This window comes from Mytilus trossulus, chromosome 13 (assembly GCF_036588685.1).
Source record: "Mytilus trossulus isolate FHL-02 chromosome 13, PNRI_Mtr1.1.1.hap1, whole genome shotgun sequence".
Classification (NCBI taxonomy): Eukaryota; Metazoa; Mollusca; class Bivalvia; order Mytilida; family Mytilidae; genus Mytilus; species Mytilus trossulus.
This window is the reverse complement of record NC_086385.1, coordinates 28425792-28487071: the sequence shown is the minus strand read 5'-3', so window position 1 is coordinate 28487071 and position 61280 is coordinate 28425792. Positions and strand designations below refer to the sequence as shown.

General features: G+C 31.3%; 1 protein-coding gene across 1 annotated transcript; it reads right to left on the bottom strand.

Annotated features, from left to right (window-relative positions):
- Nucleotides 1–3107: 3107 nt before the first annotated feature.
- Nucleotides 3108–31729, bottom strand: LOC134694596 (epidermal growth factor receptor-like). Its single transcript, XM_063555628.1, has 18 exons — nt 31597–31729; nt 28898–29269; nt 27289–27426; nt 25964–26047; nt 24992–25113; nt 22874–23015; nt 21303–21410; nt 19821–19932; nt 18465–18629; nt 17409–17611; nt 16252–16457; nt 14822–14976; nt 14119–14305; nt 12587–12841; nt 10622–10755; nt 9061–9214; nt 7636–7779; nt 3108–5670 (listed from the first exon to the last, which is right to left on the bottom strand). The coding sequence occupies exons 1-17, from the start codon at nt 31682–31684 to the stop codon at nt 7660–7662; spliced, it is 2745 nt and encodes a 914-aa protein (XP_063411698.1). The 5' UTR covers nt 31685–31729; the 3' UTR covers nt 3108–5670; nt 7636–7659.
- Between the last annotated feature and the right edge of the window lie 29551 nt (nt 31730–61280).

Here is a 61280-nt window from a genome sequence, read left to right as displayed (position 1 = left end):
TCCACATTTTCTTGAATTGGTGTTGCCTCTTTGTCGTTACATTGAAAAAATCGAAAATATAGTATTCGGGTAATGTATTGGCTGCGCATATATCCAGTTGTTCACAAACGTTAGTCATCCTAGCTTCTAGATGTCGGATTTGGTAACGGTGAATATAAAAAAAGAAGATGTGGTATGATAGCCAATGCGATAACTATCCACAAAAGACCAAAATGACACAAACATAACTATAGGTTACTGTACGGCCTTCAACAACGAGCAAAGTCCATACCGCATAGTCAGATATAAAAGGCCCCGATAAGACAATGTAAAACAATTCAAACGAGAAAACTAACGGCCTTATTTATGTAAAAAAAAAATTTTCTGCGCAGAATGTGATTCCTGTTAGGTCAATATGGCCTTTTGGCACCAGTAACATGTTTAACCAGAGACTATAAAGAGCCTTTGTCGCTCACCTTAGTATATGAATATTTAACAAAGGACACAGATAGATTCATGATAAAATTGCGTTTTGGTGATGGTGATGTGTTAGTAGATCTTACTTTACTAAACATTATTGCTGCTTACCATTACCTCTATCTATAACGAATTTGGCCAAGTAGTTCCTGTGGGAAATTTTATGAAGGGCATGCACTCCTTAGGGGGTCAATTGACCATTTTAGTCATGCTAACTTATTTTTAGGTCTTAATTTGATGTACTAGTACATTATTGCTGTTTACAGTTTATCTCTATCTATAATGATATTCATCATAAAAACAAAAAACAGCAAAATTTCCTTAAAATTACCAATTCAGGGGCAGCAACTTAACAACCAGTTATCCGATTAATCTTAAAATTTCTTGGGAGATAGATCTTGACCTGATCAACAATTTTCCCCTTTGTCAGATTTGCTCTAAATGCTTTGGTGTTTGAGTTATAAGCCAAAAACTGCATTTTACCCCCTTTAGTCTTAAAAAATGTGACTCAGTCTATTTATTAGCCATGGCGGCCATCTTGGTTGGTAAGCCAAGTTACAATACACATTTTTTTTAAACAAGATACCCCAATGATGATTATGGCTAAGTTTGGTTAAATTTGGCCCAGTAGTTTTAGAGGAGAACATTCTTTAAAAAGATCATAAGATTTACGAAAAATGGTGAAACATTGACTATAAAGGGCAATGATATGAAGGGGTCAACTGACCATTTTGGTCATGTTGACTTATTTGTCATGTTTATATATCATACTTTGTTGAACATTATTGCTGTTAACAGTGTATCTCTATCTATGATAATATTCAAGATAATAACCAAAAATAGCAAAATTTCCTTAAAACTAATCAATTTAGGGAGAGCAACCTAACAACGGAATGTTCGATTCATCTGAAAATTTCAGGGCAAATAAATCTTGACCTGATAAACAATTTTGTTTTAGCAGATTTGCTCTAAATGCTTTGGTTTTCGAGTAATACGCCTAAAAGTGCATTTTACCCCTTTGTTCTATTTTAAGCCAAGGCGGCCATTTTGGTTTGTTGGCCAGGTCACCGGACACATTTTTAAAACTAAATACCCTAATGATGATTGTGGCCAAGTTTGGTTAAATTTGGCTCAGCAGTTTTTAGAAGATTTTTGTAGAAGTTAACGCCGAACGAAGGACGCAGGACGACGACGGACGACTGCCCCAAATAAAGAGAAAAGCTCATTTGGCCCTGTGGGCCATGTGAGCTAAAAAAGAAAAATGGAAATTTCCTTTTGGTAATGTAAAAGTATGGAAATATCCCCCGATTTAATTTAATGATCGTAACCTTAAATGATTGTTGAGTTAAGCAGTTGCATCGTTTTCAAATCATCACAAAAACAGGTTGGAGGAAAGTTCAGTGAGTTTAAGGACTTAAAGAGTATAAAAATGTACATGTAAATATGTGTGTATTTGCTTACTTACTTTATAAACCATACTTCGCACGACAAATATGTTGGTTAGAGTCCAATTTTGCCAGTAAGTAAAGAAAACAATATCACATACGTCATATCCTTAAATATGTTAAAGGAAATTAAAAAGGAAACAACTAGTATGTTTCTTATTTTAACATTTTAACGGAAACAATAATGACTATGATAGTATAGTTAAAATAGTACAGTTGAAAAATTAAATTAGATGTATGTTACATTATAATACATTACTCTGTTGTATATGAGTGATCTCGCGTCATTATGAAACAAACCTTCATTTCAATTAATTGTAAAATTCATAATAACACGAGCTTCTTCAATAAAATGTCAATAAAAGGAATTTAATAGTAATCGTGTTTTTATGATCATAGCGACAAAATGTAAATACAAATATGTATAAATATTCAATGCTTCTTTTGATTTTCTAGTATTGTAAAAGCGTTGACCGTTTTCATATTTTGAGAATAAAGTGTTCCGCGCTTCGTACAAACAGTATTTTGTACAACGCTTTCACACCCCAATGAATTACAAAACGACACATTTAATTCTTAGCTAAAAAGTCAATGAGAGAAGCATTAAGCGAGGCCCAAACCTTTAAAAATATCCTTTTCTAGGTAATTATCATCTTATTGTGTACAGATTATATATTAAAAAACCCATTCAAATATCATGAAGGCAAAATCTTTGAAAAAAGACAAATTAAGAAAAGCAGACACTATATATGGTGATGATTATTTTCATGTGTAGATGTTAACAGTGTTAAAAAGTGTTAAAAGATTGAATTTTTCTAATAACTAAGGATTTTCGTATCCCAGGATACATTTGTTTTTTTAGATTACCTTAGCCGTATTTGGCACAACTTTTTAGAATTTTGGATTCTCAATGATCTTCATCAAAGTAATATTTAACTTTGTAATTGTTTGGCTTTATGAATATTTTGATATGAGCATCACTGATCAGTCTTATGTAGACGAAACGCGCGTCTGACGTACTAAATTATAATCCTGGTACCTTTGATAACTATTATCTTGGGGAGAATTTTTTTCCTACATGTATGTATAATATACGTTACACCACATGTTAAAAAAATAACTTTGCTAAAAAAATTGAAACAATTTGTAACAAATATCTTTAATGTTTATCCAAAGGAAATCGAAAGATATTTCAAAACCCTTTAACTAAAACCCGATTGTTCACAGAACAATACAAAATCAGTTCACCAGCTGTGGCGGGTTTTAAAAACATATATTCCAGACGCAATCATTCCCCTTACTTGGAAACGTGGTAGAACAACACAATACAACAAAAAATTATACACCAATTCTATTTGTTTTATTTATATATACTGAACACAAAGACACCCACTGAAAAAAATACAGGCTCATGAACCGATTTACCATGTCATCTTGTGTTCTTCAAATTAATTAAATTATACTTTGATTTTTACTTTTGAATGTAAAACAATAAAATCAAATGCCACTAACAGGTGGTTCTTATAAATACAGATGAAATAAAAACTACATTATGCATAAAAAAACATTTTTTTTAAATGAGTAACATTTTGAATTGTGTGAAAAATTTCGACTTTGATTTAACAAGTATATTATCTTAACGATTGTTTCATGTTCTGCATAGATGGTGAGCATGTCTCTCACAATATGTAACATCATGTATTGATTCCGGACAATGCTTACTTTAAATAGTAGATTAAAAGGTAGAAACTCCCGAAAAAGTCTTACATTAACGAATGATAAATTTAGAAAAATTAAGGAAAATTGTTTTCATGTCAGTTGCGTTTAAAAATGGATAGACTAGTGCAAGACTACTGACCATTGAAACACATATATGTAGCACTATAAGTGAAAAGGTCATCATAGGTATAGTAAAAGCTTTGACAATTACTTTGAAGTGGTACCAAACACTTTAACTTAAATAGGTGGCTCGTTTAATTTTTATAAAACTTTGACAGAGTATTTATTTTAACCCTATGACAAAAATTTAAAAATTTAAAAAAAAATGAACCAACCGATTTTAAGAAATAATACACTGGTTATATAGCAGTTTAACAGACACTTACTTTGATCATTGAAAAGTTTAATATTCCCTTGAAACGCAACGTTTTTAAAACGATCAGAAGATTTTTCACATTTATCTCCCTGTAGTGTTAGATACCACCTTAAAATATGCGAAAAAACCTTTGCAATTTTCAAAATTCAAAAACTACTGTTTGAAAGAATGTTTTGACTATAACTGTATCTTTCCAAATCCCTAAAATCGATCCAGGTATATCGTTTGGAAAAAAAAAAAAATTTGAAATTTGACACAGTGCTTTTTTTTTATCTAAATCATATGCATGATACTACTGTGAAAAAAGTTGATATACAATGTTAATACATATTAGAGTATAATAAGCCAAACGAAAAAAAGACCCCTCCAAAATTTCATGTACGTAGGTACTAATATGTAGTTATAATGACCAATAATAGGTTTTTTTTGTAAGTTTTCATCTCTCAAATACATACACATATGCTTTTAAAAAACTAAATTTCAAGCATGCCATAAATATAGTAAATGCAACTTACTTAAATATATGCAAATATGAAGTAAAAAACTAATTTGCAAATTAATTGTAAAAAGCACATATATATAAAAAATCTTATCAATATCTATATATTCAAACATCACATCCGTTCTGTAAATACAGTTTATGAAATGTCACAAATTCAATACACCGACTTAATTGACTTTTAAACAACAGGTAAGTAAAAGTCATACATTGCAACTAATGAGAAGGAATTGCAATCATTTTGTCAACATATTGTGAAGACGAATTTCCTATGTTTTTATTACTCAAAAGCTTTTAAATGGACGATCAAATAACTTCAGCTGTCTATTCATATATGATTATTAATTTTAGAAATTATAATCCGTTTGTTTCAAAGAGATTATCTTTATAATCGCTTAAATTTAAGCTCGCATTTTGAAATTTTTAGTCAGACGTTACATAAATGTGCAGTGTTGTTACATTTTGCCATTCTTATAGTATAAGCATAGTAGAAGCGTTTTAAAATTTAGCTAGCTCTTATAAATTTCCAGATCCAGCAAATAATTTCAGATGTGAACAATTTGAAAGTCAACAACTATTTCAAAAAAGAAGATTTGGTATGATTGCAAATAAGAAAACTGTCCACAAGAGACCAAAAATGACACAGACATTAACAACTATAGTTCACTGTACGGCCTTCAAAAATGAACAAGGCAAATACCGCATCGTCAGCTATAAAAGGCTCCGAAATGACAATGTAAAACCATTCAAACGAGAAAAATAACTGCCTTATTTATATAAAAAAAAAAAAAAAAAAATGTAACACGTCAACAAACGACAACCACTGAATTACAGGCTCTATTATATACTAGTCAAATCAATTGATAATTTCCACATGTGTAATCAGGTTATACAAAAGAACGATTGTTTTCTTCATTATGAACCAAACAATAAGCGATGTAGAAATGCATAATGTTATTTGCTATATATGTAAATAAATAAAATATAAAAAAAAAAACTACTGTATGATACAAAATAGTTTCGCCGTATTTAAATACTCGTCAGTAATACAAGTCGTCTCGTGTTAGAAGCCCGAGAATAATTTCCATAGCTGCATTTGGCAAAACATTTTCGACTGTTGGATCCTCCTTGCTCTTTACTATTGTCATTTTTTTTACTCCACACTGAAGAGCTACCTTAAAAAACATATTCAAAATGATCAGTAACTTAAGCGTATTGGCTATTATTTTGGAAGAAGGAATATTAATTACATGCAATATAAAGAGCTATCTTTAATAAATATGAAAATATGAAATTGAGAAGACGTGGTATGATTGTAATTAAGACAACTCCAAACCAGAGATCAAATTACATAGAAATTAGCAACTTTGGTCACCATAATACATAGTCATCTATGAAAGGCCCCTCAATGCATACTAATTTTAAGTTATTTTTGAACGTATTCAGAAATGAAATAAATATTGAAAAATAAATATAAGAATTGATAATGCATAAGGCATCATAAGTATACATCGATTGAGAGAAAATAAATCCAGGTCACAAACGAAAAACAAGGAAAAAATTATAATATGATTGCAAATACTCTAATTTCAGCTTATTGCAATATAACTATTTCACTTGCAACACAAATATTACCGTGAAAGACAACCCAATCGCATGAAGCTTGCAATAACCACTTCATGAGGTTTGATTCCACCACAATTATGACATCCGAAACCTTGTTAAACGAATTATTTAGAATCACTCACAATACATTTTATATTTTTTACAGATTGTTTTAGACATAGTTTGGACACAGAACTATACGTTTATTACTTCCATTCATGTCGTTCGGAGACGATAAAATGGGTCTGTGCCTTTTAAACCATCAATAACTAGTTGCTGAATTTGTAAACAATTGCATAAAAAAATGAAGCGCTTTCCTTATTAATATTTAATGTACAGCCATTATCCCTGTAGATACTTAATGAATCAATATAAATAGCGATGTCAAAAAAATTAACTGTAAAATGTCTTCGAACTTGACCGAAATTACCTGCGCTTTTGCAGTAAAATAGCTGGGCAGAATTAATTAAATGCATTGTTTACTTTCTTTAAATGATTTCCACCCTGTCTTATTGCATTGATTAATTAAATACTGAAATACAAAATAATACGTTTTTTGTAATTTTGATAGTTGAGCTAACATGAAATATTACACAAATACACCCTTTGCAATTTATAATTTCAACCTTCACTAGTTCATAGTTTTAGAGATAGCACTATAAGACTGCAACACATTTTAAAGCTAAATTTGAGTGACACCTGTGACAGAAATCAGACGTTACTGAAATGTCCAGTGCGGATGTATTTTGCGATTCTTTTAGTGTAACCATTTTAAAATTCATTTAGATCTTATACATTTCCAGATAACACTCATAATGAGAAGCTATGTAAATAAAATTACCTGTCAGTGCCAAAACCGACGATTTAGGTCATCCCACTCAGAAAAAACACAATTTGCTGAGATTTTTTTGTTTTCTATAAACGCTTTAAATCAAGCTTCTTTTCGAGAAAATAGCCACGATTTTTATGAAATCTTATTGCAGATAGCTTACATGCTGACTAGTTTTACACTGCAAGTTGTTTTTCTTCATCGCAAAGGTTTTTATCATAGAGGAAAAAAGTTGCTTTGAAGTAATTTTTATTCATTATATCCAGTTCAGTTTATCTTCCACCTTGACAACTTCATACAAATAAGCAGACAAAAATATGTTTCAATCCAATAAATACATTCAGAGATAAACAATTTGAAAGAAAGAAAAACTGATTGCAGTATCACACGAAGTGATACAAAACACACTTGACTCAAAATAGCTAACTTAATATTTCAGCGTTGTTATGTTGTTGGCAATCTTTCTTCACTTAAGTTAGGGAGGCTGGGGCTTATTCGATTTCGAACCTACCCTGGATAACTTTGAAGACTTAATAATGTTGTGACCATCTCACTATAATAACAGAATACATCATACTCATGTGTTCGAATAACCATGGTTGATTCATTTTTTTTACCTACATGGGTAAAAGTAAGGCTTCATATGATAAAGATACACAAGTTTTCATGTTATAGATTGAACTTCCCATGACTTGGGATACGCTACCTATCGTTTCATGTTAAAACCGTGTTAATGAGAATCTGTTTCCATCTGCATAAACCCGTGTGCATCATCTGTTGTATTACTCAATCTTTCCGTTAGGTAATTGTTGTCATTTATAATAATTGGTGAATGCATCAAAGTATTTCCCTGTAAACATCAACATATTCAGAAAATCACTATTTCATAATGCTTTAAATATACTCACTATTACATGCATACATATTAGTATCTTACTTTCTTGAGCTTACTATGAATATCACTGGTTTAAAGGTTTCAGGTGTAAACCGTGTATAAATTAATATGGGGTTAGTAGGCGGGGCGTGTTTAAACACATGATAAGTAGCGGTGTTACGTCCTTTTATAAAACAAAAACATCGACACGGTGTTTAGAAAAAAGTCTCATAGAAATTGATGATGAACAATTTTAATCAATATAGAAAGCGTATCAACACGCTGTTGGCATTTGTGTTTGTATAATCCAATGACAGTATGTTCTTTATAATGAAGACTGTGATACATGTAGGACAATACTGTAAATGGCGAATGTAAATGAGATACATGTAGTCGGTTATTTAAATTCACTTTCATCCTGTGGGGAGTTTACTAACCTCATATGTATACAAAAAATGGTCACTACCGCCATATGTAACTAATACTATGAGTTGTGTTTAAAATTTGTGTCTTTTAAATTTTCAGTTTTAACAATTACACAATTTTGCAAAAGTTTGTCCCATTGTTTTGAATTCAGACAAGTTCTCAATATTGTCTACAGTTTTAAAGTGAAACATTAAAATAAATTAATATCTTAAAAGGAACGCAAAAAATAAACATGTTTACGGTTTCTTGGTAAGAGTCAGTGATAAGTTATTTACTTATGTGAAAAAAACTAACCTTAAGGTGGTTCACTTTACGAAAATTAATTTGACTCGTTTAATTTTCATAAAATTTTGACAAAGTATTTACTTTGACCCTTTAATCAAAATATATAAATTTCATAAAATTTGAACTAACCATTTTTTCAGAAAAATTACGCAGTCTGGTGACATAGCAGTTTAAAAAAAAACACCAATTTTGATAATTGAGATGCTTAATATTCCCCAACTATTGGCGTTTGTGTTACAAATTACAATGCATATAATTAAATGCTGAACCTTAAACTAGTCATCATGGTCATAATGGGTGAAAGAGTCTGTTAGTCCTATCTGAAACATAAGACACTTTGATATTGGCATGAGTGACAGAGAGACATCTAAAACAAAAGTGTATTTCCCCAAAGATTTAAAATGTATTTCATCAAGTGCTTCCTGTAAAATATTTATAATCATATAAATCGTTAATAAATAATTATCTACCTGTCAATCATGTAAGTTTGTACGGCCAATGCACGAATTTATCATATAATAACACACACGGGGACCTCAAGTATACCTCATTCTGGAATCCTGTCATTCTGGTAGTACCATTAGGCACATTCGCCCTATTTTGTTGAAACCTTCTCCTCAACAAAATACCTAAGACCACGACAAAAGCAACAAATACTATTACACCACCTGTTATAGCTATGTTCTTCAGTAATTCAGCTCTAAAATCATAAAAAAAACAATAATGTGTCCATAGTACACGGATGCCCTACTCGCACTATCATTTCTATGTTTAGAGGAACCTGAAATTGGGGATAAAAACTCTAATTTGGAATTAAGATTAGAAAGATTATATCATAGGGAACATGTATACTAAGTTTCAATAAAATTGAGAAAGGAAATGGTGAATATGTCAAAGCGACAACCACCCGACCATAGAGCAGATAACAGCCGAAGGCAACCAATGGGTCTTCAATGTAGCGAAAATTCCCGCACCCGTAGGTGTCCTTCAGCTGATAGGTGTCCTTCAAGTTGGTGTCCTTCAAGTTGATTTGACTTAAACTTAATCAAAAACTACCTTGACCAAAAACTTTAACCTGAAACGTGACAGACGCACGAACGGACGGATGAACGAACGGACGCATAACATGCATAATGGCCCTGTTCTATCGTAGGTGCGGCATAATACATGTAATAATGGTTGAAATAGACTGAACCACAATTCTTTCAAAAGCATGTGTTTTTACAATTAACCAAGCAGTTAAAAATGCAGCTTGTTCCTTACAAGCTTATAAAATTATTTCTTAAGCTGTTTGTGTTCAGTTAATTAGAATAAAATATGTTGTTTTAGTTGAGGGACGAATTTCATATTGATAAACGAAAACTTAAGCAAAATAGATGAAAAACCAAAAACTGTAAGGAAAACATGTTGGGTCAGATGAAATTTTCATTAATATTACAAGATGCAGTACAAAATAAGTATGAAAGGTTTGAAACTACCTGTTCGTATTTACAATAATTAGCATTAAACAAGGTACTTAAAAGGCGTACAATGCAAATCAAAGCAAGAGACCTAAAACAACATATTTTCAAATTAGGAATTATAAAAATAATGCGTGGTCCCCCTCTTCCAACATGCCCAACAAATATATAGAAATATCAACTGTAATAGTTGTATACCATGGAATAATTGTAACTCTCATACGAAAAAAGATAAATTCCACAGAAAGATATGACAGTTACGTTTGATTGATAATTTAAAGTTTGTATATTGCTGTATTTGTACTCAGTAAATCGAAACAATTGGTGTGAACATGAATGTCTATGAAAGTGATCACATAAACTCCATTGCGAATCTACAGCATTTGAACGACACGGTATGAAATTATTTGAATAGTGTCCAAATATCAACTGCTTGTCTCTTGCAATATAACTAGGAGAATACCGATAACCAGACCATAATATCTAAAAAAAGAAGATGTATGATTTCATATCAGACAACTCTTCAAAAGAGACCAAATGGCACAGAAGTTGACAACCTATTTCATCAAATATGTTTCGGATATTATACTGTCATTCTTCGGAGATATTTTATGTTAAAAACACATTGTGTGCAAATAACTACATACTCTGCTTTGTCTGCCTTGAATCTAGTCTGGACCTTTGGATGAGAAGCGCTCGCACATACAATTATACCTTCATAAGGATCATCTGATGCCACATGGTATTTTTTATCATCTGGACATGTTTTTGTACAATTAAACTAAAAAGAAGTAACAATTTTGATTTACTCAATCAGAGAGTTTACAAAGGAATTTGAAAAATAACATGTTAACTAGATAAAGTGTTATTCGTGGTCAAATTATGAATTTCAATTCAAATTCTTTTGACATTATCAGGGTTGATTGCACAATATGTCACCTGCACTGATGATCATCTTAGTACTCCACGTGACCTGTGTCATATTATTTTTGTTTTGTTTGTGATCATCATTTTGTTTTCGTGACAATATTATATGCACTTACAGTTGGTGATAAGACTACATTTAATTTTGTTCATGTTGAGATAAAATGGTTTCTTATAGTACGGCGGCTTTGTGAAGAATTGTGCACATCCTGCTACAAGCATGAAATTTGGTATAGACCTTCCTCAACTATTACTTTTTTTATTTCCGATAGGGAGACATTTGACAAAAATGTATCACTTCCGGTAAAGACGTCATACTTAAATCAGCCCAATGTCGAAGGCTATAGCTAGTGTGTAAAAATGTGTTATTATCATGCTACTATTATAATATTTGGTACAAACCTTTGTTTTTTACTACTCTTGGTTAAACCTATTTTAAAGAGAGGATAATTGAAATATGATGGATACAATGTATAAGACATATGTATTAAGAACCCTTTCTTCCGGTAATATCCAAAATGGCGGACATACAAATATCAATTCATCATCAAATTTTCAGCTTCTTTTAAAATGTAAAGAACATATTTATTATTCTGTGCTGGTCATTAAACTGTTGGCTTTAAGTTATCCCCCAAACCATTTATTATATCATGTTGTAAATGTTTAAATATAAACATGATACAGTTGACACTTCCGGTAAAAATATAATGTAAATTTCAAAGATGAGTCCTCAATCCATTTCTTCGATGTACAGTTTAAGACAGATTGATTAAAACAAAATAAAATCCCTATAGTACAAAAACATTTTTAAGATTTCTTCAATTTTCAACCAAAAATAACTATCACCACGACATGCACACATCGCAGTGCACGAGATACCCGATTTTCCACATTAAAAATGACCGCGGCATCCTTCCTTACATCTGCAATGAACAAGCTTCTGACAAAATGATAATAATAAATTGATATTTCTATGTACGCCATTTTGGATATTACCGGAAGTAAGGGTTTTAAGACATATGTCGTATATATTGTATCCATCAGAAGCTATAGAAATATCCAAAAGTAGTACATAACAAAGGTTTGTACCAAATTTTATGCTAGTAGCATGATTATAACACATTTTCAAATACTAGCCTTCAATATTAGGCTGATTCAAGTATGCATAAGCCATTTTGGATTTTACCGAAAGTGAGACATTTTCTTCAAATGCCTCCCTACCTGAAATAAAAGAGTAATAGTTGAGAAAGGTCTATGCCAAATTTCATGCTTGTAGCAGGATTTGCACAATTTGTCTGAAATATGCTTGTAGTCTCCGAACTATTAAAACAAAGCACATATTCAAGTGTTTGTTAGATGTACTTACAGTTTTTTTAGTTGTGTAAGTGACGTGTTTCCTTTGTACTTATGGTATATGTTGTATGTTCTTACGGTTTGTGATACTGTGAATTTTCAATATGCCTGTGTTACCTGTTATATCTGTGTATGAGTGTCAATGCCACTTGTTTCACCTGTGTTAACAGTGTGACGTATGTCACCTGTGAAACCTGTGTGTGGTTGTACATGTGACTTGTATCACTTGTGATTACTCATGTTACTGTGTATGATACCCAATTTGGCCTACATTACTTGTAATTTATAAAAATAATATTTATATAAACATATAGTAATTTGTTGACTTTACTTACTTTGTGTGGATTATAAGTGTCTTCCCAGTACACTTTGAAGCTTAGACACGCTTTACAGTCGGAAGCTGATGGTCCAAAACAGCTGCCTCGGCACTGTTCATGGCATTGTTGACATATCTGGTTTAAGTCTGGATAGAATAGTGGATAACAGTTTTCGACACAGTAGTCAAACTGCTTTAGATATTTACATGTAATGCAGTGGGCTGGTCCAGCGCCGGTACAGTCATTACACATTTCATTGCACCTTTTGCATACCTGAAATAAAGCATTAGATAATGGCTTACCTTCTCCTTTGATTATGTTTGTATTCTTTATTGAAAGCATACGATGAAGATGAGCGTAATACAATTCATTTGATACTGATAGTTTAAGGACATGTTGAAGCAATAAATCACTTTTTTCCTCTACGTGCAGGAATTTAACAAGATTAGGTACTTTACAGCGAGTTTTTAAAACTTTTTTTCCCAATTAAAACTAACGAATTTAGTAATCATGATAGAAATTCGATTCAAATTAGTCAGAGCTATCTTTAAAATATGTGTTTGTTTGTTATACAATTTCAATTAACAAGTTAACTGTGTAAAACTATCAAAAAAGGTTGACTTCGACTAAGCACAATATCATGGGTGTATACTTGCTATGTTAACTGTTATATGACATCTCTCACGAAAGCAGCAGACACTTATTCAATTATTTCTTATCATTTATCTGAGTAATTTGTTGTTGATTTTTAGAAACTGCGAGTATACTGGTATACTGCATATCTTTTTTTGTTGTGTTAATACATATTTCACAGCTTTTTTGTGTCCTGTCTTCTTACTGTTAGTCTTTTTATACATGTTTATAAACTCATCATAGATACCAAGACTAAATTTAATAAACACGCCAGACTCGCGTTTCGTCTGCAAAAGACTCATCAGTGACGCTCGAATCTAAATAAGTTTAAAATGCCAGATAAGGTAAGAAGTTGAAGAGCATTGAGAACCAAAATATGTAAATATAAAATAATTGAAGTTCGAGATAGATGATAAAGTAGTAGTTACCACATTTGATGCCCTTTTCCGCTTCCCCTGAACAAAGGTAAAATGCCATAATTCAATGTGTTTTTGTTTTAGTTGGTATACATCAAACAATGCTTAACTTTTAAAGAAATGAGACGATATATTACAAGACTTAGTATGTTATTTCCTGATGTTTGGCGATGATTTGCTGTTGTTCATTGTCATATACCACACGCATCTTTGTGATCATGACCACGCATCTTTTTGACAAAAACATATATCGATGATACACTTTGTTACTAGTAAGTCCTCGCTCGTATTACAAATAATATTCTTTTTACAGAACAAGGATTGCATTTATAGTTTATAAATGCCTTTTATAGAAAGCTCTGATAATATTCTATTTTTAGGATAACCATATGATAGTTTACAATTTGTGAGGTAAAGAATTTTTATTGTTGTCTTTATTTTGTTGTGATTACATCATGACAAATTATCTAAATTTTAAAATCTAAACGTTTGAAAACTCACCATTTTTCCAGCCAAAGGATCATTTATACGAGACTGAGACACAGTATGTCGATAGAACCCGTATGGACAAGATTCTTCAATTGGATCCATACAAGTAATATTGGATTCTCCACTGCGAACGTCTTCGATACCAACTTTACAGCTTTCACATCCTCCAGTCATTACAGTAGAAGAGGGACCAGAACAACTAAAATGTAAATCAAGACTGCATAGCTGATTTTGAAAACCTGCACAAAATTGATACGACGCAACAAGAATATACAAGTATCTTATATTTAAGTAACATTCATATATACCTATACATTCAAAATAATATTAAAGCTGTTCATGATATCTAAGGGAGCTACCATTTATTTTGTTTTTTTTGGGGAAAGGGGGTCGGAGGGGTGGAGGTGGCATTTTTTTTGCTGTTATCTCTGTCCTGCATTTTTATTTTTCACTCTTTTCGGTTCTGCTTTTTTTTTCTTAGTATATCCTGACTTTTTACATCAATTGTCATCCTGACTCTTTTGCCCAAGTTGCTCATTCTGCCATTTTTTTTGTAACTAAAAACTCCTGTCCTGCCTTTTTTAAAATTTTATGCTAGTCCCACCTCCTCATACAAATCAAATGGTAGCTCCCTCAGAAACCTTAATATGGATAACGTAAGATAAAAAATCAATAAACATTTTACAAAACTTTAACTGCTAAGCTTCAAACCTACCCATCATCACAGTAATCATGGCATTGCTGACATATTCTATCAAGGTCTGGATAAAACATTTTCGGACATTCTTTCAAACATTTTCTAATCATGTTGCCATCTTTATTTGTTCCGGTCACAGCATAATGTTTACACTTATGACAATTCTCAGGTCCCTATAAACAGAAGCAACAGTTAATCTAAATGGAATTACCTTTATGACATAAACAGGACGCAGAAATACTGGTTAAAGTTCAATTTAAAAAAAAAATAAGTGGGATTTTTAAAAACATTTTTTTAGGAAAAACAAAACTATGCTTAAACAATGAATTTTAAATACATGCCTTTCATTACATGTATGTACAATGTATGCACATGTGCCTGAGCTTATTGTTAAAACAAGAAATCATAAAGTATATTGACATTGTGTAGGCAAGAGATAGAATGCAGAACACACATATTTTGCCCATAGGGAACAATTCATATAGGAAAACCAACGAGAAACACCTATTAACCACATCTACATATGAATACCAACGAACAACAAGTTCTTTATAAGGATAAGTGCAAACAAATGCAGCAGGTTTAAACGTATACGCATGATTGCCAATAATTGAAATGTAATCATGACTCAAAGCCTCATCATTGCAAATTATACACATAAATCATTTGAAAGTGTCTTCCCAAATACACGTACACAAACAAATATTTACCATCGGTTTTTTTCTCAATCAACTACCACTCATAAATGTCATAAAATAAAACCAGGTTAAAGGGTGTGAACAAATTTAATGTGAAACATGTGTACATTTTATTAAACTAATTAGATGTTTACTGTACATGGCGTTTTGTGTGAACATGGCCATATATCATGCTTGTTAACAACGTAAGAAACGTTTAATAGTTTCATTAGTTCCTTACATATATGAATTCATTGTAACAACTGGTATATCATAGTTATTGATTATTTTTTAAGGATGCGACATTCTTGGTTTTTAAAATTTGGAGAGTACTAAATATCCTCTGGTTTTATAAATGTTTTGCCATTAAAACATTTTGTCTATCATTACGTATAGTTTAAATAGACATGTTTCAAAACTTTCTAAAATATTTGATAATTTTTAATTAGGTTTAGACAGAAGAAGTTGCAAAAGCTAATTGCATGAAAAATCAAGAGAAACTAATTTCCTGCAAAATTTCAATGTTTTTTATCTTGAAAACGATGACCACAAGAACCCATAATTGTTCTGCTATTTTTCCTGTCTATATACCATCAATTTGTAATGGTCTTTAAAATAGTTTTTTTTTGTTTATTTTGAAACAGAGTGGCGAACAGCTTTGATACAATCACAATAGTATGCCATACACTTGTTACAATATTTAGCAAGCTGGTTGTCCTCGTGTATGCTTAAACGATTAAATAAGACCAATCTAACAATCAAACTACTTACAAGGCCGGAGCATGTGGAATCATATTCCTCATCACAAAATTTACACAGATTTCCTACTTCATACAGCCCTGGTAGTTGACAATTATTGATACAGATATTGCTACTATTGTCTATCTTAAGCTTCCTACACTGTAAACATTTATCTGGTCCCTTGAACCAACATCCATCATCTGAACAGCTCTGGTCACATACCTCACCTTCATCTCCTTAAATAGAAATAATAGTACTATATTTTTGCAAAATGTAAAGGTTCAACCACACATTGTCTTTATTAAATGTCCTGTGCAAAGTCAGGAAAATGGTCTTCGTTATGTTATAGTTCTTCTCTGTGTGTGTTACAATTTAATGTTGTGTTCCTGATGTGTCGTAGTTCTCCTCTTACATTTGACATGTTTTCCTCAGTTCTATTTTGTAACCCGAATTTTTTCTTTTCAATTGATCAATGAATTTCGAACAGCTTTATAATCATGTTCCTTTAATTAATATCTTTGGACGGACCAAGAACCTTACATAACAAAAAAACGCATCAGTGAATGTAAATTAAAAAAAAATGTACTTGTTTAGATCTACAACTACATTACAGCCGATTGCATTTGGTGTGTAGTTAAATTGTGTTATCTTTGGTTAGCTTGCTTGCTAGCTGAACTGTGAATGCATTATAAAGTAAGGCATACTAGCCTAAATTCGAAATAGTTTAGTCCTACAGACGGATAGATATGTTGTCTGTCGGGTTAGTCTACTCATAAAGGAGTGTAGTTTACCTGACCTAACAAGGAATTCACGGTTCAGCTAGCAAGCAAACCAACAAAAGATATTACCTCTAGCTACTCACTCTATGCATTCACAATGCATTCCTAACTTTTAAAAAATAAAATTAAAAAAAAAAGTCTCGGAAAATTTTAAACAGAAAATCCCTCAAATACATCAAACAAATGGAAAACTACTGTCTTATTCTAATTAAACTTCGTGTTACAATTATCTATCAACTCAAGAGTTCTTAAAATTTATGAAAAAAACTATAACAATAATAAAGATGGAACTTCACAATGTTTGTGAACATATGGTGTTTACTTATAGGTATCAAATTAACATAATTAAATCATAAACATCCTGATGACCCTAAACACAAATGACTCTCAAATTAAATCTGAACTTACTACATAATTCTGCCTTCTTATTTTTCATTAATCTGACCACCTGTAGATTTTTATGAGCAAACATTTGTGTAAAATTGATATCAGTAATGTAACATAAATGGTGGTTAAATGCTATAGTAACATGACCGTTTCGTATCTGCCTTAACGATATTAAGTCTAAATTCCTGAGTTGTGTAAACATAATATTCAAGGAACTTTGAGTTCTGAAAAAAAAGAAGAAAACAAAATATTATTTCACTATTTTTTTTTCTTCTAAAAATAAGATTTATGTCACATCTGCATTGTGCCATGAAAGTGCGAAAGTAAGAAAGTCAGTGGTGTTCTCAATTAATGTACTATCAAATATTTGAAATAAATCTGAAAATTTGTAACAAATTTAAATTTGTAATATACTTCATACTACATAAAACATAAAATATTGCAGAATTCTAATGAAGTACATTTATTTTCTATTTTGGATCTCATAAAACGGTATTAGTATTCATCATTCATTTACATAAAAATCTCAAATAAACTTTACCACATTGAAATACACCAAACACGGCCACGACCACTCTTTGGAGTATTTGTATTTGTATCCTTCAGATGAGTTAAGCCTTTTTCAATTATTTATTTTAGTTCGTTCTTATGTTGTACTATTACATCAAATTCCTATGTAAGGGGATGTTTTTGTTCCTGCTAAAATGTTTAACCCCACCTCATTCTGTATGTATATGCCTGTTCCAAGTCAGGAGCCTGTAATTCAGTGATTATCATTTGTTTATGTGTTACAAATTTCTTTTACGTTCATGTTTGTTCATAGATTAAGCCGTTAGTTTTCTTGTTTGAATTGTTTTACATTGTCTTTTTGGGCTATTTAATAGCTGACTATGCATTTTGGGCTTTGTTCATTGTTGAAGACCTTACGGTGATATAAATTGTTGTTAATTTCTGTGTCATCTAGTCTCTTGTGAAGAGTTGTCTAATCGGCAAGCATACCACATCTTCTTTTGTTTATAAAGACAACTCGCAATGTTGTCGTATTTGAATACAATAAAAGTAAAATTTAAAACTTACGCGTCAACCTCTCTTCCATGAATGACCTCCAGGTTTGAAAGAAATGATAAGTTCCTGAAGTTTGTGTCGTTTGACTGTATCATGATATACCCTGTAACTTCCTTGATGTTCTGAAGAACTTGTAAATCGTCAATTGTAACTCCTGGTGTCTTATACTGGGCATCTCTGTAATACAGAGAATGGGATCATTTTAAAGGGGATATCTTGATAGCAATGCTTTTTTTCTGGTTCGAGTTCATCTAAAATTACTTGAATATCATTATTCAAGGAAAGGATTTGAATGTTTTTCTTTTATTGTTATTGAACTGTGAATACATACAGATAACAGTCTAAAACTACCGTGAACATGGTAACTATAAGTTTTGATTATGCTTTGTTTACATAAAAAAGATGAGAAGAATTGTTATTTGATTATTGAACCTGCTATTTACAAGACCAACACATGAACAAGATATGTTATTATTTATTTGCATTAATGCAGAAGATAGGAGACTAAAGGACGTCATGACCAACTACCGGGACGTAGTAGACGGAGCTCGAACACATAAGATGAATAAGTTAATTGTAGATGTTGAGAGTGTTGCTTAGAAGGAAGCCTACATCAATTGCAATATATCACCCGTTGTGTTGACTAATCGATAATCACAAATTAAAAATCTTTCGCATTCCATGCAATATTGATATTGAATACCCACCCCCACAGAGGTGATAACATGACTAAAAACAAACAACCTTAGTAAAGTAAAACTTCAGGAACTTTCAGAGTAAAATAAAAAAAGCAGATGGTGATAAATCATGAGTTTGTCTTTTAACCCTCTGTCTTTTTCAATCTTTCATTTTTCGAAAAACTAAGGATTTTCTTACCCCAGGAGTAGATTACCTTAGCCGTAGTTGGCACAACTTTTTGAAATTTTGGATCCTCAATGCTCTTCAACTTTGTATTTATTTGGCTTTTTAACTATTTTGATCTGAGCGTCACTGATGAGTCTTATGTAGACGAAACGCACGTCTGGCGTATAAAATTATAATCCTTGTACTTTTGATAACTATTTCATGATTGACAGCAGTAAAATTGATGTTGTGTTTTCTCTCTCTATATTTGGATACAAATACTGTTATTCAGTTTTTGGTGCTATTATGTTGTTTTACATGTGTATAATATTTTGGCTACATTTAATGTATTGAACATTACTTAGCAATTGCTTTTTGTACTAGAGTATCCTTAACAAAAATTATATTTGTTTTGTTTATGTCGCTTACCTTGCTCTGCGATTTCAATTTTATTGGTTGTTAAATGAAGTTAAGCACAGAAACGGATGAAGAAAATGTACGAAAGACTATATTTGAAGATCTTACCCAGCAAATGAATTTTCTACAATTTTGAGATTTCCATTTACAATTGTACAATTTTTAAACTGATTGATGTTGCTGGCTGTGATATATTCCCCACCACTTTGACCTTTGCATGCTGAAAGTTAAAACCACTCTGACTGTTATAATCACATGCACTAATGCAAAATACCCATGTATAATACCTTTGTGTTAATAGTTGCATTGATTCTGTATGCAAGTTTAGACCCTCTTCTAATACACGTAACATTTATTTTCATTATACATATTAATGACAGTATGATAACTGACTTGTTTTATATGTAGCCATGCAGATTGTAAAATAAACTGACGCTAAATGTATACATAACTACCTGAGTTTTGCACTGTTTAAAGAGGTCTGTTTCTTTTTGGCTACCCAACATCTCTTTTTAGAGCTTCTTTGTCATGTGTAGTTTAAAAACATTTATTTATAGTGGATTGGGAAACAAGTATTTACAACTTATTTAAATCCTTTTCCTGTTTGATGTTTCGATTGCTGTCATGTAGCAAGACAGTAATCGAACCCCTCAAAGTGGAAAGGGATTTAAATCTACAAGGATGTCTTTTATGTGCAAGAGATAATGATCTCAGCAAACCCTCTATACAATGGAAAATCATCTCTTCATTGATTACATTAAACCATCTTTACATTGTGAACTTCTCTTTTTTATGTGTACTTATAAAACTCTGTATGCCCATATTTTTTAGAAAATGACTGTGTATAAAAAATTTTGCATTTCAATCTTAGATAAACATTTGATTTTTTTAAAATTTGATACTGCTATTAAACGATTACCCTTTCCAAAAATGTATTGGTTCTACTTGTATATTTATCAGTCAGTACGTTTTAACTATCTCAATGAACAGATCCGTTTCAATTGCAGACTTTCGAGTATTTAAACATGAGTACATCCGTTTTTTTCTGTTTGCCTCTACCTCATAGTTTTAGAGGGTATTTGATTTATATCTAATATGATATTTTGATTAATACATATTTGGTGTATGTTTTCTGCTAATTGACATCTTCAAAATCATTTTTGTCAATTACTATAATATGTGATAAAAGCCGTCATAACTTATATATAATTTGTTTAGAAAACTGATTATATCATGTATATGACAACAATACTTTGCGAATGAGAAATCACCATATTTATTTGGAATATAGACTTTTAGTGCATGAAACCAGACGCATTATAATGTATATACCATTTACTAAAAGTTCAAACTATAAGTCATTTATATGATATAGATATAACATGACAACATGTATATTTCCATCTTGTATAACTTTCATTCAATTAGTGTAAATATCTACAAGGACGTTCACTTATTTCAATTTAATGATTGATTTCAATCAAGAAATTGACTTCTTATTCGATTTACTAATTTTAATGGACAACAACAAAATTCATTTCTCTGCATTTATTGTATTTTGTAAAAGTTAAGACTTATGCATATACTTGCCTCTAGAACAGGAACCGTCACATTGTACGCAAGTACCATTTACATCCTTGAAATTTGTTCGACAGGTTTTAACACAAATATTCAATTGTGTATCTTTCAACATTTTATCTATAATATATGCATACAGTGATCCGTAAATAATTACATTAAATGAATGTTTCATTATAATACGTTATTCTGATTGGCTAATTGAACATCACATGTTATTCCGTAAGCAATTGCATCAGACAACAGCTTTATCATTCATGGTGACACGAGGTCCCACAATAAAGTGCACAGGTAAATTAAATAAAACTTCATAAAAATCGTGTTTTTATAATCCTAGCTAAAAAATGTTATTATAAGTATTGAATGCTTCTTTTTGTAACTTTATAGGGTTGTAAAAGCTTTGACCGTGCGTACATTTTTAGAATGAATGTACTTCGGTCAACGCTTTTACACCCCAATAAATTTACAAAAAGAAGCATCCAATTCTTAAATATATTTTTTTATAAAGTCGATCTATAATATTTTAGATATAATCCTTGTAATATCTTTTGTCATGTGATAATGTATAACTTTCATGTTGTACTACAAACGACTACTTATATTAGCTATTGAAAAACTGGACAGAGTGGTATTGATTGAGAAGGCAGCAATAACCGAGCCGTAGTCGAGGTCATTATCTGTGTTGCAGTCCATGTATCACGATTATGACCAGTTCTTCAAAAACTATTATTTATTTTTTACACTGAGGAACCATGTTTCAAAAAACTTTCATACATTCAAATTATTCAAAGCAAACTCGAGCTATTGTTTTATTTCTATAAAAAAGAGTGACGACCAGTCAAAGTAAACTCTATAAGTATGTAAAGGTGTTAAGAACTTTGTTCCCCCCGATGATGGCATTTGATATACCCACTTTGTACCCTTGTATTACGCTTGTTACATTTCTTTAGAACAAAATTTATACTGAAATTAGAAATATATCAGAAACTTCTCATGTTAATACACAAATTCAACGTTATTTCTCCTAGTTCATTGATATCATTGTATTGTCAATCTTGATACATCCCTTACTCCTCATATTTCCACATATTGGTTTGAACAATGGGTATATCAAACGAAGACTTAATTAAGAGTATTTGCTGCTTCAACGCAAAGCACATAACATTTAGGAGTTAGAACACACACTATTTTGATCGTTATCATACTAATGTTTCCAGGTAGGACGACTTATCTTTCTTATGAAGCATAAACATTCAAAATCAAGCTCAGCGTGTTGGTCTTGTACAAAGCAGGGTTTCTTTTGATATGAAATACTTATATACTCGTCATGAATATGCATTAAGTTGACTTCAACAAATACTAACTATTTTCAACAAACAATTATCAACCACTTAACATGCTTAACATGAATTATATATTTTTTGATAATGTTTTTTTTAAATTCTTATGTAATCATTATAACCTGAAATTTTCTTTTTCCATATAAATTGCATTGTTATATATTTTTTTTCTTCATTGAAACATGTTAAAGTTCTTATTTCCGTTCTTAGAATTTATTCTCTTGAAAAATTTCCAATACTTACTTGGGCAGTCTTTCAGACAAAGTGCACCGTATGCAAACTTTCCTTCTGGATTTACCTCCATTTTGAATTTGCCTGGATTATAAACCTGGTGCAGAGGACAACTTCTGACACATTCCCCATCATTAGAAAAATGTTTGCAAGCCTGAAATTAACTTCAAAAGTAGGTCATGAATCCAAATGCTTTTTGAGCGATTAACAACACATCACATATTTGATTGCGATAGAAGGGAACAATATCAATACGTTCGTTGTTTTGTGTAAAGCAAACTTGACAAGTAAGTTTATGTTCTTCTCATATATGTTATGATGGTATGATACTAAACCCCTTACGGGAAGGATTGTGCCTGATGTTCATATGATGAAATCATAATCTTTCAGTCAGTTTAATTGAAGTCTGGAGCTGGCATGTCAGTTAACTGCTATTAGTCTGTTGTTATTTATGTATTATTGTCATTTTGTTTATTTTCTTTGGTTACATCTTCTGACATCAGATTCGGACTTCTCTTGAACTGAATTTTAATGTGCGTATTGTTATGCTTTTACTTTTCTACACTGGTTAGAGGTATAGGGGGAGGGTTGAGATCTCACAAACATGTTTAACCCCGCTGCATTTTTGCGCCTGTCCCAAGTCAGGAGCCTCTGGCCTTTGTTAGTCTTGTATTATTTAAATTTTAGTTTCTTGTGTACAATTTGGAAATTAGTATGGCGTTCATTATCACTGAACTAGTATATATTTGTTTAGGGGCCAGCTGAAGGACGCCTCCGGGTGCGGGAATTTCTCGCTACATTGAAGACCTGTTGGTGACCTTCTGCTGTTGTGTTTTTTTATTTTGGTCGGGTTGTTGTCTCTTTGACACATTCCCCATTTCCATTCTCAATTTTATTTTAATCAGGAAGTTTCAATTTTTGTATTTCAATCTTTTATTTGTACTTATTCTGATGCTAATTTATAAGGGATTTTGTTTCAAATTTAAAAGTATCATTTCAGTTAATCATATGATATTGCGAATATAAATGGGGAATGTGTCAAAAAGACAACATCCCGACCAAAGAGAAGACTACAGACAAAGGCAATCAATCGGTCTTCAATGCATTGTGAAACTTCCACACCCGGTTGCGTCCACCATCCGACCCCCAAACAATTATGTATACTAATTCAGTGATAATGAGCGTCATACTAAACAATAAGTTGTGCACAGTAAGTCCCCATTGGAATTTCGACAACTTGACGATATACAGAACCTCAAAAGTGGACAAAAGTGTTATCTAGTAAAAATTCAAGAGCAGATAAAGTATCAAAGCATGTCCAATTGACATAGTTCTTTTGTTTATAGCTACTTTAACATATGTATTCGCATTCTGACTTTTTAAACGCCAATTTGATCAGGTGTGAACATTTTCTTAATAAGGATATGCGGTACATAGGGTAGAAAAATCAAAACTCTGAACAGATTCAAAATCACCAATATATGCATGCAATTTTTCTAGTACTTCATTGTTTAATTTTCTTATAGATATTGTTTTCTGAAAATTGATCGGTTGGAATGTTGGTGAATTGGAAATTTATTTTTACAGAACCTCAATGTAAAATATATGTAAAGAAATAATGATATCATAAGCAATTTTTTCAGCAGGTCAGCACATCTCTTGGTTAGTTCTTTTATATTATGTTTGAAACGTGGAATAGGGTTTTTTATGGTTGTTGTTGAGAGTAAAATGTTCTTTAAAATGTTGTGTACATATATCAACTATGTTCATTACTGATTTTTGTCAGCTTTTCCCGTTTGATTCATTTTAAACACACGAAACAGTAAATATGGAATGAGTCATGATTGATATTACGATACACATTTCAATTAAAAATTTATGGGGGACGATATCTTGGTTCTTTACCGATAAATCTGTTTAACTCTTGGTCTCAAACGATTTTAAGGCCCTGCTGTATAGCAGTATTGGTAACTTGCATCCTTACGTTGCATGTCTTATTTCCTATGTTACCAAATTTAGGGAATTATCTCAGCTTATGTGTATGGCAGTTATAAGCATGTTTTTTTTATATTTAAAAATAATACCATACAGAATAAATGGATGTAACCAATAAATGCAGATCTGGCTTACATAACAATCGGTGTGCTTTAATCCACGACAACCAGCAGCACATTCAGGATGGCAACACTGGTTTGGATCACTACCAAAACACCTATTTTCACATTCATAGCTACAAACGGCTGCATGGTTTACTAAAATTATAAATCAGTGACATTAACATATGGAGTTTTAGTAGTTTTTTTTTTCTGAAAATAGTACTTGTGAGTAAAGTTTTTGACGACAAAATGTGATGGCAAAAGCTCTTGTGTAATAATGCAGCTATTTGACATTGAACATGTTGAAATCCAGTCGACGAGAACTGCATGGTAAAAGGAAATTTCATATCATAAGGTGAGTATTAATCAATTATGCTTATTTCAATTATCTCGAATATATAACTGTATACCAATACTGTATGTCAACAGTTGAATTAAAGCATTACTCCTAGTTTTTTTTAAAGGCACTTGTGGCCATTTTGAATAACGGATCATATCATAAAATGACGTATTTAAATTAATTATCCTCAGGTACATTCAGCTAGATTATTGTAACATTTACTGCTCAAATTGTTCACGAAAAAAGTCAATAGCTCAAATGAATATATACAACTATTAAAATACAAATTTATGTGCAATGATGATGCTCGATGGATAACTTAACGTCCAGTGAAAAATTGATATGTATATAAAGGAGAACGTGTTGATCTGATATTCATACTTCTCCGGTATTATACGAGACAAGCACGCTGATCCAGTCTTTTAATGTGTCAGCTCACAGGGTAACAGTCCATAAGAAGACATGCTATCTTACCTGGACACATTATAATGACTCCGAGTTGTATATACAGTTTTTAAATAACAGCAAGATGTAAATAATTGTATTAAATTTTAATGTCAGAGACTTGATGTGCGCTTGAATGCATGCATTAGTAAACTACATGTAGTTTGTAGATATTGATTGTATGCTTACTTGCAAAAATATTTACAAACAGCAAAAACTTACAGTTTTGACACATATCTGGACCTTCTCCCCAACATTGTTTAGCATCTGTCTTTTTGTTATAACATGCTGGATGACATTCACCACCTGTAATTGAATGATTAACACATTAAAATTAATTTTGTAATCTGCATACACTACTATAATTTACCTTCCATAGCTCCTTATATAACTCGATGTATTGGTTGTATTTGTGTTGTTTTGTCTTTTTTTTTTTTATTTAAGTTGTGTTTTGTTTACTTTTTTGTTTGTTTGTCTGTTTTAGCTATGCAGTTGTCATGTTATTTTTGATTTATTAGTTTGAATGTTCTGGTATCTTTCTAATCCATTTACATATCACAGCCGTCATTAAAACTTTTTTTTAAAAGCACTATACGTGAGATATTCCAATTCAAATCATATTTTTCAAATAACTTATATTCACTGATGAACACATACCAACATATATTTGATTGTGTGCACCAGGTCCTGTATCTGAGTTATACCAAAACACTTACCAAGGCTAGCACGATAATAAAGGGTTTTGAAAATTGTATAAATATTTTTTAATTAACTTATATTCACCGATGAACACATACCAACATATGATTGGTTGTGTGCACCAGGTCCTCTAACTGAGGTATACCAAAGCACTTACCAAGGCTAGCACGATAATAAAGGGTTTAAAATTTGACATATACAACATCGAACAAATTGACACGAGATTTTTCAAAACTCTGTCAAAAGAAATAGGATACATACTTCTTCCAAATGGCACTTCAATAACAAATCAAGATCAAAGCAAGGACATGGTAATTTCACAATTATTGACTTTAAATGTGCACACATTTGTCTTGCACTATTTATTTCATCCTATATTTTGACAAAATCATAGAGTTTCCATAACGCTTATTATAAACAGAGGAACAAGTTTAACCGTTCGGACTGATATCAATCGGATTCAGGTTTAGAAAAATTGGAAGACATTGAAAGACTTTCAATTTCTCACAAAAAGTTTGGACATATTAAACATTGTCAACCAACAGCTGAATGACCAATTAAAGAATTTTCAAACACGAAGACAATGTCTGACAAATCAAAATAAGTTATAAAGGATTATATGGCATTACTGTCAAGCTGCTCACAAGATAGGAAGTCAAACTGTTCCCAAGAAAAATGTTGACAACGTTGTGTTTAGAAAACTGACAAATGAACAATATTACTACAATGGTGCCGTATGTCTCGAAATGGTGTATAGCATATAGTGTCCTATCATGATAGGTCATAACATGTGTATGCATGATATCATTCACCCTCGGCCAAAATGTTAGATCAACTGCAATACTTACAACTCCGTTTGTGAAAGGTATTATTAAAGCTGTATTTAGCATGTGGTGTTACACTGGGATTGATATCCACCCAACTTATTGTTTGCTCAAAACACAACAAGTCATTGTTGTAAAAATATACAATTCCGCTCATAATTTCTACAAAAAAACAAACAAAATTAAGCTTTATGAACAAAGATAGAACATGAAGATGAACTTATGTGTTACTTTTGTATATCTTATGATAAAAGAAGAATGTTTCCATAGTACACAGATGTCCAACTCGCACTATCATTTTCCATGCTCAGTGGACCGTGAAATTGACTTTAACTTTACCAAAATCTACCTCGGCCCAAATCTTTAACCAAAACTTTAACCTGAACTTCACACTATCATTTTCTATGTTCAGTGAACCGTGAAATTGGGATCAAAACTTTAATTTGGCAAACACATTAGAAAGATCATATCATGGGGAACATGTGTACTAAGTTTCAAGTTGTTTGGACTTCAACTTCATCAAAAACTACCTTGACCAAAAACTTTAACCTGAAGTGGGACGAACGGACGAACGGGTGGACGTACAGACGGATGGATGGACGAACGGACGAACGAACAGACCCACAGACCAACAAACATAATGCCCCTCTACTATCGTAGGTGAAGCATAAAAAGTTAAGTATGTACGTAAGACAGTTGATCTGATATTAAATGCAAACATGTAGATGACATTTTCTCAGTGTATATTTTCAATTCGATGATGTATAATTTCCGTAGCACGGGCATACGGGATATTTACTTCTGGATCAATATTAATTTGAATATATCACGGCTGGTGTTTTTTATTATGATGATTTCCCCTACAGAGGGTTGTTGCTTACACAGGAGCCTACTTAACTAAGTTAGTGTCCGTAATTGTAAAGTGTTGCCTTCTACAATAGGGTTTCAGACACCATCAATATTTGACCGACATGAATCTTAAATGCAAATCAACGATAAACATGCATATGTACAATTTATCGCGACCATTATAAATTAAAGAAAATTTAAGATAGTCACATGTACATGTAGCAAGATTATCATCTGAGTAATATCAATTTCAGTATCAGGCAATACTGTTTCAACAGTTTTTTTTTGCATGTTTATGTGTATTTAAAATATAAAATATAAATTAAATTTAAGAAAAATAAGTAATCAGGCATGTATGAGAAGTATTGATTGCTGTTATTCATAGGTCAAATGAAGTATTATTACGAGTGAACGACAACCTGTATTGTTCAGACTAGGTCGAGCATGGTTAAGACTAAGTCGAGCATGTTTCAGACATGTCAATGAGGGGTCAAACACTTATAAAATGGTTAAGTACCAGGGGTTGAAGTCATCAAACTTAGCTCAGTGCTCGGAGCACAAAAATCATGCTCGGAATATGAAATTCAGCATTTTGATTGGTTGATTTTCGAGTACGAGTATAAAATACTGACTGGTCTAGAAAAAGTCAAGTACAAGTTCAGACTTTAGTATTGTTCAGACTACAGTTAAGCAGTCGAGTAATATCAAGTAATTTGCAGAACAATTCAGACTGGTTGAGTAAAATAAGGTTTATATTTATGATCATAAATTCATTGGATATTACCTTGTAAACTTTTAAATCCTAGGTGCATCAATCCTTTTGTTGTAGATCCTGGTTTACTGTTACTAGCTATCACTAAGCTATATAACTTTTCTCCTTTAAATGAGAACAGCTGATTTCCTCTGATTAAACGTAAATTCTTTAAATGCAACTCTTGAATAAAAACAGAATAAATCAAAACGTATCCACTAACTTCTTCAATGGATTCCAAGAAAGTCAAATCCCAATCTGAAGTCTCCCCATTTTTATCTAAATATGTAATTTCCAAATTTCCATCTACATATGTACAGTTTGAGTATCTACGTTTATATAAATCATAGTGATCTTGAGAGGTTCCACCAACACTCATGCCCATTTTAGTTCCTCGACATACTTCTGAAAATAACAAATAGTGATAACAAACTTATTTTCGTGAACGAATTATTTTTCAAGCTAATCGCAATAAAAAAATAAAACGAGGAGAATTCGTCATGAATATGTAACACTTAGATCTGTACTTATTTAACTACGTCAAGTTAGTGTTAAAATCGATCAATTAAAAGCAAAGATATGACTAGAATTTACTAATATAAAGTAAAATAAGTTGAGCTAGTTATAAATATAACACTTAGTTCTTCTTAAATATGTATTTGTCTGATTTCTCTAGGAACAGAAACATGCAGTATGAACTCAATAAAAGCATTTACCATAAATTATCATTACAGAAAGACATATCCAGATGTGAGAAGTAAGCGTATCTAATAACTGATATATAGCAGTACACAAAAACATCTTGTATATACTATTCTATTTTGACATGGATTTTCATATATTCCGATTTGAAATTATCTGTGTTTTTTCCTAGTGGAATATTCTGTGTTGTTTTTCTAGTGGAATTCCGGTTTCATCAAGTCAATACCCTAAAACCATTCATGGCAACAGTGAAAATTGGCACCTTGCTTATTTTACATGAGAACCAAAACAACTTAAATGACCTTTAAACTAAAAGAAATAGCCTGTAATACAGACATATATATCATATGATCAACCCATGCATCATGCTCATTGATGATATATTATCTGTTAGCTGACCCAAAACTTAAAAAAACTTAACGTTGACCCATCACTAAGATTTCAAGCTGATAGCTGAACAATATCAAACAAACATGTACACTTTCAATAGTATTGAATAGATAACAAAATAAGGGCAAAAGCATAAACACTGATCAATTAGCTTGGAAAATGAGGACAGGGTCAGACGAACCTGCAAAAAGGCCAAAATAAAAAGACGGACATATAGACTTTGCAAAGTTAACATATACTAAGTTTAGTAAAGAAGGGATACGAAGTATTACATAGCATAACATCTGCAATTAGCTTGAATAGGTTGCGTAACTTCACATAAAATCACAGGTTCTTTAGGTTTTGCTCTGTTAAAAACGGCTGTTTCACAAGTCACGCCTCTTGGAGAGTTACAAAATATCAAAAGATTTATGTTTACATGGTTCGTGAATATGATCTATAATAATTTGCGAATGTTACCCTTATAAAAATACAAATTAGTGGCGATAATGGACTCTGAAGAAGACTCAAAGTGAAGACAAAAGAGAGACGAAAGATACCATGACTAAAAATGAAAAAGACAAACAGACAAACTATAGTATAAATGACACAACATAGAAAACTACGGAAGAGCAATACGAACACCACCAAAAACTAGGGGTTATCTCAGGTGCTCCTGAAGGGTAAGCAGATCCTGCTCCACATGTAAGGGAGGTACATAATTTTAGTATAATTTAAATTCTTGGAACTTTGGGGCATATAGAAATTGAAAATTTGCCACACAGCCCTATGTTTTGACCTTTGAATAACAAAAGAGTGAATATCAACTTTGCTATCCAACAATTGTGTACGATACTTTATAGTTAAAGTATTACAGCTTTAGCCGGAAAGGAAGTTCCTATTGAAAATTGCATTGTCTAAATTCACAAAAGTACAACCTGTAATGATAGGATAAGACACTGGTCAGATCCTAAAAGTAAAAACACAAAAATACTGAACTCCGAGGAAAATTCAAAAAGGAATGACCAAAATCAAAAGGCAAAATCAAAAGTCCAAACACATCAAACGAATGGATAACAACTGTCATATTCCTGACTTGGTACAGGCATTTTCTAATGTAGAAAATGGTGGATTGAACCTGGTTTTATAGCTAGCTAAAAGATGAGATAAAGTACGAGATACCATAGCTATAAAGGGATCTGATTGACTGTACATAATATTTCCGAGAAAATGTACAGCATTTTATGGATATTTCAAGAGTAAAAGATAGCAAATAATAATTAGACAAGAATCGGCTCATCCAACAGTTTGTTCCATCGACGTAATTTGTTGGGTACTGGATGACAAAAAAATATGTATCAAAGGAGAAATCAGAATTTTTCAAATGTCGTAACATAAATTCTAAAACACAGTATACACACGAACAGATAAGCCTTTTTACATTATTCGGTCTCTACACGTCATTCTATATAAGTTAATTCCCTATACGAAGAAGCGAAGAATAGAATTGCAAGCCCCACATTGTTATACAAAATGAGTTTTCTGTATGTCTGGTCTGTGATTATCTTAGCTTACATTACTTGCTTTCAGTGGTGGAGAGTATGGATACCTCCATCTTTGAATGACAAAGAAGGCGATATTCCTAATTTTGAAAAGCTTACTTATGGGTGAAGCGTTTTCTTGTTGTCTCTTTGTCCTTTCTTTGGTTTTTGCAAAGCCACCTATAATGAAAATAGCGAAAATTAACATTCAGATGATTGTGAAAGAGTTAACCAATCATCAAAATATCAAAATAAATGATCTAAAACAAAAGAGTAAAATTGATGTGTACAAGTAAACAGTATCTGCTGAACAGTCTGAACATACTTAACCCCCAACTAACCTTGTATAGCAATTAGCCACGCATACTAACCTAATATGGGAATATACACGGTCTCCATGCGGTTGATTTTAAACGATCATGTTCCAAGAAATGCAAGGAGGTAAGATACATTTTTTATCCGATCCGAAGAAACTTAAAAACAACTGCTTCAAATATATCACAATATCAAAAAGTAAACATTATCGAATCATTATTTTCCCTTTTTTCTCTCTATTATCACAAAAATTTTAGGAATCAGCCATCTTTTATTGTGTGTATTTTCATACTGGAATTTAGTTGAAGAAGTCTTGAAGACACAGAGGTTTTAACATGCATGATTATGTTCTTTTTCAAAAGATTTTTTAACACTATTCAACAAAAACAAAGATTTTAAGATAATCCATTGGATGTATAAAGAAACCTAGAAATTCGTCCAAACTGTTTTAATTAAAAAAAGTCATATTGAATTGTCTTGCATAAGTACTAATCCTTATTAAAATGAGTGTGGAACCTTTCGGAATTTTGAATAATACATGATCTTTAACTTCGTACGTTGTTCGAACATCACTAATAATAGTTATAATTTGATGCACCAAATGCGCGTTTGGTCTACATGAGACGCTTCAGTGACGCTCAGATCAAAATAGTCAAAAAGCTAAAAAAATGAAAAAGTAATAATTTTAGACCATTGAAGACCAAAAATTCCAAAGGTTGCGTCAGAAACGTCTAAGTAAGGTGCATAAACATGTAGTATATGCCTGAGATAAGAAAATCGCTCGTTTTTTATTATTGATACTTTTGCACACATTTATTCATAAAATATGCCCATATAATGATATTCATATCAACATCGAAATGCTGACTACTTGCATTGGTTGGTGTAAGCCTTTTGTAGATAAAACTCCTGTCTTGTATACAAAATTCTAAATCAGGTATCTTTAATGACTTTTGTTCATATATATGTTGTTGACTTTCGGAATTAAATAATTATAAATGACAAAAATGATGCAAATACAGAAATTAATGTTCATGAGGTATCAATATAAATGTTGACATTTTCAATGTAGGATTTTTATTTGACTACTTTACAATTTTGTTAAAACCAAAGCACTGTTTATTTTGTCTGCCATTTGGAAATCGTAGAAAAACACACTTTTCAAACACGAAATCAATTTGGAATATGAAATTATACATATGTATACATATCAATTATAATTGGAATCAAAGCTTAGACCGATGTTGTGTCAATTTGTATTTTTTTAAAACTTAGTTAATACCATACGTTTGACATTACAAATGCTATTGAAATTAATATTATAGAAATCGTATTTCAAAACTAGATTTTTAAATATATGTGAAACAAATTGCAATTATTACTCATTTGTTTTAATTAAAAAAAAACCAACGTAGTAATCTGAAAGGTATAGTCACTATGTATCTAAATGTAAATCAGTTGTAAAAGTATGGACATTGAAGATAAAACACATACAAATAAGTTGTTGGTAATTTTTCATGTTTTTGTTTTAATCTTATAACATTACTTTACATTTATTTATGAAGAATCTCCACCAAAGATAACTAAATTCCATTTTTACGACGGCTATAAATATTCAACTGCATATGATAACATTCTAGCGCAAGATTGTGTCGCGAAAAAAACCCAACATGTTTTTGATAACCAAACACTATGTTTTATCCAGATTCATCAAACATTTCATCGGCAAGCAGTTTACAAATATAGTAAATTTGCTAATGGTAAACCACCCCGGGCAGGTATATGATTTGTAATAGGACAAAAAAGTGCTGACGATATGCCGATCATAAAGACGGAAAGTCAGAGTTTTTACTATATAGCAACACTAACCAATTACCGAGGCAAAATACTGTATTTGAACAGAAATAGCTATCAAAAAGAGAATTCACAAACCATGCATAACCTGTCTGTATCAATATTTAACATACCGTGCAAAGCCATTACCACTATAAATAGGAAAATCACGTGCATGTTTCCCTATAATGTCTTAAAGCTATCAATCCGCTTGCTCATAAATCTGTTTTCCTGAAAAAGAGATAATATCATATAAAGCTGTCTGTTTTGCTATATACGAACCTAAAACCTACAAAAAATAATGTGATATCAGTTTCAATACAATCGAAACCATTCAAAACAGTGAGTGTTTACATCAAAATAATGATCCATGTGGCCTGAGGAACTAAAAAAATGTCAGCTATTTAAAACGAACATATTTCTGTTTACACAGCTAATTTTGCATAGGTACTATTTATATACTAAAAATATGTAGTACTGGAAATTAACTATTAATATTTAGTACTATTTCTTTACTTTAAAATTATTGTAATATCTAGGTACCTGTACTTTACAGTGCTTAATTTGTACTTGAAAGTTAGGTATTACATATATTTTGTTCATTTGTCACTACTGTTACATTTTCAGCATTTTGAAAGTTTTTCTATTTCAAATCTCTTAAAATTATAATTTTCAAACATGGAATATTGTATTATTTCTGTACCAAAATGTTTAAGTCAGGTGATAAAATAATACAGACATGAGATATAATTGCAAATAAGACAAATGTCCACTAGTGACAAAAGACCGGAATTCTGCAAAAGAACAACATCATGTATAACTAGCTATACAAAGCACGTGAGAACAGACATATTGCCAAGAGTGTAAACAACAATTAAATAAAAAAAGATATTTAAAGAAAAATAAATTTGACATACAAAAATCAACGACATACACTTAATGAAAGGCTCCAGAATTTTACAAACAGAGATTTTAAAATGTACTTACTTGTAGTTTCAGTCATTCATGTTCCTGGTATCTGTTGTTCAAACAATTTAGTTTCATATAACCTTTATCATGTTTATTACCTAACTCTTATAAAACTTCAATATTATTTAAAGGCAATGACTAACTACATGTAAATTCAAATTAGTGTATGATTTAACAATAGAAACAAACATGATTACAAAAAGAGATTTCAATAAGCTAAATAATTGATGATGACATTTAAAAATGTCCGCTTTGATAAATAGTTCATGTTAATTTGCGATGGCTATTTTTGAAAACGAAAGTTCATATGGTAAACATACTAGCGAAACAAAACAATTGTAGCAATTTAAATTATAATGTCATGCATGTGTCGAACAAATCTTTTTATTAAAAGTTAAAATTTGAGTATCATGTTCTCATTGTTTTAAGAATACAGCATCCACCTACTCTATAATACTTTTAATAAAAAAAAAAACACTTTAAGTACAATTAAGGTACAATACTGGTTTGTTTAAATTTTCATCACAAAAATTATAAACAAAATGACATAGAAGTATATTTACCCTACCATTATATTACTTTACAATTTAACAGATGGCTGAATTCTTTTTACTGTATAAGTGATTGGTTTTTTTTCTGTAAGAATCATCGATAAAATAGGATTATAAGATCTTGTCCCAAAATGCATTCAAAACGACACACTTATTGTCCAGCTGTTCGTTACTTTTGTAACCGGGTTAAAAAGTTTTAACAAGTTGAACTAACAAACAGAATCTTTAAATTCTATTTCTATAACTAGTTGTATCATAACAAAAAATGGGAACCCCTGTCATATATGAATTACACGTGAAAGATGTATGATTGAAATCGTACAAATATTTTTCAAATCTACATTGTATAGCATTTGATTATACATGTTATTTTAATATTTCAATTCTTTTGTAAATATAAGAGGGCATACAAATGCAATATACTCACTTGCAGTACCACTCCTTCGTGTCCTGTTATTTAATCCTTAACTGTACAGAGAATTGACCAGTGTATTGTGCCAAAAGATGTTTTGTCGAAGTTGTAAAATTATATTCTCAAATATATATTGTACAGAATTGAACCATGCATGTTTTTGATATTTCAATTCATTTGTGTACTTAAGAGGGAAAATAACCAAACAAGTCCAGTATACTCACTTGCAGTATCACTTCTTCATTTCCTGTTATTTTAATCCTAAACTGTTAGAAATAATATAACCTTGTTGTGCGTATCGCCTTTTTTTAGAAATCAACAGGAAGTGATACACTTCATGCGCAGATTGAAATAAGAGTATTACTTAAAAAAAAAACGAACTTGACATTGATACGAAGTGGTATTTAAATAGTAAATAGAATTGTAAAATCCCAGGTGGTTATGACGAAAGATTAAATACCATAAATCTAAAAATAACTTTGAAAACACGGTTTGTATAGTGTCCGTTGGAGATTGTGTTTTTTTCAAGTGAATTGATCCGCTTTCTTCGAGTGAAAATCAGGTAAATTACAAGCCAGAAGAATTTTTACTGCTATTTTGCGAACATAGTAACATTTTTAATGTAATAGAGGTATTTATTACATTTGATTTCATTTTGACACAAACGACGAACAATTTCATTATAATTCAGTAACAATTCAGCTTTTTTCATTGTCCGTGTGTTCCGAGAGCAACCTTTAAAACATCTGGCTGGGTTTTTAAATGAATTTTCCGGATTTAAAAAAAAATATGAATAAGAAAGAAGGCATTCTTGGGCTTAACATTCACCTCAGATTTACTAGTTTTAAACTTAAATAAGTGAGGGGCAACACACATTATATAGTCATAAAAAGAAACAAAACATATTACTATATTGATAAAATTTAACCCTTTTCAACCTAAAAATAATTTATCTATCTGAAATTATAAGTATTGGATTCGTTGTACAACTGTCTTTACAATCGTGACCAGGGGACTAATATTCTTTTCAAAATCATGTCATGCCTCTATAATGTTTACAGTAAATAATAACTAATGATTTATATACACCACATTTTCGAATGCTAGAGTCTGAAGAATAGGGCAAAGAAATAAAGGGACAGAGGTAATAAATTCAGTAAAATACAATATGATACAAATATTTACCAAAAGAGGTCCATACTAGCCATCCCAAACCCCTACCCTTTAGAAGAAATTCACTTAATCTGACCCTGTACGTCTTCTTATTAAAAACTGATTTTGAAATGAAAGGAATGTATAATAAACAATGAAAATTTCTTTTCTGTTATTTTAACATGCTCTTTAAAATAAAATAAGAAATCGGAGTATACAATGACGTACACCTCGTGTATTCAAATTGTTTTTTTCCGTTCATTTTGCATGTCGCTTCTCTTCCTTCCCAAATAAATTATTCATCATGGATCCGTGTCCTATACGTACCATGCATAGTTGCATTTCCATCCTGGCTTATAATTAATTAGTTCTATATAATATAAGTACACAATATTTTGACATTTTTTTTAAATTGAAAGCGTTGAACTATTTGACATGGATGAAACTATTTGATGGCAAGTGTTATTTTGCTAAATTTTAACTGCAGCTACGGGATTTGCGGTTGTTGAGAATACCGCTGTATTTGCCATCCCGCAATTAATATGTTTGTATATCGGATTCACTTTAAAACAGGACTTAGCCTCAGCATTCAGAATATATCTGAAGTAAATATTAAACAGTATATGATGATGGAAATTTTTTAGCGACCTAGACTGGCTATACATTCCTTACACGGTAAACAGTATGGCTGTGTTTCTGCCTTTTATTCAATTGAATGATTATGCTCCGATATTTATTGTCTTTTGCCTCTGTCGGTATAATATAAAAAGGCGCTTCAAACGCACCAAATTTATAAAACGTTTCTTTTTTCAAGTATTGGTTTTACTTGTACGTCTAGACAGACATATAACTAAATACATGTATAACGATGCTATCATTACCTAGTACTGACACAATTCAGAATACGTCTAGACAGATATATAACGATATATAACGATGATATCATTACCCAAAAATTTCATAATTCAGAATGCATTCCGTATCTGGGTCAGTAGTCATTTAATGAAATAATTATTTCCTTAATGATTTAAATCCAGAAAAGCGCACATAAGGCACAAAGCTGACAGCTGAGCTTTATATTCCTAACTCTAGACCATGAAAGCCTTTACTGATGGACTGCAAGTGCACGACTATGTTTCAACTCATTTAACTGTGTTACGTGTTCTTGGCTATTTTGGTTATACTCTTTGATGTTCATATACAGCTACATCCGCTTTTTATTTTTTTGTTAGGGATCCTGCTGTTAAAAGTTAAGCAATATGTCAAGACGATTATGACGTGATGTGAACTTCTTAATAAATATATTTTTATGCATACATGTGTACAAATGTTAGTTCAAACTAAATCAACTCTCTTATTCATCCACCTATAAATGTATTTGTTTTTAGATTCAGACTTTTAAGTAAGCTGTAAATAACACAAGTATTTGTAGTGGATGTTTTTCGAATCGTCGGCATATTGAATTGGCTCATTTAAAATCCAGAGAGTATATTAACTGTAACATCAACAACAACAGGGTAATTTTTATAGCGCCACTGAGGAATGCACTAGAATAAGTAGACGAGGAGACAGAGGATCCATTTAATGGACACCGTTTTCAAGAGAAAGAAATCTGAAATATCTACGTTATTTAACCTTTATCCTATTTATCAATGTATGATAAAAAAAAAAACACTTCACTATCTGAATACTTTCTGTAGTACTTTAACCTCAATAAATAAACGAATAATTCAATTATCTTTTTAGAAAAAAATTGTCGTGAATAATTTCATTTTCCAAATGATGGTTGTTGATCAAGTCTATCTGACAAATGTTTCAACGAAATATTGATAGTTTATAAATTTGTTTCCCCTGTCCATAAGAAAAATGAAAGGTGTTGTTTAAATTGTAATAATAATTATGCGATGGTAGTTTTCAGAAATACAAGCCGCTGGAATAATAAAACTTTTTCAAAGCAAAATGCCTATACTGTTGATACATTATTATTCGTTGGTTACATATTTTCGTGGTTTCGTTGTAACAGGGGAGAAACGAATTTGAAAATTAAAAAAAATACAAATTTACTATCAGTTTGAATGTAGAATATGACAAAAACATGAAATCGCATAGTATCGGTACCAAAAAGGCAACTTTTTCATAAAATGGTAAAAGTCATTTCATGTCAAAACGTTACCTTACTCTAAATTGTGCTGAAAAAATTGCTTATTTACTTAAAATTTGCAAACGCTTATTTTGTATTGATTTTAAAAGATTCAATGACGTGATTCAACAAAAATAAAAATTTATTGCACTAAACTGCTATTTGATATCTAAACTATGATACAACAAATAATAATAAAACAATGCATTACAATCATAAACAGAAAGTAGGTTTTTAAAAATCTATTTTTAAGTTGGGGTTATAAGATCTTGGTGTTTAATTGAATACGTAAGTTTTAAAGTCCATTAAATGTTTTTGAGGTTTCAACCATATGTCTAATTACTAAACATCAATGAACAGATGAGTCTGATGCTTGATATATTTGATGAGTTTATAAAAATATTACAGAAGCGGAGGTGCATAGAAAACGACAAAATCAAAAGTTATCAATAAACAGAACGAGTGAATGACAACAGTCAAGTTCTGACTTGGTACACGTATTTTCTGCAGACAATGATGGCTTAAGTTAAACCTGGGTTGTTAGCTTGCTAGACCTCCATCTTGATTAACAGTTGTTTATAATTCCTTTACATATATTAACAAAATCAGGCAACACAAACAGACATACGGTTTGCTAGTTGGTATTAATGTTAAATTAGTTGTCAGTAACTATGAGTACCCTCATATCTGCACTAAGTGACTTTTTTGTTGTCGTGTTGTAATTTCTATGCCACGTGTGAACTGAAATATTTTTGTCATTTCGAGATTTTGCGTAGCCAACTATTCGGTAGTTTTGCTCATTGATGAAGATCATGCTGTAAGCTATAATTGTTTCCTTCTTTGTCATGCTGTCTCTGGTGTGGAGTTGTTTTATTGACAATTGTATCACATCTCCTTCTTTTTATATAATAAGTAAATGCATGTGACAAATACGTAGGATTCAGCATTCAAATTTGTATATACATTCATCACAACTGACACAAAATTGGAACACAAATATAAATAAATCTAACAAAAACTCTAACAAAATGCGCTATAGTCGAAAGTGTAATTGATGTGACTGCTGATATTTAGTGTCAAATGTAAATTTGTCCTAGTATTGTCGACATGAAATATTGATTTATTCATTTTCTGTAAATTTGATGTCACATAGCGTCATTTTAGCACAACAATATGTTTGTTTTCATTTTTGATTAAGGCTCTTCAGTTTCGATTACGCATTTGTCTTCCAACATACAAATAAATCTAACATACACTAAAAAACGTGGTGGTAGATGTAAGCTCCCTTTATACCTTAAGTAATGTTCGTTTCACTAATAGTATCAATTTAAAATTTCTACATTTTATAAATTTCACCTAGTTACGTAGTACATCCTTTCGTACAGAGTCGACTTTAGATGGTACAGACTTTACTTGATGTACTCTTTTTGGTTATATTGCTACAATATTTTTTAGTCTTATACATTCTTGGTTTTGAATATTTTTGAAGTCCAAATAGAGAGAATTTTAGAAAGTCGTTAATATATCTCTATAACGATAAACAATATGTTTCTAGTCATTTTCTTTATTTGCTGACATAAAAATGCATTTTGAGAATAAAATGAATAATGAAAGGAAGAATGTCGGCAAATTTTATTCAAAAACGTTTAATTGTAATGTATTATCGAATCTGTAATCATCTGATTGGTTCCCTGTCAATCTTGAGATAAGTTTTCTCTATATGTTAATTGACTTGGAACTTAATTTGTACAATGAGTCATCAAATAAAATCAATTTGACCCTCGGTTATAAGACCAGTTTGTTTATCACGATATCTAACAGTGATCTCCGTTCCACCTGGTTTCATTTCTATATAACCCTCAACAACCTCCGGCCATTTACCTCCAGGCGGATTTACGGTGATTCTTCCTAAAAGTTCGCACCCTGGATCTGTTATGTATTTCGGATCATCTGTCTGTGTTGCATATATTTCAATGGATTATGGTTGCTTTCGGCGACTTTGAACTTGTGAATCAGTAAGCAAATCATGCACCTCTATTGTTTTCATCTGACCAAGGTGTACAACTTCATTTACGGTAAACATCTTTTCAAAACAGTCATCAACGCGTATTTTACCACCAAGTTTGAAAGTTTTCTCTTCTACATGTATGTCTGGGTTATATGGCCTGTGAAGAGCTACGCATATGGTTTTGGAACAAATCCGACCAGTGACAATGGATGGTTCGTGCCCAAAGACAACAGATCCTTTAAGAACGGACAAGACCGCCCAAACTGGGGGCACTACTGATTTGATTACTAGAAATGACTCCTTGATGGCTCTACGAACAACATTTGAATCAGAAAATCCTCCAACCAAAATCATAGCGGAACGATATTCACAACCGTTAAAACCACATGTTCTACCAATCAAATTAACAATATGTTGTATACATTCTTTAAAAAACTATTTAAAATTTTCAACATCGAATTTCAACTTCAAATTGACCATTGATTTTTTTTTCAAGTGTTTCTTTATATCCTTACCGTATTTTGATTGATATTGACTTCTAAGTCCTCTACTTATTTTGACTCCGACTTTTTTTTGTTCGTCGAACAAATTTTTCTGTTGAACTTCGAAGTAATTCATCATTTCAATTTAATTCGACATATTCAAATTCTTAAATTCATCAATGATATTTTTTTTCCAAATAAACACAGAAACCGACCAAGCATCAGACAAAATCCAACGAGAATAACAAATATAACACCAAAACCAAATACATGAATTCGGGATAGACAAGTATCGTGACACGTCTTATAGTAATGTGAATTTCACTCAAAAAACAATCGACGCAACCTTAAAATGTAACACACACAGAAACGAACAATAATATAACAATGGCCATATTCCTGACTTGGTACAGGCATTTTCTAATGAAGAAAATGGTGGATTGAACCTGGTTTTATAGCTAGCTAAACCTCTAACTTTTATGACAGTCGCATCAAATTCCATTACATTGTCAACGATGAATGAACAAAACAAACATACTCAAAGAGTAAACATGTAAAAAATAACAGTACAGCAGTCAATAATGTGTTATCATCTTAATATCACTGTAATAAGACTACAATATTTATCTGGACACTGGTATCAACAGATGAATGACATAGCAGCCCCTCCCAAATGCCTATATATTTAGATAAATTACCATGTGCTTTTATTTACATAAATTCATTATCAATTTACTGCCTGTTGTGATATGATAATGACTTTGGGATCTTGACTACTTGTACAGAATAATATACTTACTTCAGAACTATATATTTCGAAATCGTGGTTAGGTATGTACTATACCAGTGAGACCAGCTTATCACAAATATAAGACAATATCTAAAATAGTGAAGATGTATTCTTACAAAATCAAGATAAAGAATTATTTACTACAAATGAACAATTTAAAATAAAGTATCATGTTTTAAAAATAAAGTTTCCATCGAAGATTGTTGCTATGGTCTGATGGTTAAATGTATGGATAAACTACATTGTAGAAAAAATGGTCTGACGGTTAAATGTATGGATAAGCTACTGAACAACTTAAACATGATTACAGTTTAAATTGTCAGTTATATTAATGTATAATTGTTTACCTTCAAAAAGCGTTTATCTTCCATTTTGATAAATTGAATAAACAAAACAATGGGTATAATAAAACACATGATATGATCATTGAAATGCGCATGCTTATATGGTATAAATATACAACATGTACATGTGGATCTTGTTGAGGATACATATAGATGTAGGTGTCTCTAAATATCATGTTGATCCTTTCAATATCAAAAGACTCCTGAATATCGACTTTAGTGTCTGTCTAAGATAAATCAATGCAATGTCATCAAGAGCGAAGGTTACACGATCATATATGTATTCTGTTAGGAGGAAGGTCTAGTCATGGAATGATTTAAAAAAAAAAAAAAGTTGAAGGATTTGCCTTTTTAAGGAATAATCCTAGTAGTTAAGTTTCAATCAAGATAACATGTTAAAAGCATGCTATGTTTGATCAAATCGGCCTTTTATATCTATCAAATGAATGTTTTATAGGAATTGAAGTATGGTTTTTCAATAGCATATGAACCAGTATGGTATATATAGTAATGCTATTGTTGGCCTGTATCATTTCCTGTAAAGTGCAGACAGGTCGCCAAAAAGGTCAAATTTCATATTCAATTTGTTAAATTTTTCCCGGGAATAAATTCTTTTAATTTTGGTGTTTTAACTATTGATATAGCTTTTTTTACAAAATTTAAAAAAAAATGGCAAATGTATCTTTATTTATCTTTTAGTCAAAGTTATGGATTTTGGCGATTTTTATATATTTTGTCCACCTGGTTACATTAGATTATCAAGTATATTTTGAAATTGTAAAATCATGCAGACAGTATACTTCTACGTAAAATTGTGCATGCATTTTTTGTATTAGTTCGCGTTGTTTTAATTGTGTGTTCCTGTTTAGCAGTTTAGTGAAAATATGTAAAGTTGCTGAAACCTGAGATTATTAATGCGATTGAAGGCCGTACTTTGACCTATAATGGTTTTCTCTTACAAATTGGGACTTGAGTTGAAAGTTGCCTTATTGGACATCATTCTTCATCTTCTTAATTTTTAGATATGTTTATTATACCAAAAGATGTCTCGAATATTCAACCGTTATGTAGTTGTTGAGTAACCATTTAATCTTCTATCGACATGGAGTAAAATGTGTGAAACGCTAAGTCTCATGATATATAAGAATCGTCTCATGGCATACCTAATTAATGAAGAGGTTCATCAACGATAAACACAATCGTTAAAAACATAAACAATAAAAACAAACATGCAGAGAAAGGACAATACATCAATATAAGTTCTCAAAAGTGTGTCATGGAATAATACGGAAATTTTCCCATAACCACTAAGTAACCCCAACCTATACAATGATATACTTTGATTTAGTAAATATAAAAAATGAAAAGCAATTGTAAAACTTATAAAGCTGACTTTCGAATGATCAATTTACAGTTCTTTTTTTGAAGAGAATGTAACCGAGAAAAATCCTATCGTTTAAAAAACTTGTATACATGTTAACAATCAAATTGCCACTACGCCGAACGTTAAACTAAACCAATCTTGTAAATTTTGAACACAACAATTTCTATAATATAGCATTGACTGCAACACAATCATCTAAACTTACAATCAAAACTTTTCTAAAAATTGCTGAAACAAACCAAGCTCAATTTATTAAAACAAATGTATCTGAAAATCAATACAAATATGTCAGCAATATATGCAACAACCATGGAAAAGTACATGTATGTAACAATGTTCTTTCAGGTAAAACTAAAAACATACAAATTTACATGTTAAATAACATTTAATCATGTTAATATTGATCAAGTTTGTACAGTAAGTAAGTTTAAAATTGTATACGAGATTGTATTGTGTATTGAAAGAATAAAGTGTCGAACAGATATAACCAAACAGCAAGAACACTTCGGTGTTGACATGAATATCAATAAGGTGGTCATTTTTTATAAATTTCCTGTGTACAAAATTTTGAATTTTTCGAAAAACTAAGGATTTTCTTATCCCAGGCATAGATTACCCTAGCCGTATTTGGCACAATTTTTTTGGAATTTTGGTTCTTCAATGCTCTTCAACTTTTAACTTGTTGGCTTTATAAATATTTTGATATGAGCGACACCGATGAGTCTTATGTAGACGAAACGCTAAATTATAATCCTGGTACCTTTGATAACTAATTACCAACCGTTAAAATTTATCCCATTAAAAATATAGTCTAGCACTGCAGTTGATGTTTATGTAGACGACACGCCCCTTTGTCTTACTCAGTTATACACTAACATGTAAACTGTTAATCCAAGTCATATTTAAACTTCAAACTTTTACTAAATTCTTTCATATACACAACGTGTTGGTTAGTAATTGTGACTTTATGTGATGTATAAAGACACACATGCATGTTCATTTTTATCTATACAGATGTTTACTCCTAACTACTCTACTGTCTGTCGATACATTTACTTTTGACATTGCACAAGTTATCTTACAATATCACCCCGCACGTGGCGTTCTACACAATTGCAAAAAACGAAAAACGACGAAATGGCAAAACAACAGGCTACTAAACAAAACATGTAAAATAAAAACTGATCTACACAAATCTAACATAAAATATTACTCCCTTTAACAAAACGAAGAAATAGTTCTAAATCTCCTGCATTCATTGATGATTAAGCTTCTATAAACAGGGGATTATTGGTAAACACAGTTTTTTAAAGTATGAAAAATCAGTTTGAACTCAATTGGCATAATCAAATGAAAAAGGCGTCAAAATCACTTTTACACCGGTTTTTCAAAAATAAAAACTCGAGCTCGTTTTTTTTGTTGATATTTTAGAAACCAACGAAATAGTAAAAATCTGCAAGTGGAAGGTTGCTGATACAAACAAAGCAAATGCTATCAATACCTTACTCTTACGTTAATATGTACTTTTTTTTTTAAACATGTTAAAGATTGTTTTTGCATTGCGTTTTAAAAGCACAGGTTTGTTAGAATAACTGTTTCACAAATGATATCGGATATGTTCGTAACTACAATCCATTTCCCTTTCATAAATGTAACCTACCGGATTTGACTTTTTACCGGATACGTTATCATATGAGCAACACGACGGGTGCCACATGTTGAGCAGGATTTGCCTACCTTTCCGGAGCACATGAGACCACCGCTAGTTTTCGGTGGGGTTTATAATGTTTATTTTTTAGTTTTCTATGTTGTGTCATGTGTACTTTTGTGTGTCTGTTTGTCATTTATAGCTATGGCGTTGTCAGTTGTTTTCAATTTATGAGTTTGACTGTCATTTTTTATTCTTTCGCCCTCTCCTGAGCTATAGAAAGAATGATGTAAGAGTGCGTTGAGTTCTTTGCCTACACATGAATAATGCACAAACACTTTTTATTCCCGAAGCTGGACAAGAAGCGCACAGTTCTTGTAAACAAAAATTACATAAAAAATCAATACAAATATGTTATCAACATACATGTATGCAACCACCACAGAAAAGTAAATGTATGTAACAATGTTCTTTCAGTTGAAAAAGAAAACATACAAATTTACATGTTAAGTAACATTAACCATTCGTCAAGATTGTATGATAAGTAAAAGTAAAATTGTATTGTGCAATGAACGAAAAAAGTGTCAAACAGGTATAACTAAACAGTTATATTGCACATTGTGACATGCAATTTACCAACCGTTAAAATGATAAGTAGTTTTATGCAGTTAAAAGTTAACATGCTATGAAATACGTTCTAGCGCCACTGATGGCTTTTATATAGACGAACCGCTCGTCTGTCTTACCAAGTTTTAAGTATGAAATCTTAATATTTTCTGCAATAACATGTAAACAGTTACCCTACTCCTAAAACAAATGTGGAGTTTACCTCAAATCTGATTACATTAAAGCCTATTAGTAATTGAAAGTAACAGTGAACGCTTATCCTACCCATAAAACAAACGCCCGTCTGTCTTATCTAGTTTTAAGTATGAAATCTAAATATTTTTTCTGCAATAACATGTCAACAGTTACCCTACTCCTCAAACAAATGTGGTGTTAACCTAAAGTCTGATTTCAGTAAAACATATCAGTAAGTGGAATTTACGGTGAACCCTTACCTTAAGGGGGGTCCCGGGTTTACATTTTCGAGCCTGTTGCGTTGATTGGTGCGTAGCCAATAGGGTAATCGGTTCGAACGTCGCAAAATATTTACTTTCTTTTTGATAATAAACAATTAAAAAACACTGGCTATTTCTGTTCTAGATTAGTGTTTTTTTCTATTTTTCGACATCGAGATAGGTCATTTTTTAATCTCGGACGAAACTTGATTCAATATTTTGACAAGTAACTAGATTTTATATCTTTACTAGAATGACTATCAAAAATGTTTGTTATAATTTGTATGCATTTCGGTATATTTTTAAGCTGTATTACTTATTTACAAAACGTAGATCTACCCGAAGAAAGAAATAAAGTAGTGAGTATGTAAAAGGAACGTTTACAATAAGTCAATGAAATTTTGTAAATTCTTGAATGTTGATTCTTTGTTATAAAATCACGACAATTGTAAAACTATTGTATCGTCTGCTTAACAATCTCTCAAAGGAACAAACAAGGTGCGAAAATTTCTCGCTACATTGAAGACCATTTTTTAAACTTCTGCTGTTGTCGGTTATATGGTCGGTCGGGTTGTTCTCCCTTTGACACATTCCCAATTTCCATTTTCCATTTTTATATTTTTTTTATAACATAAAGGGTACCTATAAAGTACGTTTAAATGTTTAAATTTAAATTGCCTTATTGGATTTTGTCTAGTTGTATAACCGAAAATATTTACATGTAATTAATACATGTTTTAAATGTTCTCTGACATATATTTGTGAATAATTATGATAATTATACACTTTATTTGTCTGAAAATTTGTTGAAAAAGTACAATGTCTAATGTTTATTTGAATTATGAATATGCTACAGTAATCAAGTGTACATTAAACTTTTATAAAATTTGGAATTTGAACGGTGTTCAACGCGTGTACTTAATATCACAATCGATTAACCTTGTGAAGTATAATTGTGAGTTTTGACTTTACTTCATCTTTAAGATACCGTTCACTGAGTGTTGAACATGTCCTTGTTCATTTTCCCTTACACGCACAGAACAATATCATCAATTCCAAATGCTAACAATACATGTATATTTCAGCTCAATGTTACTTTGTGTGCATTTTGAATCATTATATATAGCTAGAAAAGAATATATATTAACTGAAAATATAAAAGGAATTCTAATTTTTAGCACGATCATTGCATGAATACTTGTTGTATACCAAGATACCCATATAATGGCCGTAACAAGAAACGAGTGGTTCTGCTATCAATTATTTTTTTTTTCAATCTCATGTTCAACACATGATATAGGTTATTTACATGTACTTCATATTATATAACCGGACAAATCGATGTAATACTAAACATTATATTTCATAATACATACGCATGTTATTATCATGTATATAAATGTTTTAATTCCACCTGGATGAGATGCACATTTATTATTACATTGGTTGTAATGACTTAAATTGATTTCCCATGTGGAATAAACGTGGTTATTTCACTCTCTGACGTCATACAACGTTAACAAAAAGCGTCGATAACGGCGGATGAAAACAAATTTCAAATGGGTAGAAAAAAGATAAAGTTCCTTACATGTTTAACATAAATTTCTTTAACAAAAGCCATTTGCCAATGTAATAAAGAGAATAACTAATTAAAGAATTCAAATATTCATATTCGTGACCAAACAACACTGATAATTAACTCATACGCGCATACGTGAATTAACGTGTTGTTGGGTCATTCGTTGAATATTTTTTTTAATTTGAAAGCTTCAATTAATTATTCTACAACAATCTTTAAAAATTTCTGAATACAAATTAGTGCTTACTTATTCTCTTCATATGCAACAGATTGAAACAATGTATCTAATTATAGCTTTCTACGTGAACATAGTACGTGTTCGTTTATAACAGGACAAACCTGCGATCAACATTTTATATATATATATACATTCGTTAATACATTATTTATAATTTATATGTTCTGCGTCGAACACCAAGATGAAACTTGGATTTGTACTTTATTTTTTCATTGTTTGTGCTGCAGCAGTGACAATTCATCAAGTTAAAAGTAAGACTTCTTTATCATGTTTATCGTGATTTGAAAATATATTACATTTTTGTAAAATAGGGAAAAGCATTATCTGTTGTATCAATTTTTTTTAAATTTGTGATGTGGTTGTATACACTTACATGTATGCAGTATCAAAGGACAATAGTGCGTGTAAAATAAAATTTATTTCTTTCGAGTAGATTACTGTCTGGTTTTAAATAAAAAGGACAGCATTAAGATGCGTTTTTTTTTCGATCTAATTCCAAACGAAATTGTGTAGTTTTATCTGGGTTTTTTTAACAACCTACATGTATGAAAATAAGAAAACCGGCTTACTTGCTTTTTTCAATTCTACATAGTCAGTAAAAGGATCAAATTTCTCATTGTCTTTTTATACTTTTCATATTATTTAAAATCAATTTACTTCTGTTTGATCTTATTGCGCATACCAAATGCTATAAAACTGAACAATAAATAAATGATAAAAATAAAGGTTGACTGGATCAAATTTCTCAAGAATAGTCGTTCATGAAATGTTAAAAAGAAAAGATCAAAACATCAAACCAATTGATATCAACTGTCATATTCCTGATTTGAAACAGTTAAGTATGCTAAATTTAACTTGGTGCTATAGTACAGCGGATATCAGAATAATTGATCACTTTAAGGTAAAAACATGAAACTTGGCATAGTGAAAGATTAAGGGGTATAAACAAAATTCACGTATGGAGCCACGAAACAAAATCCAATATGGCCGCCAAATTCAAGATGGCAGACATAAGTATAACATCATTTACTTGATGTACTGCCTTGATCATCCTCTGAAATATTTTTGAGCAAAGATATACCTGTACCATAGAATGAATTTATTAGCGATATACTGCTTAGATTGTGATCAATGTTGTCCATAGCAGAGTAAGTAGATACATTGTGCAGGAGATTGGTAGGGCAAATAATTCATTCTTAGACATTACGAATACAAACATCATTGGCCATGGAAGTAGAAATTTCTAACACTTGGTGGTAGGAGACAGACAGTCCAAGTTTGAAGAAAGTATCTACTAAATAACGTGTTGTCTTGTCTTTCAGTGGATCATGATTCCCATATAAACACAAACTTGAGGTTAATGATCTTTCACATGAAGGTTCGATAGTGTCTTTGTACAATGATACACCAAAAGCTGTGTATTTGTTAATGTCGACAGAGAATAGGAAGGATCCAGAATGTTGGGTCCAAACGGAATCATACTGGTCGACCAAAGAAAGAAATGACTGGGTCACAGAAGCTTCATGAAATTCCATTATTAAGGTTCCTTTACATTCTGAATTTAATCCGAAAATATTTTTACGAACAAAGGTAGCTGCTTTTGATATGTTGACAAACTCATTATCAAAGTATACTTAGCAGACACTCTTCACCGCAGGACCAGTGTTAGCTGCGGAACCGTAGCTCTTAGGTCTATATGTTATGTGTTGACTATTTGCGGACCATAGAGCTACGCATTTTTCCTGTTTCAAAACGTTCGGAATTGCGACCCAGGTTCAGGTCGCACTTATTTCCCCAAAAACATTGTTAATAGTCCATGCAAAGCTTTTTAATATATATAGTTCGCTTCGTTAGATATTTTCTAGGATATGATGTACCTATTTATGTTTGAATATTGATTTCCTTAACACTAGTATCTAATTATTTCCATTTGTATACATTCTCCGCCTATTTTGTTCGGCCATATTTAAATTGTCGTGGCTCTATGGTCCGCAAATAGTCAACAAATAGTCATAAGGACCTAATAGCTACGGTTCCGCAGCTTGACCAGTATCATCGTTGAAAGCAAGAATGAACCATCTGCAACTAGGCATGTTATTCTTTCATTTTAAAATTTACATATATCTGACAATTTGTAAACACTTGTGGTCTCATCGCATGACGTTGTTCATGTATATAAGAGACTAGTTCTGAAAATGCATTCCCATGGATTTGCCTTTCCTTTTTACAAAAATGTTTAAGATTCGACACTATTATTTTCATTTCAATTCGAGATGCACCAGCGCTTAATTTTGCAAGCAACAATATGTCATTTAATTTTACTGCGCATTATCTCACACGTGTATCTTGTCCAAACGTTGAGGACTCGTGAAGGGTTTCTTGGTCAACAAGCACACAGACGGGTTACTGATGGACTGAACGGAAAAAACTATGTCAAATTTTTTATATGTGGTTGCTTAATCCTCTACTCTCTCATGTGGGGTTTGTTTTCTGCTCTATTCAACTTTGTTCTGATAATTGTAAAGTCGCAAGATGTGTGACAGGCATCAATCTTAATTCATGAAACTTCTTAATAATATCAGCTTAAGATTGATAACCAGCCCCATTATTGAAAAGTTTAGAATCAAATGGGAATATTTACTTTTCCTCTTTAATTTCTTGGCATAGGCTGCAACTTGCCCAATCAATATTATTTGATTTAGTCGGTTTTTCATATTCTACACCTGATACCCTGAACGTCTTTTCAGTAGCCATGTTCTAAGAACTATGATCGTAAATTGGTTTATATATTCGTTGTGGATAACTTCTGTATGCCAGACGCGTGCTTCGTCTACAAATGACGTATCAGTGACGCTTGAATTGAAAAAGTAAAAACGACAAAAAAAAAAGTAATGTATGATTTTTTTACCTGAAATCCAAGATATACACGATATAGTATCTGAATATAAGACTTTTGGTGGCCATTTTGAATTTGTCAGCCATTATGGATTTTTTTTATTGTTCCATTTTTAGAAAAGATTAATAAGCATCATAACTAGTAATATGCAAAGTGTTATGCTTTTATTTTCAATTGATAAATTATAATTCATTTTTGGACTCTGCCTAATCACTATTTGCGGCCATTTTGAATTTGTCGGCCATTATTGTGGATTTTTTTTTTTAAATTCTTTCATAATCAGGAAAGATTAATTACCATCATAACTAGCAATATGCAAAGTTTTGTGCTTTTATTTTCAAATGATAAATTATACTATATTTTTTTTTAATTGGCGGCCATTGTGGATTTTTTTTTATGGCTCCATATCCAAAAATGTTAGTAAGCATCATGACTAACACTGTACAACGTTTCATGCTTTTACCATAAACTGATCAATTGATAAAAAAATATTGGACTTAGCTGCTGGACTATTATAGCTTTTCAAACCTGTGACTTCCATAACAGTCACACATAAATCCATTATATTGACAATTATTGGTGAGCAAAGCTGAAAGACATAATAAGTAAACAGCAGTCACATTATATTATAACTAATAGTTAACTAACAGGAATGTAAACAGAGTGTTACATTTAAGAATTACACAGTTTTTTTCTCTCTACATTTTCTAAGATTAAATCAGGGATTCTAAAAAAATAGAGACAATATTTCTATCAATTGTATATCTAGATACACGTCAGTGCAAAACTGAAGGTGGAACATGTAAACAAACGTGTGCGGTAGATGAAGAAGAAACAGGTCCATGTTGCCGTAATAGTTATAGATGTTGTCGAAACATGTATTGTCGAAATGCGCATCTGGTTCAAGAAAATTGGTACCGATAATTTAATTGTCAACTACCATGTAATGGTATGTAAACCGCATACACATGTTACTGTTGACTGATTTCAGGTGTTTCATAAAAACGATACCATTTTTTCGTTAATTAACTTTCTAAAATAAATGAGAATAACTCAGATTTTTTTTCAAGAAAATAAAAGCAATTGCAGAAGTGTTTTTTTTTTTCAGAATATATGAAGCCTAACAATATTCTTAGAGTTACATTTCTAATCAAAAAGGTCATGAAGACTAAATGTTAAATATTTGTAATAATACTTTCTTTGCGAGAAATACTAAAACTAGTGTAGCTCATTTTATAATGTATATGTACATTGTTTTATCTTTCTTACTATTCTAAGACACACTTCAGTATGCTGAGTGTAAAACTAAAAACGGAAAGAGTAAACCTGTCGGTGATGTTAATGAACAAGATACAGGTATAGGACCTTTTTGCAATTCAAACAGATGTTGTGAGCCGCCTACATGCATTGATATGTAACAAATATCTTACCTGTTGTATAGTAAAGTACATGTAGATCACTTTTATTTTTTAAACAAGTAAAGTGAATTTAATTAACATGTCACTTCCATACATCTTGGTAAGGAAAATGTGTGTCATAAATACTAGTTCTGTTTTCGAGATTTGTTTACCTTTTAAATGAAAAAAAAATAGAAAATTCCGGGATTTTTACTGCTTATAGATAGACGTAGGAAGATATGCTATGAGTACCATTGAGACAACTCTCCATCCAAGTGACAATTTATTAAAGAACACCATTATAGGTCTTCAACACAGAGCATATATGTTTGCTATTTAAACTAAGCGCGTGATTGCTTTACGTAAAACCAGGTTCAACCCACTATTTGTTTTATTTAAATGTCAAATGTTACAGTTCTTTTCTCTGTGTGTCACATTTTAGTGTTGTATTTTTGTTGTGTCGTGTATTTCTCCTCTTATATATAATGTGATTTCCTCAGTTTTACTCAGTAACCCGGATTTGTTTTGTTTTTCCTAATCGATTTATAGATTTTGAACAGCGGTATTCTGCTGTTGCCTTTTTTTGGGTTAGTGAAAAGATAGACAAAAAAAAAACCAACACAAAGGCATATTTAATAAAAACAATATTTTTGAGCTAAAGCAAATTGCAACTGTAAAAGTACTTTCGTCTGTCCTACGGCAACTGAGTATGAAGACATCGCTGGAAATTGTTCGGGAAGTGATAAATGTTGCGAGCCCTGTTGTCGTAAGTTTTTGCATTAATCAAAGCATAGCATACACCACGCGTTTGATCATTTAATTCAAGGAAATTTATCTCGCTTAACTTATTGTATACATAAAGATTTAACCATTGCATTGAGTATGATACTATATTTATCCTCTCAAGACTGGTAGTTTTTGAAATTAAAATCGAGAGTCAACGAGCATTTTAAATAGTAAAATTTAATTTTCGAGATTGGATATATATTATATGGAACGATGTTTGGTGGTGGAATCTGTTTCTCTTTTCACTTTGAGACAATATGCAGATATCTTACACCTTCTTTTCAAATTACCTATTAATAAATATATTCTTTCTAAATATATCATCAGGCATTGTCGTCGTTTAAAGTAAAATAATAATAAATGGATCAGTGAAAAGATGAATTGAATAATAATGAGACAAATATGGTCGCTCTGCTCTGAGGTCGTAATTTTGGAAATGACTGTCAGTTTTCTTGCCAAAGATCGACGATTCTTTTCATTAATAGTGCTCTTTCAATAATAACGACTTACTGTTTAAAAAAAGGCTATAACATTGCTCCATCTGTACCCCTTCCCCGACCACAAAAACTACAATACAACTATACTTTGTCGAGGGTAGAATCATTTCATAGCATCCCTTACTTCAACGGTACGACTAGATATGATGTAATAATACATTTTGTAAGGACATAATTCTTTAAGCTGAAGGATTCTTTAGTGTAGGCACACACACATGGAATTAAATAAACACGCATACCAGAAGCTCATTCGCTGATTATAGTTCGAATAATCAAAAACAAACAAACTTAAGTCCTACGAAGTAGTGTAGAACCATTAAAACCCTTCACTTGACCAGATGAATATGACATAAAATTGAGAATGGGACTGGGGAATGAGACAACAACCCTACCATACAACAGTACACATAATTGTCCAAGTGTATTATGGGAATGTTGTGAATGTAGAATCAGCCGTTGGTTGGATACTGATTAAACGAAGACGAAATCAACAGTTATAACAACACAAAAGCATACTGATAGGTTTAAATAAAGCCTTGCATAATATTTGTATTCCAATGTGTAATATTTATTAACTATTAACAAATAAAAGTTACAATGGGATGTTTAAATTGGTTTGTTTTGACCATTCGTGTATGGTCCAAATACTCACATGGAACAAATATATGTAGCATACTGTATAGCGTATTATTTTTGCGGTGTGTAAATTTTTGCTTATTTTTGCGGATACAATAAAATCGCCAAAAACAAATTCCGTACAAGTGTACATTCAAATATATTCATACAAGTTTTAAACCTCCACATTAATAACTGCCAGAGTATTTCGTATACCTTTTTCATTGCGAATTGAGACATTTTACACCTGCAAAGATAACCTGCTATAGGGTATAACAAATTCTTTAAATTTTGGATAGTTAATACATGATTAGGGTAAATTTTATATGTCGATGTTGTTTAAATATCATTTAGGTTCATTTTGTAGGTTTCGACAGTCGTTTGTCGAGATGTTGTTCAATGGCAAGGTTACCATATTGTTTTACAGGTTTTAACAAAATAAAAAGTTATATTTTTTTTCTTTTGAAAACAGCCATCTACGTTTATACAAGAATTTTTCGAATAAACATGTACATTTTTTACAATTACAGTTACATGTGGTGGAACTTTTAAAGGGCCCGAGGGAAGTTTTACATCACCTCATTATCCTTCAAACTATTGTGATAAGCAACTATGTACTTACACCATAAAAGTTGAGGAAGGATCGAAAGTAATGTTGAACTTTACTTTCTTCAAAATTGAAGACTTTTTGGATACAGTTGAGGTATACACATATATTAAACAATTCGATTACAATTAATACCATGCTATACTAATATTATTATTGCATCATACTTGTTTTGATAATGCTAAATATTATAATATAGTAGTTTCATACATGTTTAATTCGTGTAGGATGTAGTTTTTTGTTTGTTTTCTTGTATACAAATAGAGATGGAATTATCAAAATGTCATTTTCAAAGGTAAAAAAAATAAATTATTAAGCCTGAAATCGTGATGTAAAATAGCAAGGTCGAAAGATAAAAAAGTGTATAAAACCTTTTACTGCATTTTACATATAGACCTCACCAATCGTTATAATGGAGCGGTTGATTCAGAATTTGATTTCCAAGGATCAGAAACTACTAAATATTACAAAATAGTAGTTTTGTCAATATATGTTTAATTCGGGTATGCAGTAGTATAACAAATATCAACCATTATAATGAAGAGGTTGGTCTTAGATGATTCAGAAAGAATTTATTTTTTGATTTATATAGTGATACCCATTGTGATGGTGGACGTGCCGATGTGATGTGAAATTTAAACCTTTTAACATATCTAAAAATAAATTTGGAGTAGGTTTATGATGGCGAAATCAGCAGAGATGCATTGCTGGCCACATTAGATGGTGGACCCTTTGAAGGATTAGAATTTAATTCGACTTCCAACAAAATGATAGTTGTCTTCAATCCTGATGTTGTTTTTGTCGATACTGGGTTCAGTGCAATTTATAAAACACTACAGTAAGTGAAATTTACAGTAAACCGTTACCATCACCTCACTCATTCTTTTTCATATTATTTATCTATCTTACTACAAATCGTTATACAAACTGCCATAAAATATATGTAAGCGTTAAACGATTATCAGTTTTTGAATAAAGCAAATACAATGTGTATAGTTGTTGAGAGTATTCAGATGCAGTAAACAATGCAAAACAAAATATAACTGTATGATGATATTCACCATACAGTCGTAGTGCATTCAAATACTTAGCTGTTTTTGGCACAAAAGTTAGAAATTTTGGTCCAAATGCTCTTGAACTTCGTGTTTTAAAAAAAAAACTTCTTTGGACTCGAGCGTCAGTGATAACTATTGTGTGGACGACAACTGTGTCTGGTATGAATACAAAATCTGATCCTAGTATATCTGAATTTATATGCATATATAAGAAACAGCTCCAATAAATATGAAAAAGCAGTCTTGTGCTACACCATGTATACCTTTACATGGAGTTACTTATCCTGTTTTTGATATACAATGGGAGAAAACAGTGTTCTTAAAATTGATTGTGTTTACTATCAACCAGTTGTAAATATTACATGATATTTGGACCATATGAAATAATTGTTGATTCTTTTTTGCAACACTCTATCAGTACGACATAACATCCTACATGAACGTTCGAAATAACGAACACTTATTTCACAAGACAACAATGATTGTAACGTATTATTAGCTAACGGTTTGTAAAAATTGTACATGTGCAAAGTTATTCAAATAATAAATTTGAGAGCTACACTGTCTGATTTCACTACTCATTAGGCGTATTACATATGATTGTTCACCTAAATGTTATTTTGTTATGGAGTATCGATCGTTATCAAGAACTAATGTTATTTATTATTTTCATTTATGAATAATATTCATTTTAAGTTAAATTCATGATTATTTTTCAGATGATTGTCCTTCATCATGTCATGACATGCACAAAGTAGAAATGATAGCAAAAAGGAGTTGCTAATAAAATATGTTACCGGCAACATACTTCGTTTTTGTAATTCATAATCAACAGTTAAAAAAACTTCGGTTTCGAACAATCATCCCTACGTGTAAAATGATGATAGTAAAAATACTTATAGTTTTTAATTCGTAAATTTTGGTTTGTTGCCCCGATTTTGTTTATTGTCCATGGAATTATGAGTTTTAAACAGCAGTATACTACTGTTGCCTTTATTTAGCCTCAAGATTCAGAATATATCAGAAGTAAACATTAAACAGTATATGATGATTGGAGATTTTAGCGACCTAGACTAGCTGTACATCCCTTACACGGTAAACAATATGACTGTGATTCTGCTTGTTATACAATTAAATGATTATGCTCCGATATTTATTGTCTTTTGTCTCTGTCAGTATGATAAAACATTGACTGACTAAGTTGTAGGGGTTAGATCTGCAACTCGGGGACAACAAACTTCATATTCCACTCATATCACTATTTCAGTCAATAAGTATAAAATATCTACTATTTAATATCAGTGACCGTAGTGGATAGTAAACTTCGATGTGATAGTAAATAGCAAATACATTTTATTTATAGTATATGTACATTGTGTCCATAGTTTACAGAAAAAAAGCAAACACAATGAAAATTAACAAAAATCAATAAATGACGGATTTTGGGAAAAAGGGGGAGGCCTCTCACAAGTTTTCTTGCCCACCACAACACACACAGTTCGTTTGAATTTTAAACATTTTCTTAAAGACCAAACAGCTTATTGTTTATGCGGATCAGCAACTTGGTTGTGACATAAAAGCTCTATGACGTTTTTTCTAGCAATGAAAAAACGTCAAATTGTAACGTTCTATTTCGCTTTTTACACGGATTCCAACATGGTGTACCTGTACGCTACGTCTCCTAAGAAAAAGAGGAACTATTATGCGTCGCGCTACTTTATTATCATGTGGAGATTTTACACAAATGAATGGACACATACTACACTATATTTAACCTTCGTTCTAATAAAATAATATATAAAAATGTTGATCTCGACTTTTTGCATTTGCGCCGTTCTGCATTTCATTTTTATTTTAATCTTTCACATGCGTAGATTTTGTCTTATATATGATTGCGTCGATCTGCATTTCATTTTTTTTCTTCTTCACTGACTTGCGTAGATTTTTGTCTTTCGTTTGTGCCAATTGTGCACAGGTTAGGTGAACATTATTATTATGCCCGATTTATGGGCATTATATTTTCTGGTGTGAGCGTCCGTTCGTTCGTCCGTCCGTCCCGCTTCAGGTTAAAGTTTTTGATTACTGTTTTTAGTCAAGGTAGTTTTTGACGAAGTTGAAGTCCGGTGAACTTAAAACTTAGTAAACATGTTCCTTATGCAATGATCCTTCTTATTTAAGTGTCGATTTGTCAGACATTTCAAAATTGAGTATTCACAAGATAAGGCTGATAATCAATAATTCCTAAAAGTTTTGACATATTGGCAGCATGTGCATGTCACTGATGTCTGGATGATTCTTGTAAAATAATGTCCGATCTTGCAATGAAGTTAAAAATTATTTATACTGTTTATTTGACAAAATCTTATAGTAAAAATAAAATGATGATAAAGGGTCATTTTTGTTTGTCATTTGATTCATTTCAAATTGTCTTTAAGAGAAATGATAAACATATCGTATAATCTCACTGAAGCTTACAGCTAAATTTCTAATGTCTGCAGATCAACACTTTGGTTTGCCTTCTTGCTTTGTTTGTACATTTTGTACAATTATATTTTGATAATGTATATACAGGTTTACATATACCTATATATAAAGATGTCAATCAATTTTCAATGCCAGCAACAACTTTTTCTTTGTTTTAATTTCAAAAATGAGCAATTTAGATTTATTATATTTTATCCTGTTTGAGAAATCTTACTTTGTAGGTTTTAACAGAAAATTATTTCTAAATCAATTTTTTAATCAAAAACTTTCTGTATTTTATATTTATTGACTCGTTTATTGAAAACACATGAGGTAGTTATAAAAAGATTGTATCTTAAGATAGATGCTTATTGTTTGAAAATCAAAGCTTTCATTCATATAGTATACCTATAACTTTAATTTCCTTATCTTAAATATTCGAAAAATAATGAATTCACAAACTCGATGCAATAATTTCTAAACGTTCGTCTTAGTCGGGAAAACTACTAGTATAATAAGTGTATGTCCGTCTTTTAACAGTACTATCGAATGAGTTCGTTACGGTAAGTTTCTGAAATTGACGCAAAAAAGAAACAAGCACATATAGTCTGGTATACTAGTCAAATACTCTGTAAATTAACCAGTTCCATCTTTCATTTCTTTTTTAATTTTTAATAATTCTGCTTATTAGTGCAGTGACAGAATAGGAAAAAGTCGATTAATAAAGGAGTTTAATTTCACTTCATGGTACACGGCTAAAAGTTGGCACAGTCCTAGAAAAATGATTTTACTTGAATTTAAGATTGGTCGTCAAAAAGTCGTATGGTGCAGTTTTTTTTATTTCAGCTTTTAGTCAGCAAATTTGACATCAAATGCAGATCATAAGTGGCATGCAGTTTGGTTTTTTATTCAAAAGCTGCCATCAAATATCTTTCTTTTTTGTTTTATTTAAACGTGAAACATAATGTTCTATGCATTAGGCAAAAAGGGTAATCCTCAAAGCCTTTTGATGACAAATAACGAAGGTAAAAACTACTGTTAACGGGGAAATTTTGTGTTTTACCTGATTCCAACATCATACAACAAAGCGCTGATAAATGGATTATATCGTATCTACTATAAAGTAATAAAACTACAATTTTTCTTTTTATGTACACTTGTTTTTATGAGGTCATATTGTTTAAAACGATATTTTTTTTAATTTCAAAAATCTCTTCTCATCAATCATTTACTTAAAAATATTCCGGATCGTTGGGTCCCGTCCATGATTGGGCTGGGACATAGTTTTCCTGTAATATTTGGACTTGATATTACTTGTTTTTGTTGATGTTTTATTATTTCGTTGAATTATTTTGGTGTACGAAATTCTTTTTTAAGGTTGTGTTATTTTGATTTTATTGATGTAAAAAGGCGAAATAAGTTTTTCAATGGTTTATTTAAACAATAGGGATCCGACAAAATCCCAAAAAATATAACAAAACTAGAAAGTCCGTTAAAACTTTGCGTTATCATTTCAAAGAAGCATACATTCATTTTAATACCTTAAATAGTGTAATTTTATTAAATGCAAAAGTAGAATAATTGATTTATTTTTACAAGCGTACAGTTGATTGGTGTAATGATAAAATATACACAAGATTGCGCATATAATTGTGACTTAAATTCATAGATGTACATCATCATCTATCATCGGGTTCATTCTATTCGCTTGAAAAAAATTGTTTATAATAAAAATGGATACGAATGGTGCATAAGTCTACACGACATAGTGATGTCTACAGTTCGCACTGCAATTTGAAATGCAGAACCTTTTAAAGACCTAAAGTTAACCTTTTTGCTTTAATAGTTTTTTTCCTACATTTTAGTCAGTCATTGTACTTACATTTCCCAGTTAGCTTGTGATAAAGGCTACTATTCATAAATAAGAATGTTCGCTTCATATATCTTGGCCTTTTTCTTTGATATTGAGACGGATTGACGACTACAAACACAAATCTATGACAAACTCTGGAGGGCGATTTTAACTTTCCAAATGTCAATTCCCCGTCGCTAGGTCTCAATGTACTACACTCCTCTGCGCCATCGTATAATGTGCACATATCTCAAATGATACCATATGCTGGTGCTTGTTGAGTCAATACAGTTTTCTTGGACAGGAGTGTACCCCTGACTACTTAAAACAGGCCGCAGAATTTTAAGGGATATTCAAACAGACGATAATATCAAAACGGCATAGTAAAATTAGGAAAACGACGTAAACGACAAACAAAATTCTGAAAACTCTACACAGACCACCAAAGATTAACACGAAACATACTGAAAACAAGGTTATCTCGTGTGCCCCCGGAAAGTTAAGAAGATTCTTTTTCAATTGTAACACCTGAGTGTCGAACGTGGAAATTTCATTTAGGTGTCATGCACCTAATTATGAAGAAGTTGCGACTGAGATAGACACAAAATAGGTTTTTATATTACCGTATCACGAATAATGATACATTTAAGCTCTGTCGTGGCCCAACTCACTAGCACGTCTTTTTGCGGTTCAGAATTTTTAGATACTAAGTGTCAGATCAGATCTGAAC

What these genes read in the sequence shown, in the direction of transcription:
- LOC134694596 (XM_063555628.1), bottom strand. Translation starts at nt 31,684, where the DNA reads ATGTTAATTTTCGCTATTTTCATTATAGGTGGCTTTGCAAAAACCAAA. An exon ending in AGGATTTAAAAGTTTACAAG is followed by an intron (nt 27,427 to 28,897) that starts GTAATATCCAAT and finishes GTTTTTTTGTAG; the next exon opens with AAATTATGAGCGGAATTGTA. An exon ending in TAAGAAGGCAGAATTATGTA is followed by an intron (nt 16,458 to 17,408) that starts GTAAGTTCAGAT and finishes TTTCTATTTAAG; the next exon opens with GAGATGAAGGTGAGGTATGT.